Genomic DNA, 70,784 nt, shown 5'->3' with positions numbered 1-70,784 from the left:
GGGGGTGAGACGGGGCCTAGCAGGCTCTAGTGCCTTTCGAGGTCCCTACTTGATACCTCCAGCTCTGTGCCTCTACCCTGGCTCTGCTGAGCTCCAGGTGGTGCTCTGTCCCTCCATCACAACCCCGCCAACCTTTCCTAAAGGCAGTGGCCACTGAGACATGCAACAAAATTCAGGTGAAAGGCAGGATGGCACAACTCAGCTAGCCTCTCTGGGAGTCATCTGTAAGATGGGCATAAACTGCTACCCTTGCAGGGGAGCTGACAGATATTGAGATGTGAAGTAGAATTCCCCGGCAGGCCAGAGCTCCAGGCAGGACTCAGCAGACCTCACCTTCCCATCCCCTCCCGACTGTCCCAGACCCCATACTGGGCACTGGGGATGCAAGATGAAAGAGATATGGTCCCTGCTTCCAAGATGGGCATTGTCCCCCTCTGAAAACTGACCATTTGGGCTCTGTAGCTGGAGAAACAATGGGACTAAATCCTGAGGGGGTTCTGGGGTAGGAAGGATGACAGAGGAAAGCCAGTGTCTCCCAGTCCTCAAAGGACTCCAGGCTCTTTACTCAGAGCCAGGAGATCCTTCAGGGCCCTGGACACTGGGACTGAGATAAAGCAGCTGCCTCCATGTTTTCTCCTCTTCAACATTTATTGAGCACTTACTATGTGCCAGGCTTTCTGCCACATTCTTTACATATGTTAATTTATTTAACCCTTTGAGATAGGGGTTATTTATCTATCTCTGTGCTACAGGTGGGCAGCTGAAAGTAACTTAACTGAGGTCATACAGCTAATTGGAGATGGAACCAGACTGGACACAGGCATTAGGGGTCCCGAGGCTGTGCTCTTAACCACCACAGCAGCTACTTCTGTAATGGACGTGAAATGATTAGCACAGGTCATCACAGTAAGTATCTGTGTTAGGAAACCCCCTAGCAATTCTGCTGCCCTATTTACATTTTGAGAAGTTAAGCCATTAAAATGATAATAAATGAATATTCATTTATTAATTAATAGGAGCCAGGCACCTTTCTAAGTACTTTACATATTTTAACCAACTTGATCCTCACAGCAACTTCATGAGATGGACACAATTATTAATTCTCTTCTACAAATGAGGAAACTGAGGCATACAGAGGTTAAGCACCTTACCCAAGGTCCGCAGGGTGATAAATGGAATCCAACAATCTGGCTCTAGAATCTGCCCTTAACGTGGAATGTTATAAATAGGAGAGCCGAGACTCAAAGCCAGGTCTGCCAGGTGTCTGCACCTAAGCTTTGGCCACTCTGCTCTTCTGCCTGCTCGGCCCTATCTGAGACACCCTTCCCAGCTTAGAGATGCTAAGCAGAATCCGGGTCTCTAGCTCACCACCCGCCAAAGGAGGGGGTTCTCTTCTTTCCGGGCTCTCCTTCCTCCAAACAGTCTAGAAGTAAGCCCTCTTTTCCTCCCTACACCAGTCTCCTTTCACCTGGCTTGACCTGCCCTGGAGTTTGCCTGCCCCTCCAAGACTTTCTGTAAGATGTGAGCCCCTGCTAGACCTCTCTGGGAACTGAATCTCTGGCTGAGGGGCTGTCCACACTCCATTTCGGGACAACTCTCATCCCTTTTCAAGGTTTGTGTCCATGGAGAGTTGGGGCTCTCTTTGGCTCATTTTGCATTCTGCTTTCCTGAAATCAGGGACCCTTGTCTGCCTGGGGCTGACTTTCCTTCTCTTCTGACATTTGTGGGCCACTTTTACAACAGCCCCAGCCTCACTTCCCTTCAGCTACCAGTTTCTCCTAAATGGTCAGAATGCGGTGTCCTGACTCCCCCTCCCATTCCCTCTGAGCAAGGCTGCAGGTGGTATTGTCCACCAGGAGGTAGGCACGACGCTGGGCCACAGCTGTGGTGGCTGCCTCTCGGGCCTCCTCCTGCACAGCTGGGCCCAGGTCGGCCTGACCCAGAGCGGCACTTGACGGACAAGAGCGTATTGGCAGGGCCAGGCAAGAGGAGGCTCAAAGGAGAGGCCAGACCAGCGAGCACTCTGGAGGCCTTGTTCAGACCCCACTCTAAGTCCCTGGGCAGCTTACCTACCCCTGTCCCAGCTTCATCATCTATAAATTAGGAGAGATAGTAGCTACCTCCCAGGGTAGCTGTGAGGATTAAAGCCCTACCACTCGGCTGAAGGTGAAGGAACTCTTTGAGGTCCTTTCAGCTCCATCAGCTAATGATTCTATGAAAACCAGAGAGGGAGTCTGTGGTCAGGCTGTGGATTCCAGAAAAATCAACAGATAAGAGGTACTTACTGTTTGTCATCAGAGGAACTCTTAAGGAGGGTATCTCTAGCTTCATTTAAATACCTTCCCCCACGCAGAAGCACATGTAGGCCATGGCTTAGAAGCAGCTTCAGAGCATCATCTGGGTGACCATCAGTGGTTATAGGAGTCACGTGAGTTGTGCATTTGTCTGTGGCTCCCAAGTGCAAAAGGAGTGTCTTAGTCTCCAAAAGACCCCTGACACAGGACCCACATGGTCTCCTAATGAGAAAAAGGAAGATCCCTCCCCTTTAGCTCAAAAGGCCTTGCCAATGAGGTCCAGATGGACAAGCCCAGCACCACAGTGTATAATGGAGAAGGATGCCACCAAGGTGCAGGGAACAGTGTTGTGTGTGTCCACACATGTGTGTGCACACCTGTAGGGTGTGAGTTTATGGGTGTGATGCATGGGGCGGGGTCAGCTGCCAGTGGGAGGTCTGAGGTTTGTCAAGGAACTGGGGACTGTGGCTGTTTCTGGAGGGCAGGGGATGTGTATGTCTCACTTGTCCTCCAGTGTCTACCACACAATGCCCAGAACACACCTAACCGTGTGACCCCAGGTAACTTACTTAACCTCTGTGCTTCAGACATCTCTTCTGCAAAGTGGGCTGATACTGGGGCTGTGGTGAGGACTTGAGGAGACAGCGAAAGGAAAGGACCTGGAGTGCTCTCTGTGCCAGCTTCCCTTGGGCCTATGAGAGTATCGAGATACAAGAGGCTGGCATGGAGGGTCCCCCTGATTCACCAGCCAGCAGAAATGGGACTTTGGCTCCTAGAAATCGGGAACGATCATCAAAAGAGAAGGTTAAAGGCAATGGAAAACCTAAAACCTGGGGAATGTTGTTTACCCAGAACATTTCACAAAAACAGTCATTGTTCTCTCTAAGAAGTTATTCTCTAAAGTGTGCTTGAATTACCTTACCAAGAAATACTCCAAGAACAATCACTGTGACTTGCTTTGAGGGCTGCCTCAAACAAGGAGACCCGGGAACCTCACTCCATCCAGATCTGTAGGTGGATCCCCAGCAGAGGACTGGGTGAGCTCCTCCCACAGGGCTCGACTTTAAAAACAGGGTTTAAGGGGCTGAGACTTCTATTTATGAATGGATTTTTCACATGTTTTTGTAAAAAAGTACTGTAATCTGTTACAAAAGAAAAGGAACTTAGCATTGAAGCATGGGGCCTAGCACATACTAAGTACTTAATAAATGCCAGTTGCTATAACAATAATAATAATAAACATTTTAATTATTATAACTCAAAAAATGAATAATGCTACCTGGAAGAGTAGAAGAAGGAATCAAGTTGCCCCAAATTCTTCATTTTAGATAAGAGAGCAGGTTTCAGAGAGGAAATTTGGCAAGTGGAGACTTGCCAAAGTCGCCCTGTGAGCCAGCGATGTTGCTGTGCCGGGGAGGTGGAGGGGAGCCCAGCCCAGCAAAAGGGCCCGCGCCCGCCGAGACCCTCCCTCCCCACCTTCGCTGTCTCTGGGCGAGGGTGGCTCCTGTCAGTCACACTGGCACCGCCCACAGCCTCGCTCCGTCCTCCGCGCCTGCGCAGTACGGAGAGCCTGGAAAGAGTGAGCTGGCGCCAGCTCCTGGTCGACCGCCCCAGAGCGTTCCCCTCAGTGTCCCTTACAGTGACTTGCCTAGGGCCCCAACTGAGAAGGGGCAGCGGCTGGCAGGACCAGGTGCAGCAGGGAAGGTCCCGGTCGCAAGAGGCCTCACAGCCGGCTTGGGGGCCGCTTTCCTGGGGGAGGCGGAACTGGTTCCCGGCACTCACTTTCCCCGGGTGAATACTATATTACACTGTAATGAGCAAGGACTTTGAAGAAATAGAGCCAGTGTAGCTTTCCTCTTGGACACCGGAGAAGGGGGGAGTGTGGAGAGGGGTTGTTTAAAATCCATTCATTTCACTTACATACTTAGCGCCGGGTGGGGGTGGGGTGGGGGAACGGACTCAGACACAAATAGGTTTGAAACTGGGCAGCCTCGACCTCTCGGAACCTCACTTGCCTCTTCTGTAAATCGGGGTGCTGCGGAACCACCTCCTGGAGTTGCCTGTAGAAGTTGAGAGGCCAGGCGTGTGAGGCGCTTAGCACGGACATCAGTGCCCCGTGATGGGGCGGAGGGTGGCGGGTGGCAGCAGCTGTGGCTACATTTGCATCGCTGAAAGTCTGGAAGAATATTCACCAAAATGTGAACAGGGGTTATCACTGAGGAGCAGGATTTCGGTGACACTAATTTATTTTTTTTTCTTTTCCTTTTCTTTTTTGCTTATCTGAAGTTCCCAATTATTCCACAATGTTCCTGAATTCATTGTGTCGTTTGAAAATGATAATAAAGTGAAAAATAAACCCGAGGCCTGCTGTGGTGCGTGGCCGCCTCCGCGCCGGGGGAAGGGAGCTGCGAGCGCGGTGGGAGGGGGCCTGGGGGGGGGGAGCGGTGGGGGGGTGACCCCTCCCCTGGGAAGTGAGGACTCCCCAGCCTCGAGGGGCGGGCGCAGAGCTCTCTCCCGCTCCGGCTGTGCCTCGCTCAGACAATGCGAACACACAATCATTCATTATAACTCAATTACAGTGATTAAAGCTGGTGGCATGCAGAGGCAGGAGGGAGTGTTGCCAACAAAATTTACACTCCGTGTCATCAGCGAGAGATAACAGCAGCTGACGCGGCCGCTCGCCTCCCCTGCCATCTGCTCAGCGCGGGGGCCGCTGAGGGGCGAGGGCCGCCGCCGCGCTACTGGCGGACGGCGAGGCAGAGAGCTGCTGCGCTGGGCCGTCCCAGGCTGGGGCCACCACGAGCGCACCGCGCGGGGAAGCGCTTCTGAACCCTTCCCTGCAGGGATGGCGGCCCAGAAACCCGACATCTGGAGTGGGGGGTGTAGGGACATGAAGGAGCTGACTGTTGTGGGGTTATGCCCACAGTGGCAGAGGTAGGGATTCTGAGATCTTGTGTTGCCCCGGTGTTCCCGATGAGGAAACTGAGGCCCAGACGCACAAGGGAGCACACACAGTAAGTCTGGGGCAGAGCCAAAACGCAGACCTGTGCAGACAGAAAGGCCCGTGTGATCGGGACGGCTCTAGACTGCAGGGAGGTAGAAGAGGCCAGGCTGAGGCCCTGGGGCTCTGAACAAGTCAAGGGTGGTGGCAGGAGGGCTCCTGGGGCAGGGCTGAGCTGCTGGAGGAGAGCGTGTTTGTGTGTGAGGTAGGTGTGGGGATAGCCACCCACCAGCTGGCAGCAGACCCCCACACTGGGTGGGCTCTGGTCTGGGTGACCAAGAGGGACTGGAGTAGGGGGGAAACCTGTGCATGGGACCAGCAGATGCAGTTGGTCCCCCTTCTGAGGAAGGGTCTCCTTCTGAGCCTCTGTGGACAGGGCAGTTAGGGGGTGGGGGGCACTCATGTTCCTTCCCCCCTGGTTACTCATTTGCCCAGCACATTTTTCCAGCTGTATAAGGTGGTGTCCACTCTACCCCTCCCACTCACCCCCACTCTCACCTTTGCCAGCCCTGCTCCACACCACACCCAGAGCTTGTTTTCTAACCCCCAATCCCACCTCAAGTCTGCCTCCTGTTCAGTGTTCAGCTTCTCCTTGGTTCCCTCAGGATAGGTTTGAATCCCTCAGTGGTTCTCCCTGGACTCATCTCCCATTTTCCCAACAGGACAATTTACTCACAGTTCCCTGACCAAATCAGTCTCTCTTGCTGGCCTTTGCACACACTGTTCCTGCAGACTGAAATGCCACCTCTTCTCTTTGGGCCTTCCTCATCCCACCTGTCCAGCTTAGACATCATCTCCTCCAGAAAGCCATCCTGTCCCTGGAGACATGTTGGGTGCCCTTCCTCGTGGCTTCTGCAGACCCATTCTAATGCCCTAGGAGTACTGCCCATGGGATACTAGGGTGGTCTGTGGCCAGGTCGGTTTCTCTGCCCACACTAGCAGCTCCTCAGGGGCAAGGGCTGTGTCCCTTTCATCTCTGAAGTCTGGGTCCTGACACAGGTAAGTCTCAGGAAATGTGTGTTGAGTGAATGACTGGGTGGGGCGGTGGCCCAGACAGCAGCTGACCAAAGGGCTGCCTTGAGAGGACTGGCTCAGGAAACCACAGGTCTGAGACCACAGGTGGGGGCAGAGATCAGTGTCCTTGGTGAAGAGTAGGGGAAGGAAGGTCAGAGGACAGGAGCTACACCCACACCCAGCTCAGGCCTCCCTCCACATCCAACTGTGACACTCAGTCCAGCCCAGACACCCCCACTGTGTGCTCACCTGCTCTAACTCTGCATGCCCACCCCGCCACACACATACTCCCGGCACGTCACACAGGCAGGGCTGCTGGCCCAGAAATGGCCTGCGGAGCTCCCTGGATTGCTGGGGCCAGAGGTAAAAGGGAGGATGGGGTTGCAGCCTCGTCTCCCCCTGTACATCACAGACCTGGCCACCTAGATGCTGGGATGGAACCAGTTGGGGATGTTTAGACATACTGTGGAAAGAGCGAGGTCCAGGCAGGGTCACACCACTTGAGAAGCACAGTCCCCGGAGTTCCCCAAGAAGAATCGAAAGAGGAAGCTGGGGAGGGGAGTTGGAGGCCAGGGATGGGGTGGGAGAGTTTACAATGCAAAAAACACTTCGAGTCAAGTAACTTGGGTTTAGTTTCAGTCTTGACTGGAGGCTGTGAGCTTTTTCATTCTGCAAATATCTAGGAGGCCCGAGGTGTGCTATGCACAGCAGTGGGCACTGGGGGTCCAAAGGGACCAAGGCTGACAGAGGTCCTGCTTCCAAGTGACTTGTACTCTCAGAGCCTCAGTTTCCCCATCTGTAATGAAGGTATTGGATTACATCTGGGTTTCCCAAACTGTGGTTGGGGAAAGGTTTTTTAAAATGATGAGATATTGAAAACCATTTACCCACAGAGCAAGAAAGTTATTCCTTTTCTAATTCTCATTCAATCATTCTGATTAGGTCAAGGAGCAAGTTTCATTTGGGTGCTGATGGGTCCTCAAAACCTCTCAAGAACTGGTCCATTTCTTTTTCTTACAAAGAGAGAGTAAGAAGGATTTGAAGCTCAGCTAGATAGAATTGTTTTCATTGCATTTACCAGTATGGAGAGTGCTATTTAAGGCAGATGATACTGGTTTTCTACTTAGAATGATGATATAAAGTTCCCTTTTTAAAAACTTAACATTTAGGTTTCGAAAGGTTAACTTATTTAGAGAAGAAAAAATTAAGTATGTCACAGGCTCGTGGGTTCTAAACCAGGGCAAATATTACTAGGTGATACTTGAAAAATGACTGAGATTCTTTGATTCTGTGGACCCAGGGGCTGCTTCTTTCAAGAGTAGTTTCTCCCAAGGGTAGCTCCGGGGCTGTGCCAGCAGGGCCAGAGGAGGGTGCCTCACCCTGATAAAAAGGTGATGATGAGTCAAGTGGCAGAGCCCTAGGTAATGTCTGTTCTTAGGACTTGTCCCAGAAACTAGGGAGTGTGTCTCCAAACAAGCTTAAGTGCAAATTACTTACATTGACAAACAAGCTGATCTGCATAGCACATGCCCAGCAGTTGTCAGCAGTTTCCAAGTAGTACTCTGCGTGGAGGTACAGCCTCTCCATGCAGCATTCGGAAAGTGACTCAGGCCTGCTTCTGCTCCTTCCTGTCCTCCTTCCTTCCTCTGCCTGCCTGTCCTCCTGAAGGCCTCTCTGGGGAAGACAGTAGGGATTCTCCCTGGAGCAACCCCCAGCCTAGCTGCAGGGATCCCCAAACCCTCCAGGTCCATCCAGGAACAAACTAGCTCAGTACCATTGGGGGAAGACAACTCCAGGCACTAGTGTGTCTAAAATGCCTTTCTTTCTTCTCAACCTACAACTCCTATGCACCTATAAACACTTGGTCAAGTGCTACTTCCTCTGCCAAGCCTTCACAGATACCTCCCCTTCTTACCCTTAAAAGAGTTACCTGATCCCTGTCCTGAGAACCCCCATAGCGTATCATCCAGGCCACTGTTTATTTTTAATCCTGTTTTATAATTGCTTTGGTTGGTTTTCCCCACTAATGAGCATATTCCTTGATGGCATAGACCATTCATCTCTTTATCCCATTCCCCCAGCCTCCAACATTGGGTATGCTCTATCTATATTTACTGAATTAATGGATGGGTGAATGGATGGATAGGCTTGACTTAAGTTCTGAGCTGGTTTTCAGATTCCATTTCCTCTACTTCTTTATTTAAGAAAAGCTTGAAGTTCTGAGGCATGCAACTAGGTGGATGAATCTTGAGGACAACATATTGAGTGAAATAAGCCAGAAACGAAAAGACTAACATTATAATGCCTCACTAATGCGGACTAACTATAATGTGCAAACTCTGAGAATTGAATCTGAGAGCACAGGTTATCAGAGGAAGGCTTATTGTAAAGGTCCCTAGATTGTAAACTCTTACAGCAATCACGTCTATTCCTGAGTGGTAATGATTATCTCTAAACTCTGAGATGCTGAGCTCTTTGTGTATAACCTGGTCAGTCCCTGGGACTTTGAGTATCTGTGTGACACCTGAGACTCAGAGCCAGAGTTTGGCAGCTATGAATGTCAGCATTACTCCATACAGCATATGTTGAAGAAGCTGAAAAAGAGTTCAGAATTCAATTAGAGAAAAGAATGAAGCAGATCTGGTTAGGAAGGGTAAAGGATGATATTGACTGTGTTTTTAAACTTCAGATTTTGTATGACACCAAAGGAAGATGTGTTTATTTGGTCCAAAATCTGTATTTTCTGTAGCACACCAGATAATTTAACTTGTGCGGTCAGTTTACTCAAACACCATAATTACATGGAACTTTGAACAGGGAGTGAGATCTAGTTGGTTTGTACAGGTTAGTGTGAAACCCTGATACATCCCAAAATAATTTGGGCAGAGAATAAAAATGTATTTGCCAAGCCCCTCTGAGGGACTGGGAGAAAATGAAGAGGGAGCTTTTCTTGTTATTCTTTTAAGATGGATGATGCAGACAGAAATAATAATAGAAAATGTATTCAAATTAAAAAAAAAAAAGAAAAGCTAACATTTCATTGACAGCATCTTTTTTTCAGGCATTCAATAAATATTTACTAAGCATCTATCAGAAAAGAAGTGCAGAGAACTTGACCTCTGCCTTCCGGAAGTTTACAGTTGAGTTGGAGACATGAGACAGGTAGCACATGGATAACAAAGGAAATATTTGAATTTCATCTTCACTTAAATGTATACCACTCAGAACTTAATCTACTTTGAAAGGAGATTCAGATTGAAGGTCAATGAGGTTAAGTAAAAAGGCTGTAATTCTCAATTTGAATTAGATGTATCACTAGACCTCATGATGTATTTCATCCTTAAAAATAAAACAAACCATAAACACATACACACACACATTTCCTTGCTCTGTTACTGAAAACAATGACTGAGCCATTAGCATCAAACACCACCGGCACCCCAATTATGGTCTCTCAATACCGTTTCCCACTAAAAGAAACTAGGAGCTCCTTGGAGAAACAGCTGACTGCAGATCTAAGACAGAAAATATATACGATGAGCCAGGAACATCTTATACCAGAAAGCAATTGAACTATCAAAGACTACTAGGGGCGGATCAAAAAGACTTAGGAGCCGTCTTGAAGAGTCTCCCCCCAAAAGGGATGATTTGAGAAGCAATAAAGATAACTTCAGTTGACTGAAGCATATAAAATATGTTTAAATCCTTGAGTTCATGATATTTAAAATAAAAACTTTATCAGTCAACTTTTGGGGATACTTGGTAACTAACTTATTATTTTGAAAAGTGTCAAATAAAGCAAATGAATCAAGCATTTACCCTCTATTTCTTATATAAACTGTCCTTCAACGTACCCAAATAGTTGATGAGGGGCAGTCTTTACAGCAGTATTAAAGCAAACTGATGAAGGAGTGGTAGAATTGGAATATTTCCATTTTCTAGCCCCTAATGAATTAACGAATCTAGGCAGTGATCATCAGTAGCTGCCAACATACAAAACAAGGAACAACTAGATGTGTTTTCTAATGGAAGTATATAATATGACCCATAAGGTATTCTTTGCCCACTCCCCTTTCGCAAAATCAAACGTGAATCTAACCAAGCCCCAAGGTCTAACTACAATTTAGCAATCAGCAAAATTCAGAGTTTGGAGGAACTCTAGGGACAAATGATTCATTTCTTCAACATACAAACAAGAAAGAAAGAGGATGAGAGATGAAGAAGGATTCTAAAATCGCATCAGTTATAACTGGTTGCCCCTTATGAACCTTATTTGGACCCTAAATTTAAATAAACTATTTTTTTTTTTAAATTGCGAGATAACCAGGGAAAGTTGAACACAGGTTGGGTTTTTGATGATATTAGATTATTGTTGACTTGTTAGGTGGCTAGTGGTATTATGATTGTATTCTTTCCCTACAATATTATAGATATATTCACATACCATACGATTGATTGTATTTTTAAAACAGATCTTATCTTTTGCAGATACTGCAATATTTACTAATGAAATGATGTGATGTCTGGAATTTGCTGCACAATACTCCAGGGGTGGGGTGGGGGTGGGGGGTGGAATTGGGTGGGGATGTAGATAAAACAAGCTTGGCCCTGACTTGATAACTGTTGAAGCTCCATGATGGGAACACGGAGATTCATATACTGTTCTCTCTACTTTTGTATTTTTTTTTTTGCCTTTTTCATAATTAAGAGTTAAACTAATTTATTCCATGTTCTCTCTGCATGAGATAGCTGCCCCTGGGACACCCACAAAATCATTAGAAACATGAAACATCCAGGATGGAGACCCAGGAATCAGTCCTCCAGCCTCCACAGTGCTCCCTTAACAGATGAGAAGACCAAGTCTTGGAGAGGTGCAGTGACACAGCTGGGGTGGTGCCGTGAGCCCTGTGACGGGCACCCCACTGCCCTGTCCCTGCCACATCTGAGGATCCCCTTTAAGTCACTCTCCAGAAACTGCATTAGTGATGATTCCATATTGAATCCTGGTCTCCTGGCTTTTTTTCTGATCCTTCATTGTGAAATATTTCAAACATGTAAAAAAGAGCTGAAAATAATAGCCTACAAAGCCAACACATTTTAAAAATGTGAACATTTTAACGTTTACTTTAGATTATTTTACTGTAATAAAATGCTATAGGTATAGCTCATTTCCCTTCCTTCCATCCCCACATTTTCCTGGCAGGGTTGTGCATTCTTTCCACTCATGTTTTTATATTTTGATACACAGACACAGACACAGACACAGACACAGACACACACACACACACACAGAGAACTATTTTGTGTGGATTTATACTTCACAGGAAGAGTATTATATCATGTATTTCCTTTTGCAACTTGCTCTTTTCACACAACATTGTGTTTTTGGGATTTATCCAAGTTGATACATAAAGATATAGCTTATTCATTTTAATGCCTATATAGAATTTCATTATGTGAAAATGCATAGATAATTTTTATCCATTCCTCCCATTGACAGATAGGCTTTTTCCAATTGTTTTTGCTATTTCAAACAATGAAGTACTGGTGTAAGACTTTCGTTAGGCATATACCTGGAAGTAGAAATACCAGGTCATGGGGTTGTGCTTTTACTTTACCATTACCAAATTGCCTACAAAGTAGCTGATCCAATTTAGAACCCAGAAGCAGTGCTTGACAACACTAGTCATGCTTCATTCCCATGCAAGCTTGGCATTATCAAACCAGAAAACCTGCCAATCCAATGAGAATAGATTCCTCTGATTTTGTGGGTTTTTGCCTTTCCCTGATAACTAGTGAGATGGGGCATTTTCACATTTGTGGGCCATTCACAGTTCCTCTTCAGTGAATGGCCAGTTTCTGTCCTCTACCCATTTTTCTATTGGGTAGTCTGCTTTCACCTACTGATTTAAGAGAATTCATCATATACCACTTGTCAGTTATAGGTATTGCCTTTACATTCTTTCACGATTTTCTTTTAACCTATGGCATCCCTTGTGGAACAGAGGTTTTAAATTTCTAATAGTCAAATTTATCTTTTTATTATATATTTTGCTCTTTACATCTTATTCGATATAACCTCCTCAGAGTCCTAAGGTTATCCTCCAGTATTTTGTCTTAAAAATTTAAAGTTTAAAGTCTTTGCTCCCTCTAGAATTTATTTTTGTACAATGCATGAGGTATTGATCCATATTTTTACCCATAAGGATGGCCTATTGTCTCAGAACCACTTGTTGAGCAGTGTCTCCACTGATGCCTAATGTCACCTATATCACAGCTACGTGCTTGGCTCTCCATGGGTCTATGTATGGACTCTCTATTCCGTTCCATTGCTCTATTTGTCTGTTTGCACCAACAGCACTCTTTCCTACTTCCTATAGCTTTACAAAAAGTCTTGATACCTGGCAGGACAAGTCCTCTTTCCTTATTCTTTTTCAAAATTATATTGGCTACTCTTCATATAAATGTTAGGATCAGCTTCTCAGATTACATAGAAAAGTTTCTATTTGGATATTGTTTAAAATTAAATTTACAGATTAATGTAGGGAAAGGCATTTCTATTTAAAAATCAATAAATTTTATATTTTCTCCATAAAGTCCTTATGTGGCTTTATTTAGATTTATTCATACATAGTTTTTGTTGCTATTATAAATATAACTTTTGCATTACATTTTCTAACTGGTTGCTGCTTATGAATGGGAATGCTATTGAATGATAAATTTTGATTGTGAATCCAGGAACTTAACTAAACCTTCTCATTTTGTTTTGTTTGTATATTTCCCATGTATGTAGTCTTACCATCTGCAAATAATTACAGTTCTCTTTTATTTCAGTCATTTATATGGTAGATTTTATTTACTTATTTTTTTGGTCTCATTGTATTGGTACATTGTCTAAAGCAGCAGTGGCTAACTTTAAAAACAATACTTCTAAAACTTTACCTTTTATATATTATATGGCTACAGGTCTGGGATAGCTATCCATTATTAGATTGAAGAAGTTTTCTTTCATTCTTAATTTAGTACTTTAAGAGAAACCATGCATGAGTACTGAACTTCATCAAATGTTTTATCTTTTGATTGTTAAAACTTTGTGAGTCTTCCAGGTGTGCTTGAAAATAATTTGTGTTCCTCAATAACTGGTTGTCAGATTCTATGTCCTAAGCATGTTGATCATGTTGCTCAAATTACCTCCATCCTTATACATTCCTCTCTGCTTGGTCTTCTAGTTTCTGTTCACGGTAATATCGAAACTTCCCATTCCTCTGTGTAATTATGTCCATTTTTGCCTCATGTGGTTTTTTGGCTATAGTTTTGAGCTTGGGAACTCCCTACTCTGCCTTTGAAGTCTTTTATTTATGACATTATAGGATTCCTCTTTATTTCAGGGTCAGCTATGTACTTAAAATTGTTTTAATTTTACCCACCATGTCTTTGCCCATATGGTTAAAGGGACTCCTAATTAGCTTCCTGTTCCATTTGCCAGAAATGAAAATTCCAGACCTGCTTTTTCCAAGTCATGCAGCCTGTTGCCACCAGACACTCGCATGGGGCAGCTTCCACCTATGATATCCAGGAGAGACAAGAGCAGTTTCATTTGTCCCCAACAGTCCAGGAGCTCTGCAGAGCCCACTTGTGAGACATCATCCCTGCCCTGCATGACCTGCCTTTGGAGGGGATGCTGAGTCGGGGCCAGCATGAGTACACTGTGGGGTATTCCGGGAATTGACAGAGGGGGCCCCATTGATACAGGGGAGGCCTGAGCTGGACTCCTGCCCTTGACCTTCCCTCCCATGCTCTTCACTCTGCGATCTCTGATCTCACCAACCTATAGCTCAATTCTTTCTAAGCTTCTAAGCCAGTCCTTAGGAGGCACCCAGTCTGCCTGCCTGCCATCCATCCATCCCTCCATCCATCCATGCATCCATCTGCAATGTCATACAAACACTACAAATCTGTGAGACCTTGGACAAGTTGAATTTCAGTTCCCTCACGTATAACATGAGTATAATAACAGTGGCCTCATAGGATGGTTACGAGTAGGAAATCAGACATGTTTATGAAGCACTAGGCACACTGCCTGGCACATAGTAAGCACTCTAGAAATATCTTCATCACACACTGATTCATTCAACTAACATTTCTTGGGCACCTAATATGTGCTAAGCACTGAAGTTACGAGATACAGTCCCTGCTCTCAGAGGACTGGCAAGAGGGTCAGTTCGGCATCAGGGGAGAGGTTGACCATCATTAAACTAATAACCACACACTGTGCTTGGTATGTGCTCCATAGGGTTGCCAGGGGATGCTCCAAGAGCACAAAGGAGATTCACCCAGCTCAGACTAGGGGAGCAGGTGGGGAGGGAAAGGTTGTCAGGGAAGGCTTCCTGGAAGAAGTGACATCTAAGCAGAGTCCTGAAGTATGACTAGGAGTTCAAAGGAGGCAAGGCATTTGCAGCTGAAAGAAAAGCACATATGAAACCTAAAATGTGAGAATATTGCTTATTTGGGGTGTTGGAGGTGGTGTAGACCATATGTGGAGTGAAACAAGAGAAGTGACAAGGCGGGAATCTAGAGAGGCAACACTAGAGCATGGGGAGGAGTTTAGACCTGGTGCTGTACACAGGACCAATGAGGGGCTCCAAGCAGAGAAATGATGAGGACAGACATGAAATTTAGGAAGCTGTTTGAGTGTTGTGGGGAGCTTAGAATGGGCATATCACCCAATTAAGAGACTGAGCACGTCCAGTGCACAGATCCCCAGGTCTTCTAATACCAATCATGTTGGGGATCCAGAGCCCTGGGGGTCATCACAAGCATTCTCTTGGCCCCTGAATTGCAGCTCTCCTCCATTTCTTCCCTGTACTCCTGCCTGTGCCTAGATCCCTCTTCTTAATTTTCACCCGTCTACTCATCCCAGGATCCCAGCACTGCTTCCGGACTGGAGGGGGCTGGCTGGGGTGAGGCAGCAAGAAATGGAACTTAAGAAAGTTGGACTGGAGCTGGAGCAAGAGAGGAGCAAGAACTACAGGAGATGTGGTGGGGTGTCGAGAATGTCCTGCCCTCTCTTACTCTGGATTTAGCATATGCTGTTTCTTGAACACTGTCCTCCCTGCCTCTCTTGGGCATGGCAACTGTTTTCTTCAGCTCTGTTTAGCTCACTCCTTCCAGGAACCCTTGCTCTCTGGACCTTAAGCCCAGGTTAATGCCTCAGCTACGTGCTGGACATCTCCTGATTCGTGACTTCACATATCTCTTGGAGTGACAATTGTTAGATAATGTGACCGCGGCCAAGTCTCCTGAGGGTAGGAATTGTGTATTACTGATCTTTGCATCCCAGCATCTGCCGGGCACATATATGCTCTCACTGTGTAAATGTTGGACAGATGGATGAGTGGATGGGTGGCTGGCTGGCTGGATACAAGGAAAGGCAAGATGGGTGTGTGAGTTCTAGGATGTTCTTGAAGCAGGAGCCTCTACATAGCATTTTTCTGGGCCATCTCCTTTCCATGAATTTGCTCACCAGTCCTGTTGGAGAAAGGGCAGGAGGCCTCTGTGGATACTAATCCTCCAAACATTGTCCAGTCCCGGCCACTGGACAGCTTCCTCCTGTCCTCCTTAAAAATATTCAAGGGGACTTATTCACGGGTACCAGAGTAGAGTACATTCCACATTGTCACAGAAATCAATGGTGTCTGATAGTTCTGTTAACCATGCTGAAAAAAAGAAGTTATCCCAGTCTGTTCACTATGCTTTATATTAAAAATGTTCATTGTCAAATACTGAATGTGTTCTTGAAAAAAGTTTACACTCCATGTTTCCTTTTTTAAGCACAGGACATTAGTTGGCAAGTTCTAACATTTAGCAGTTTTGCTAAGGCCCCTTCTGGCTCTCACATCCCGATCTCTGAATCTGTGTCTCTGCACAAGCCCCCACAAGTTTGGATAATCACTGCCCTGCCTCTGTGATGAGGCTGGGGCTGCCTGGTGGCAGGAACACAGATGGGCAGCAACTCAGAGAGAGGCTAGGAGGAGGCCTGTTCAGCTTTTGCTAGGAATGACCTGCACTCTTGCACACAATCCAATGTGGACTCAAACCATTAAAGCTGGCTTCTGAAACAAGCCCCCTCCATTTTTTAAAACAGATCTCCTTGCTCTGGACAAAAGCAGAATAAAGTTGCAAGAATTCCAGGAATCATTTTGCTTCTCTGGGTTTCAGTTACAGAGCCCCTGGGACCCCAGGTCCTATGCCAGGCACTGTAGATTAGGATCACCCAAACTAGTGAAAGCGCCTCATGCATTGGTGAGGCCAGGGCCACTGGATTCTGTGCACTGTCCTCCAGGAGGACAAGTCTGGTTGAGTGGACAGACCAGGATATTGGAGCAATGAAATGTTGATTTCTGCATAAGAGGAAAGGCTGGTTAGGGGCAGACTTTAAATAAGCTAGAAGGATGGTGTCAAGGCCTCCTGTTGCACTGGTGAGCAGGAGGTGGGGGCAATCTGGGGAGATTAAGAATGAGCGTAGGATTGTTCACCCTGGCATGGGCCCTCTCAGCATAAACCAGAGGTGCATCCCAAAGTTTAAAGTGCCTACAAAGCACCTGTGGGTTGTTAAGATGCAGTCTCTGATTCAGTAGCACTGGTGGGGGACGGGCGGGAGTGGGATTCTGGATTTCTAACAAGCTCCCAGATGCTACTGATGCTGCCAGTACAGGGTGGAAAGCCTTGGGAGGGGAGTAGAGGCAGAAAGGAGGAAGCATGAGCTGTATGAGAATGAGTGTGGGGGAGGCTTGGTGGCAGGAGGAGCTTGCATGAGGACAGTGGCAATGAGTACAGGCAAGAGTAGAGGCGGAATCAGCTGCTGCTGATGGATGTGTCCCCAGCACCACTTACACAAGTCAAATAAAAGGGCTACACTTTCTCTCCCCATCCCACCCCCACTTGACCTCAAGCTTCTCTGGGCAAGGAAAGACTCTCCGTCATCTTGCCATCCTTGGGAAATCCTAGAAGAGCTTTTCAGAGATTTAGTCTCCCCTGATAAGAAGTGGGAATGACTTTGGTCTTTCCATCAGCAGAAAAAGATTGGACATGAGCATTCACTAATAGAAATTTTCCTTTCACCCAACTGGGGTCTGCAAGCTCCAACTCCAACCCTACCTTGGCACTGAGATGGGCAATCCCCAGACAAGAATTTAATCCTGGCCAGAGCTTAGACCTCCAGCCCTCTACTGCAAGGCACAGACCTGGAAAGAGGGAAACCAAGTGTGGTCCAAAGGGGTGATGTTTTGCTCAAGCAAAAGGTGATGTTTGTGCAACCAGCGAATGGCAGGGCTGTACCATGCCCTGCAGCCTCAGCTCAGGGCTCCTCCTGCCGGAACCTTCTCCTCTCTAAGCCTGGGACACCATCCCCTCTCCAGCTAGAGGACTCCTCTCTGTGTGGGGAGTCCACGTGTCCTCTCTAGGGGGGACTGCTTTATTCTGAGGTTGTCGGTCCTACTGTTTCTGATGTTAAGTTCCCTTTCCTGTATAAAACAGCAGCAGTAAGTGATGGAAACACTGTCAGAGCAGTTCCGGAGAGATTTTGCCGATGGGCCTGTGAAATCTAAGAGCCCGAAAACAACCCCTGGGGCTTCTGCAGACTCCAGCACCCTCCTCTTCCCTTCCAGAGTGGCACCCCTAATCCCCCAGCCCTGCCTCCCCGGGGGCACTAACCTGGGTCTCCTGTCCTCATTCCTAGTCATTCAGGATCACACTATTGTGAACTAGAGATGGTTTCTCTGCAACACCTGAATCCATTAGATTAAATTAAAAAATAGATGCACGCTTTAGGGTCCAGATGCTTCACGGTCACTTTGAAGTCTCACCTGAAGTTCATTACATTTAATTTTTTTTTCCCAGAATGTTTTGCATTTACAATTGAACAGATACTTTGGTGTTAAAACTGCGCCCCTCCCCATGGTGGCCTTTGTCCCATCCGTCCAGAGGCAGTCCCTGCTCCCAGCCCCACTGCTCTCAGCCGCTTAGCCTGGGGTGGCCGTGAGGTGAGACTGTGTAAAACCCTCCTAACTGTCCTGCTCAAGAGACCTCTCAGGGGTGGGGGCAGCATGGGGAGAGCTTTCAAAGGAGAGTCCCGGGAGGTGGTATTCTCTTTGTGCAAAGGATGCCACCCAGGCTCCAGAACGGATGGTAACAGTGACTCTGATTCTTTTCCTGGGGAGGACTGACAAGCTGGGGAGGGAGGCAATTAAAACACAACAATCAAACCAACCTTTAAATAGTAACTTTTAAAAATATAAAAACAGCTCATTACAATGACTTTTCATTCTGTTTTTCTTCAAGAATCTTCTACCCTCGCCCTCTCTTGTGGCTTGAGCCTTCACAAGAGCTGGTAGACGAACATCTGACACTCAAGAGTGAGCGTGCGAGACGAATCCCCTTCCCCCCCACCTCAGAGCGATGCAGGATGCCACTGGCCTCCACCCCACGTCGGGGGGCTGCTCGGCCTTGGAGCCAGGTCACTGAAGGACAGGCAGTTCCACCGAAGCCCCTTCTTCCTCCTCACCAGACAGAACCACACGTTATAAAATAATCCATAAAAATGCAGTATAAAAATTAACTTCCATATGCTACATCCATGGAGAGCCCACCACCAGGACTCACGACGGCCTTTAGCTTTTCTTTAAAAGAAGAAAAAAGACCAAAGGGGAAACAAATGAACAAAAACAACCCTAACACCTCAGAACATTTTTGGTACCAGGACATGGTACCTGCAGGAGACAATATTCTAACTTTAACCTGTTTGGGCCCATAAGAGACAAAAGAAATCACCACAGTGTGACAGGACCTGTGCCCCCACCAGGCTAGGGGATGGGGAAATGATCCTTTGAGACTTGAGACCCTGTAGGTTAATATATTTTTCCCCCCTCTAGGGGGAGAGAAAGGAATTGTGGGCAGCAAAGTGGGAGAAGGCATTTTATAAAAGGATATCACTTCTAATTATTTTTATTCAAATTAAAAAAAAAAAAAAAGCACCCACATCAGTTGCTATTTTTCTCTGGTAGCTCCCTGAGCTGAGTTGCTATGCTTTCCTCTAACTTTTTTTCCTTTTTAGGCTGTGCCAAAGATTAAGAAGGGCCAGAGAAGGAGTCCCTTTGAACTTCCATTTCTCTTTACAGTAGCCAAGTGTGCACCAAAGAGGGAGACTGAGGCTGAGAAGAGAATGAGCATGGGAGACAGAGAAGGAAGCAAGTGAGAGACATTGAGAGAGGGAGGCCTGAGAGAGGGCAAGAGGCAGGCAGAGCTCAGGAGACCACAGAAAAATCCAACCATTTCTGTTGAAGTGGCACCCAGGCTGGCACCTGTTTCAAGCACTGTCGGTCTGTCAGTCGGTGCACAATCCTGACATGCGGCGGACAATTCCCAGAGGCACAGGCATTCCAGTGAGTGTCCGATAGTCAACCTGGGAGCCAGCTGCAGTTCCCTCCCACCCACGATTTCTCTCCCCGTTCCACCCCCTCCCCAGTTTGCTCCCCTTCCCAGATGGGAACTTATGTTAAAAAAAAAAAAAAAAAGAAGAAAAATAAAAAGCCACCACCACGAGTGGATTACAAATACAGCAGGCGAAATACACGGCTAGGGTTTCTGGTGGGAAGGGGCCTCCTCCCCCGCTGACCAAAGTCCGAGTTAGGAATCTACTATTTACATTTTTCACAAATCTTGCGCACTGCACAATTGGGAAATAGAGAGCCCTCCTCCCCCTGCTCAGAAGTGTGGTCCACTCCAGTGTCCCTGACCCAGGCAGAGGGGAAGGGGAAAAAAAGAGAGATTTATGTTGGGGACTGGAGAGCCACAAGCCTCCAATCTATTTGTAGCATCTGCCAGGATGGTTAAGGGGCAGGAGGAGAGGAAAAATCCATCCGAGTCCGTGAGACACATCAATTCATGCCCAGGAGTCCAGACCGTGATGGGGCAGCCCCGCTCAGCTTGCGGGAGCCCTGGGGGACACGGCCGCCGTACCCCATCCTCCACTGTCCGCCGGTGCCCGGCCCAGGGTCTCCCTGTCAGAGCTGAGTCGGTTTCTCCCAGAGTCTGACGGCCCTGTTAGAGTCCTCGTTTAGTAGATGACCTCATAGACTGTAGCCTTCTTGTCACCAGAGCCCGTTACAATATATTTGTCATCTGCTGAAATGTCACAACTCAAGACAGACGAGGATTCTTTAGACTGGAGCAGGATGGCCAGGGAGGGCGTGGGGGAGAGAAAAGATAGGCATTCATTTCCTCAGGGCTCACATCACCTGAACCAAAGGAGCCCCCCTGACTCTGGAGCCCCAGCCTCGGTCACAAACAACAGACGAGGCTGGGAGATGTAAATATTCAACCCATAGAAGCTTTGCAGTTAGATTCCCCCTCCCCACCTGTATTTCCATAAGGAAAAGCTCAATAACAGGGTCCAATGTGACCTTTAAAGTAAGTTGTAAGGTTCAAAATAGCACACTTTAGCTGAGCTTCTCTTCTGAGCTTAAGAATGGGCAGCATTTCTGAGCGGGAGCAGGAGTCAGCAGGCCAGATGGTCAGACTGATGATTGAACAGAAGATTTGCTTTCTGATTCCTGAAGCATCCAGTGAAACTAGAGGGACTCGGGAAGTTTTATATGTAACACTCTAGACACAGGTCATTTCTAGCATGAATCTAGGAAGTGGTTTGTTGGCTCTGTATATATGTGTATGAGAGAGTGAGTATGAGAGAGTGTGTGTGTGTGAGAGAGAGAGAGGGTGTGTGAATATAAGTGTGTGGAGGGGAAAGAAAGTGTGTGTGTGTGATAGTGCAGTGTGGCTGTGTATGAGAGAGTGTATGTGAGTGTGTGTGTGAGAGGGAGGTGTGAGTATAAAAGTGTGCAGGGAGGGAAGAAAGTGTGTTTGTGAGTGTTATGCCCAGATCTTGAAAAATTATAAAATGCCTCTTCCTTTTCTCCTATCTTTCCCTAGACCCTTCTCCCCACCTCTCTCCTTACGCTGAATTGTTGAGACGAGGATGCCAACCTACTTGCATAGCTAACAGTGCACTGAGAAAAAAAAGGTGCTCAACTGCCCAGACTACTCCAATGAGTGCTCTGTGCAAAGGCCAGAGCAAAGAGCACATTTTTACTCCTCTTTGCTCTACAAATCTTACAACAGCTACTGCTTCAAAGCACTCATCCTCAAGGGCCAGAAGCCAGCAGCAGCCGGCAGTCCACCCACTCCCCAGAGTGCAATCAGGTGGGGCTGGGCAGGGGCCAGGGCACGTCTGATCCTGGCTCTTCTTTCCTCGCCTCCTGCTATATGCCCACCCCAGCACCCCCGTTCAGCCTGACTCTGGGTAGAACCAAACGGGGAAGGGGACTGTGGGTGGTTACCTGGAATATGCTGGCTCCGTAAGGGGTCCTCCAGGCGTTGAGGAGGTTATCTTTCCCAGTGCTCACAAACCACTTGCCTGCAGGTAGAAGCAAAGGAATCCTTGGTTTGTGACCAGTCACCCTCTAAAGCAAGACCCGCCTCAGCCTACGCCCCGCAGCTGCCCCAGATGTGGCTGGCTGCCATGGAAACGTGGTGTGAGCTCCTAACCAGTGCTTAGCATGAATCTCCACTTGCAAGAGGCATTTTGCAAGTGAAACACATAACAGACACATGGACACCCAGAGAATGCTTTTCTCTGCAATCAAGGAGAGGGATAGGGGAGGCTAGGATGGGAAAAGGTAGATTTAGCATTAACTGCAGTGTTTATACTCACAAAAAGATTTTTTTCAAAGCCACCAAGGTCAACTGACCCGTATGAATTCCACTATCAGAAGATGTTAGGAGATATTGGAAATGGCCAAGCCCTGAGAACTTGGAGATCTGGCTCCAGAAAGAGTTAGCAAGACCCTCACTCTGGGCAGGGACTTTGCCACGGCTCTACAGGTGTTAACTCATGGACACCCCCTCAGCCATGCAGCAGGTGCCATGCTATTTCCTGTCTACAGAGAAAAATATCGAGGTTCAGAGAGGGTGAGATTGGCCTGAGGTGGCTCAGCTGGACAGTGAAGGAGCGGATATTAGAGTCCAAAGCCTGTAGACTTAACCACCGGAGGAAATTCCTGCACTGCTTTAGGAGTCATTCCTTTGCCCTAGGCCAGTCAGGACTGGCTGCTGGCCTTGGTGTCTTGAGTGCTCAGCCCCCTAAATGCATCTGGCAGACAAGGTTGGGGGGATGAGAGCCCCAAAGGGTATGGAAAGCACTGGCCAAGGAGTCAGGATGTCTGGTTCTCGGCTCACTGTGGGGCTCTGGTCCTTCTGTACACTCTGGGCCCCTCTTCTGTATGAAGGCAGGGAGCTGCACCCGACTCCAGGGCCCCTTGTCAGACTGGGACCCGCCTGAGGCTCACCGCAGTAGGCAAACTTGAGGGAAAGCACGCAGCTCTCGTGCAGGTGCAGCTGGTACTTGTCGGGCTTGGTGTGGTGCAGCACCTCCACGTTGCTGCTCTCCATGCCCACGGCCAGCCATTCGCCGGTGGGGCAGTAACCCAGGGAGAAGATCTGAGAGGGGAGGGCACAGTCAGCATCCCCTGCCCTGGAGAGCGGGATGTCTCCCCAAATGCCCCACTCAGGTCACCCTGGGGAATCAGAGTCTCCCCCCACTCCTCTACACCACCTCTCAACCCCACCCCTATCCTTAGCAAAACAAGGCTCCCCCTCACCCGGTTCTATAACCCAGGGACATGGGTGGTCATTTTTCATCCCCATTTTGTACAGGGAAATTGGGGCTCAGAGAAGTTGCTGGCTCCTTGACAACAAACGGTGGGGCCAGCATCCAAACTCAGAGGTAGCACAGACATCTTTCTCTGTGACTTTTGCCTTTCTTTAAAAGAAAAATAAGTAAACAGTATACCATAATACTAAATATTAAAGCAAGCAATCAAAATAATGACAAAGAATAATAATACCTGACATTTACAGAATGATTTCTCTAAGCCAGGCTTTTGGCTAAGGCTTTTAGAGGGATCACATCAGGTGTTCATAAGACCCATGAGATAGCTACTATTATTCCCATTCCACGAATGAGGACACCGAAGCCAAAGAGCTTGACGGCAGCAGAGCCAGGAATTGAATCCAAGCAGTTGGGTCAGGTGCGTTAGACTCTAAAGCCTTGTTCACCGTGTTTCATTGCTGCCTCCTCCAGGAAGCCTTCCCCCATTACTCAGGTGGGTTCCATGTCCCTCTGCAACAATCCCCCACCCAACCCACCCCATGAGGCCTCTTTGTACCCTGACCCAGCCACTGGGATGTGGGAGGGGAAGAGCCTACTGCTCGGAGGGTGCAGCTCGGCCTGCACACCTGGGAGGTAAAGTCATGCTGCTGCAGCTGCCGGCCCTCCCGCAGGTCCCAGGAGCGCACAGTGTTGTCCAGGCCCCCTGTCCACAGCTTGGTGCCGTCGTGAGAGATGTCGATGCAGCTGGCCCCATCTGTGTGGCCCTGGAACTGCCTAGGCAGACCAAGCGGGGAGGAGAGGTGAGCCCCAGGGAACCACCAACTCAAGCTGGAAGAGGGCCAGCACTGCCTCTAAGCAGAAGGATAAACTGAGGCACAGAAGGAGGTGCATCATCACCTGCCCCTGTTCCCTCCAGCAGAGCTAGGCCTGGCTCCTCTCCTACTCTACTCAGGGATTTTCCCCTGGGCGGGGGTGGGGTCAGTGTCTTGGGGGCTGCTTAGGCCAGGCCAAATGGGGCCCATGCCGCTCAGATGCACAGGAGGGGAAGCTAAACCAGGAAGGCCCTGGACAATTTTCCCTCAAGATGATCAGAAAAGAGAAAGCAGTCCCACTGCCTTTAGGACACAGTTCCTTAGCCCAATTTGCCTTACTCATCTACCCTCCTTACGCTGCAGCCTGCACGTGGCTGAGGCCATAAACACACCTGATACCAATTTTGTTCCGAGGCTCCATGTCTAACCATCAAGTTATATTGCTTCTGTAGGTCTTGATGTCTTTTCACCCTCCATTCTCCCACCTGCCCTCTCTCTGCTCGTCTCCACTAATCTGAACTTCACCTTTCCAAACCCGCACTGGCTCCACCTTCTCCACAAAGCCACCTCCAAGCTCCTGGGCTCAAAAAGCCCTTCCTCCCTCCGCTCAAGGTAGGCTGAGCCCAAGGTAGGCTGAGCCGTCTTTTCACTTGGACATCCCTTGTCCACACTTTTCTGGCCACCCCACAGAGCCTCAGACAGGGCCTGGGTCATAGCAAATAATGCCAGGTGAGGCTGGCATCTGTCTGAGAATCAGTGCAAACTTCCCAAAGACTGACGCTCCCTCCTGCTCCCCTGCTGGCCTCACCTGACCAGGGTCTGGTTGTGCAGGTCCCAGACGGCAATGTTCCCATCGCTGCAGCAGGAGAAGCAGACTTTGGCGTCGGGGCTGATGGCCAGAGCATAGCAGGCAGGAGCAGAGGATGTCAGCTCTGCCTTGATGCGGGGCGTGGGTGAGGCCAGGTCCCAGATGGTGAGCGTGCTGGCCTCACCGCCCACGATCAGTGTGCGCCCATCAGGGAGCAGCTTGCAGGAGCGGATGTAGTTGTCCCTGTTCTGGGAAGAGAGAAGGGATGTGTTGAGTGCAGCCCACCTTCCCTCCTGGGGACTAGGAGAGACATGAGTACCCCCACTACCCCTGCCCTCAGCCTCCCCTCTTAACACAGCAGCTGATAGGACTTCCCCACCTTCTAATCGTCACACCTTTTGTCACAAACCCCATGAGGTCTGTATCATTCCCCACTTAGGGATGGCAAAATGGAGGCTCAGAGAGGTTACCCAGCTTGCCCCCAAGTCACTCAGCCAATCCGAGGCTAAGCCAGGCCATGTCTACGGAGCCCTCCCCCCAGCCCTGTATGCAGCTGCAGAAGAGGCCCGCAGCCCTAGGTTCCTCACCAAGCAGTCCAGCTGGGAGATGGGGCTCTTGCTGCCCGGCTGGCTGATGTCCCAGATCTTCACACAGCCCTTGCCACCCGTGTAGACGTGCCGCGTGGGGTTGCTGATGGTCACGGCACACACCACCTCCCCGTGGCTGAGTGTGTTGATCTGGCGGGCGTGCCGTGGGATGCCGGGGCCTGCCAAAGCATCGTGGGGGAAGGGCACGGGCTGCATCTGCCCATCGGCGCTCACGTGGAAAGAGTATGCGCTGAAAGAGTAAGAAGTGTCACTTCTGCCATCCCCAGACTTCTCAGTTTGCACAGGTCCTGCTCAGTTCAACCCATACCACCCCCTAAACTGGCCTCCTGCCTCTATGCTCACATCTCCAGAAATCTTAGGGAAGCACAGCAATGAGCAAGTCATCTTTTGCTCCAGAGCTACCAATGGCTCCTCAGTGCCTAACCCCTAATCCCACCCTCCTGGCCTGGCTCCACCAGATGGGACAGTCTGATGCCTACTTTGACTTTTGCTCCCATTTATATACCTTTGCTCCAATCCAATCACCAGCCCACCTGTGCCCCTGGAATGCCCTTTCTTGCAAGCAACAAATTCCCTAATAGGCTGTGTCTGAAAAAGGCCCACCTTAAATGTCACCTCCTCCTTGAAGCTTTCCTTCCTTCCCCTATTTGAAGAATCCTACAGAGGGATTAGCTCTCAATTCTGTAGGTTTTGCTTTGACCTTACATCACAGAGTTTGCAAGTTCAAATTAGGGGCCTAACAGGTCAGGGAACTGAGTGGGCAGACCTCAGCTTTCCTGCTTTTGATAGATGAAGGGGAAGAGAAGTATTACTGCATGAAAAACAGCAGGTACCTGACCTGAGGCCTTAGGGTGAGGCAAGGAGGGCTGGGGACTGACTGTCACGTGTGTGTTATGTGTTAGCCACGACTCCATCCGCCAACTGGGCACTTCCCTGCTCTAACTGAGCACCCTCATGTCCCACTGTCTTGTATTAGAGCCATTTCCCTGCATGCCCAAGGCCTTTCTGGGGTGGGCTCCATGGCTGAGCCATCCCTGCCTTGACCCTGGGAGCCTGTGACAGACCCTGGGCACAACTGCAGTTGAGAAAACCTTCCATCAGTACAGAGGTCAGTAAATCAAGCCATGTCCCCTACACCCCAGCAGCTCTGGGGGCATCTGCTTGGGCCATTAATGTTGTCAAGCATCACTGCCGGTGCCCGGCCTCTCTCCAGAGCCACCTTTCGCCTGAGGATCCAGAGATGCTGCCCCATTGATACCATAGGGAACCAGCAGTATCAGGGAGGGAAATCTGCTCCTCTAACCCCCCAAATGATCACAGAGTCCACGTCAGAGCCAGGGGTGAGTCGGCTCAGTCCACCTGCTGTTCTAGGCTCCTGTGGGCAACCCCTCAATTAATGTCAGGACTTCTGCTGGTGATGTTGTATCACATGTTAAGTATTCTCTGTTTCCATCTTTTAATCCACACAACAACCCAAGGAGGTGGGGAGCAAAGTAGGGAGCATGTTCTCCAGGGGAGGGGAAAACTAGAGACAGGGCAGTGCTGGGGGTGTTTCTGGCAGGGAGATCCAAGGCCAGAGGAGTGGACAAGGCCTGTGAGGGCTGGGTGCAGATTTGGCTTGGGAAGCCTCAGTGTCTGGTGTTGCCACTCTCCTGGAACCCACGTGTGGACTTCAAGCTCATTTCCTCCACACCCCTTTGGTCCCCCTTTCTAAGGAGGAGCTCCTGGGGCTGGAGTACGGCTAGGCAGCTATTTCCTGGGGTTGAAGCCAGGCCTGTTAGTACCTCTAGAGGGGCAAGACGTCTTCCCCAAGGTGAAGTCTACCAGGGCAAACCCATGGCCAGGGAGGGAAGGGGTGTGGTGATCTCTCCTGCCCTCCCCAGGAAGCATTCGATTAAGCATAGGCAGAGCTTACGGTTTTCCGCCAGGAATGGAGGCGAGGCTCGAGGGCAGGCCCGTGGCCCGCATGGGAGGGTGGGGGTCAAAACCAACCTGCAAATCAAGACAAGGCCAGCCCTTACTCAGGAATGCCACTGTCCTCCCTGACCCCAGCCTCCTCCTCCTCCTCCAGCACCCACTCAGCCCTGGCACCCACAGCTACGCCTCCTCAGAGCCCAGGAGACAGCAGAGCAGGGCTCACCGCTTCAGAGCAAACGGGGGCCCAGGAGGCCAAGTGCCTTGTCCAGGATGGCGGCAGTGCTGGGATGATAGTTCACACCGCCCCCAACTCTGCACCAGCACTCTCCACCCCCAGCCCTGTTCGCCCCCATCCGCCAGGAAGAGCTGGCCCTGCCTGACTTCTCTCCCTCCCCAGGTGTCCCTGCGGGCCTGTCATATGGCAACAAAGCCATCCCAGGTAACAGGAGGGAAAGACAGCAACTGTCTCCTGAAAAAGGACCTCTCTCTCTCTGCCAGCCCAAATCCTCCCTGTTCATCCATAATGGTAAATAATTATTGTTATAACCACCAGCCCACTGACCAAACACCTGTTCGGCAGGGGTACAACTCATCTGGGATTCCCATCCCCAAGAGAGCAGGAATCGGCCCCACCGCCCAGACTGGACGGGGTGCTGGGGGTGGAACCGAGGGCTGCCTGACCCGAAGTGCGTGTCCTTTCAGCTAAATCTCACGTGTTGTTAATAAACGCTTTCCCCACAAGGCGGCTGTCTGGTCACGAGACCCCGAGGGCCCCCGTGATGTGGAGGGAGTGCCACCCTAATGCCCACCAGCTCCCCACTCATTGCCCAGTCCCCAGAAAAAGGAGCCAAAAAGTCTACGTACAGCTCCAAAGCTCACCATTGGCGATCGGCCGTAGGCGGCGGCGGCAGCAGCGGCAGCGGCACTCATCTGGGGAGGGATGTTGTGGAGGCTGGCGTAGGCGCCGGGGCTGGTGAGGGAGCCGTTCATCTCGTGGTGGCTCATCATGGCAAAGGGCGTTGCGTAGGAGCTGGTGATGGAGATGGGCGTGCGCAGGGCGGAGGCTGTGGGGAGGCGGCTGTCAGTGGGGAGTGGGCCTGCGCTGCCCTCTGTGACAGAGCCACGGCCCCCTCCCCACCCACAGCACTCCATGCAGCTTTCCAGAGCCGCCTGCTCCAGGAAGCCCTCTCAGGTTGAACCCACCAAACCGGGATCCCCGACTGCAGAGCCTAAGAAGATGAGAGCTAGGAGAAGTGTCCACTGCTTTTTCTGGCAGGACGTGGAAGCCCAGAGAAGGGCTCTGCTCGTTCAGAACTATGACAAGGCCAAGGACAGAACTCGGTGCCCATGCCCCTTCCATCTGCCTGTCCCAGCGGTGGTCCCTGGAAGCAGCTTCAAAGCACCATCTCCTCCTCTCACCTGGCTGTGAGCCCCCAAGGGCAGGTCCTGGGGGAGCCCCAACTCAAGACGCACTCCCTGGGGTCCTAGCCCATCTGTGCGGCTCCAGCCCTGGCCCAGGCAGACCCCTGCCTTCCCCCCAATCAATCCAGCCCTATCATGCCTACCCATTATACCTATCGGGTCCATGCCCTGAGGTTTGCCCGGCATTGACCGGAGACCTGGGGTTGTGCTGGTGCCTGGAGTCGGGGCATCGTTCCTTGGAGTTGGTGTGTTGGACTTGAGCCCAGGGGTGGAGGATTTGTCGTTCTGAAAAGGGAAGACGCAGAGACCAAGGGGCCATGAAGATTCTTTCCTGCCAAGAGTTGGGCACTCCGAGCTGGCCATGATGCCAGGTGCCCATCGCCACATGAAGCCAGCCAGCCCCTGTTAGGAACCTTCTACCCACCAACCTCTCAGTCACTCCCTGTGATCACCCCCAACTGACCAATGCAGGAGCCAAGGCTCTGAAATGTTAATTAACAAGTGCAGGGCCCAATTAGTGAGCGGTAAAGCTGGGATTTGAAGCAGGCTAAACCCCAACTCCAGGTTCTCTCTACACCACCCCTCCTCTGTCTTCTGATAAGCTTCACTCCACCTCTGGTCTTGCACAAAGTTCCCTTCCACCCCACCCTGCCTTCCCCAGCCCCTTCCGCAACTAACAAGGTCTTGAGGCACTCTTCTGGGAAGGAAAGGAAAATTCTCTCTGTCCTGGCCTCTGTCACTCCAGGGACAGACCCCACGTACATGACCAAGGTCTTTGGTCTTGGAGGAAGGCGTGCTGCTGGATGAGGCCACGGAGGCAGGGCTGGTAGGGGCATCCTTTTTCAGGCCACGGGCCTTGTCCAGCCCATTTTCAGGAGGGGAGTGTGCTGGGCTGACCCGGGGTGTCGCTGGGTCCTGAAAACACAAGCAATGCAGAGATGCACTGAAAGCACCAACTAGAGCCTTCCCTGCTCTGAGGACAGGAAGACAAAGAGCATGTGGGTAGGGAAAAGGGGCTTGGCTGAAAGACTGGGGGCCCCCATGGGGAGTCAACTGATTCTAAGGATCTAGTCTGACTCCTTCACTCTACAAATGGGAAGACTGGGGTCTGGGGTGGGGGGTGGGGGGTGTGAGTGACCTGCCCAAGATCAAACACAACCTCAGGACTCAAATCCAGGGAGCTGGTCTCTTGGCCTAGGGGAGATTCTCTCCAGCTCCTCTGATCCTTTTGAGGCTGATGTCCTGGGGACTCACAGCCCTCACCCCAAGATCTCAGAAGAGAGAGAGAAAGCAGCTGACTTGGAGGACCCAGGGGAACAGAGCTGACCTCACCTTGGGATGTTTGGGGTCTCCCTCTTGAGAGGCATCCTAGCAAATCCTCGATGCCCAAGGACGCCCAGCTACCGTGTAGCAAAGCCCTGACCTGCTCCTCCTGATGCCCCCAGATCAGAGTCCGGGTCACCCAGCTCAGGCTGCCACTAATGCACAGATGCAGCTGCAACACAGCAGCTCTCACACGGGGGAGGAGCTCCTAAACCATCCCAAATCAAGAGCCTCTCTGCAACATGGGCCTCCCTTACCTCATTGGAAACATCCACCACCAGATCGTCACTCTTATCCCCGTCACTGTCCTGCAACCAAGAGAAGCCAACCGGCTGATAAGAGGCCGTGCTCTCTCCCCACCCCACACTGAGCCTGAGCTATCCGCTCCTGCCACCAGCCAATGAGCAGTAAAGGCAGGATGTGAACTGTGAACCCCAGCCAAATGCCAAAGTCCATGTTCTTTCTATTCCACCCCTCTGCCCTCCAATGAGCACCACTCCAGCTCAGAGCCGGCCTTCCTCCAGGGGATGTGCCTCCTCACCCACCTCCCCAGCTCCCACATCCACGTGGCAGCCTTGCTGGGCCCTGCTCCATTATAACATTTCTAGGCATCCCCACCCCCACCTTCTCACCCTGTCTGCCCTTTTATACTTGTCTCTGAAGTCAGAAACTTCTCTCCAGCTCACTTTACATTTGCCCTCCTTTATGAGTGAGCATGCTGGTCATCCAGCCCTCTCCGCCACTCTGTGAGGTGGGTGATTAGTCTCGTCTCACAGAAATGCAGCTGACGCCTCATGTGGGCAACGTGCCCAAAGCCACAGAGCAGCCAAATAGCTGAATGGGGCCTGGCGCAAGCCTGGAGTACATGGCTCCTGCTTCCCCCTAGTACCGCACAGTCCCTCCCTCGGCCCCAGCTCTCACACACCACAGCCTGGCACAACGCAGACTTGGAGACCGTGCTCCCACTGAGATCTCATGTACCAGGGGGCATCACTGTATACATGAAAAGGCAATGAAAAGCCACAGCAGTGAGGCCTGAGTGTCTGAACACAGGGGGCAGACTGTCAGGGCCAAAAAGGCAAAGCATAGCAAGGAGGGCCAGGGATGCCCCCCTCAGCAGACCGGGATTCAAGGCAGGAGCCCACAGCTCTGCCCAGGCCCGGTGGAGGCAGGGACAACTTCCCCTCCCACTCCAATCCCTAACTCCCCCTACCCCCCCAGGCTGTGGCTTACATGCTCTCAGTGGTATACGGCTCCCTCAGGACCCTGCCCTGCCCTTCTTGATGGGATGCTTCTCTCACCTCCACTGTTTGTCTCTGACTCACTTCCCAACCCCAAGAGCACTCAGGCCATAGATCAGATGCCCCGTCTGACCCAATGTGCCCTCAGACATACGTATCGGCTCAGGCTGTCCTTCTCCTCTGCTTTCCGCTTCTTGGCTTCCATGCTGTAGTCTGTGGAGCTCCGGTGCTTCTCGCTGGCCCGGAGGCTTTCCGAGGGGGACACTGAGTTATTCTGGAAGCAAGTAGGGGATTTGGGGTCAGTCATCTTTGGCTGAATGTAACATTTCATACACAAAGATACAGCTAAGGCGGGGGACACATGAGGTCAGAAGGTCAGACGGGTCCTGAAGATCTTGGCTGGGATGGAGCCTTGCCAGGGAAGCATCCTCCACTCCCCAGACCAGGTCCCCTAGGAGATGCCTGCAGAGCACCCCTACTTCTCTTCTGCAGCAATACCACTATTAATAAAAAATAAATCTTGCCATGAATTGGTTGCCTTGTGGCCTACGAGACTGTACTCGCCAGGGCAGGGTCACATCACCAGCAGTGCCCACCACATCTATTTTCTCAAAGAAGGGATAAATAGAATTTGCACTGAGTCTTGAAAGATGGATCTGAGCCGACCAGCTGGGGCCATGAGTGATAGTTCATCTGCTGCACCCAAGATGCACCGGGAGACTGATGAGGAAGGAGCCCCAGGCTGCCGCAGGCCTTCCTGAGCGTGCATCACATTTTGTGGGTTCACCCTGTTTCCCTGTGCGGCCTTCACCAACTTGAGAGAAACACAAAGATTATAAATAAACAGAATGTGATGCCACAAAGAGTCTCCCTTTGAACGTTGGGGAAAGGCCTATGGAGCAGGTGGAATTTGTCCCTTGATAAGTACCCTGAGAGGTTGGGAAATGGACCCCAGGTCCCCCAGAGGGAGGCAACACAAAGGAAACCCAAGTTTGTCAGGTCTGGAAGAGCCTAATGAGATCCTGCTTCAATGATAAGGCAAATGAGGACATTATGGTTTGGATGTAAGAGGCCTGGGAAAAGGGGCAGACGGCCAAGACAAGGGAAGCATGCACGGGGGGTTCAAAGGACAGAGCTGTCTGAAAAAGGGAGAGCCACTGGCCAGGGGACGGCCTCAGTCGTGGTGGTGCTGGTGGCCAGGACGGCACCCTTTACTTGGGCTGGGGGGCAGGGAGGGGACCCCTGCAGGGGCACCTGGCAGCCACCTAACATCAGAACCTCTAGGATGCTACTGCAGTCTGCCCCTTTGTGAGAGCCCAAACCTGACCTTTGCACACCCACTCATTACTCATCCACCAATATCTGCTGGATGCCAGGGTGAGGAAGGGCAAGACACATTACTGTCTTGCCCTCCAGAGCTGTTGGTCCAGCTTTAGGGAAGGGAAAGGCCTGTGTCCCAACGATCCCCATGCACTGTGGGAAGCGGCAGGACGAGGGAAAACAGAGACACAAAGGGACATCTGTGCAGAAAGGAGGGCATCAAAGGCAAAGGTGGATGAGCCTAATCCATGGCTTCCCATTTACCCCAACGCCAATGCTGGCTCAGAGGTAAAAGGCAAAAGTCACGGGGAGTGACCGGGGCTGGACAGCCGAGGGGTGGGGTTCCCAGGGAACGGTGCGGGAACCAGCCCTGGAGCTTCATTTCCTTTCCTAAGCCAGTCTCTGGGCTGCCCTTCCCTGCCAAGTTTCTGCCTGGAGCAAATTAAAATGGCAGAGTTATCAGCCTTGAAGAAAAAAATGGAGGTTATAATGGAACTGCAGCTCAGCCTTCCCCACCGCCGTGCGAGAACGGCGGTGATGCACGCCCAGCCGCAATTCAATTAGCTGCTGCGAGCGCCGGCAGAAAAAATCACCGTCATTTCATTTCATTTCCTCCAACAGTGGCGGCCACCCCGTGCTAAGCAGAAATGCTTTCAGCCCCTCGCGCTGCCCCTCTTGGGCAGGGAGGAGAGGGGGGCGTGCGGCTGGCTGCTCGGGTTTCTCCTTGCGACCCAGTACACGGCTCGGGAAAACAGCGAGCTCTTTCTTCTCCTGCAGTCAGGCTGAAAACCCTCGCCGCTACCGGAGAGTCATGTCAGGCATTTAGCGGCTTCGATCCAGCCCGCCTCTGGCTGGCAGGCGGCCAAAAAACTAAGTATTTTTTATTGCTTCGGCTAGGCAAGGAAATATGAATGAAGCTACCTCTAATTGGACTCCAGTCTAACCCCTCTGGGACAGCTTCCAGCCCCTCCACCCATCCCTCTCCCACTCTCACACAGCCCTGTCCTTCCGGCCACAGGATTCAGCTGTCGACAACCTGGTTTCCAAAGGGCTGATGACTTCTGTCTATGCCCCTCTGGACACCACTGCCACACGCACATGGCCCCAGGGCCTTGCCTCCGGGGGCCCAGCCCACCCTTCCTGCCTCCTGCGCCTTACGATGGACTCTTGATTCATTCCCATTCGCTCCTCCAGGGGCCCTGCTCTATCAATCAGTCTGCCACGTGTGGACGTCAGGGAGCGTTGCAGCATGAAGAGCTCAGCTCTTGGGGCTTGCCGTGGGTTTCTTTTAGGAGGAAGCGTTCTTAGATTGGGGCATGAAGCCAAAAGCCAACAGAAATGACGATAAAAGGAGGCTGTTAAGCTTCAGCCATTGCTTTCACTTTGCAGTAGGTCACTGTTAGCCGGGTTCCCTCTGGGGGTTGTATCCTGTTCTAAGTGGATCTTACTAACAAAGCTGGGAGGCTGGCCGGGCAGGAACCTTCCCTGGGTTACGGATAAAGAAACTGAGGCTCAGAGAGGCCAAACAAGCTACCCAATGTTCCACCAAACCTTGAGCATCTAATCCAGTGCTCTTTCTACCTGAGCAAACCAAAATGCCATCATATGAGAGTCAAACCTAAAGCATTCAAAATGGATTTTCAGCTTCAATTATTCCTTTCTTACGAATGTAGCCAGTCCTGGGCCCAAACGTGAACATGTAGGCTCAGAAGGCAAGAGAAGATGTAAGAAAAGCTAATGGGGGGTTAAAAAGTAAGTGTGGGTGGAAAGCCGGGAAGGGCAGGCAGGTTGGGGTGGAGGGGGATGCCCAAGGAGGCGGTTTCAATGGTTAGTTAACTGCCTGACCTTCCAAGTCCTACTTAACACGAGGTAATAACCAAGGCCATCCTAACAGATTAGACAGCCCGTGATACAAGGATGGCCATAAGGAATAAAATAGCTTTGCTAATCACTGGAGGATTTTTTTATCCAGACTCCACTGCGCTTATTCAGAAGGCTTATTCACTTGAAACAGAACCTCTGAGCCTCAGTGTGATCAGAAAGATTTACAACAAATCTCAGAGCTGGCGGACACGCAGGCGGCCTGGCTTTAATGCTTGCTTGCTAGCACTTTCTTAAACGGAGTTAAAGCCCAAAGCAGGGTGGACTTCAGACATTGGGAGGAACTGAAGAGGACACCTGGGGGAGGTGGGGTACAACCCCAACCCAGGACACATAACACCTGGGTCCTAAGCCCTGGGTTTACAAACTGCCTGGGAGGGCCCAGGGCTGGCCAGTGGTCTCTAGTTAATCACCTATAGTATAAAAGGGAGTTAGCACTCATAGCCCAAGCTCTTCATTTGACAACTGATAGACCCAATGCCTGGAGACATGAAGGGGTCTCCCTAACCCAAGGTCACTCTCAACAGGTGTCAGCCACCCCTATTTCATGACAATACACAACAGGATTAAAACACTGTCACCAACACATCAGCACTGAAGCCAGGTCTCCCAGGTCTAGGCACAAATTAAACACAGAACAAACCCCTGTGGGGGCTTCAACCCACAGAGCAGAACCCGGGTTTGCATTTCTGGGACCCAGGCCAGGAGCCCACAAGGCCCCTCTGCCTCCCAGCACCCAAACACGTCACACAGGAGATCAGAGTTCCAGCACTTACCGTGCTTGATTCTCTCTCTTTGGGGAAGGAAGGCCAGGTCAGGAAGAGGATCAGGCCCCCAAGACAAAAAAGACAGAAAAAGAAGGGAAAAAGGTCAGTCTCAGCCCAGCTGGATTTTGCGTTTTTCTCGTTTACTGGTTTTAAAACTGGCAGCAGGCAGCACCCTCCAAGCACTGTGGCTCAGTCCAAGCAGGGAAGTCAAGTTACGTTTCCCAGCTTGGAAATCAACCATCCCGATGCCAATGTTTCCCCTGCCCCGTCAGGCCTGGGGGGTTGGGGAAGTGGGGGGTGGAGAGGGACAGAGGAGGCCTGGGGCCTAGCTCTCCCTGACATGCCAAGAAGGGCACCAAAATTCCTGTTTAGCAGACTCAGGTTCTTAAAGCCCCAAGTTTAGGAAAGATCATGCTATGCAAAACACATGTAGGATCTGGGAGAGCTAAGAAAATCATGGTTTTTTAAAAAAAGGAATTTCAGAGTGTTGTTTTTGTACAGTTTTGCTTTAAACTTAACACCATTCTCTGCTTTACCAAGAAGCCCCTGGAAGCTGAAGCTTCTGATTATTTGCCCAGCCAAGCACTAGCTCCCTGGTTGTCTCCTACGTCTGCCACGAAGACCATCCTGCTACAGGGTCAAAAATCTTATGCTCCCATTCCCATGATTTCTACTGCCCGCAGCCCAGGCCAGGCCCGGGGCATGAATGCTGCACAGGCCATGTGTCCTGGTGAAGAGCTCTCCGACGGGAAAGTGTGCAAGGTGACACCTTTTAAAAAGGGGTGTGCCAAGGAACTAGGCTCTTTCCTTCCCTGATCCAGCTAACCCCTCCCATTCCCTCCCGGTACCAACTTCCAGGGTCCCTGTGATGAGGCCCATAGTGAATGTGGTGAGGTGTGTGTGTGCAAGTTCTGACTCCAAATCTTCCCAGTCACCTCCCTGCTGAACTGTGCTCTGCTCTCTCCACTTAAAGACAGTCAACTAACAAAACTTTTTTTGAGCACCAACTGTGTACCTTTTCCAAAAACACCTGTGCTGGCAAAAAACACGTGCTAAGGACAGTGTCCAGAGAAGAAATAATCTTGGGGAGGACAAAGCACTCCCCAGGGACAAGCCACACATGGGTAGCAACCAAAGTCCCACTTTAGGACCCCAACTCGTAAACTCTGGTGGGAATTTGAAAAAGATCCTCAATTTGGCCAGGCATCCTGAAGGACTGGGGCTGGGCCTTGAAGGACAGGCAGGGATGTAGCTGGAAGAGGGAAGGGTACCCCTCCAGGATGAAAGGACATGGTGTCCTTCCAGCCAGAGAATAAGGGTACAAAACAGGGATTGGGGGCGGGTGCAGGCTTCCACATGCCAAGGGTCCACAGCTCCATACCCTTGGCTAACTGCTGGTCCTAGGGTGACGACATTCGCTGTGCCCACCTACCCCTGGCCAAGGCCCCACGCCCAGCTTCCCCCAAACCCCCTCCCTGCTCCCAGCCCCGGGCCGCACCTCTGTGGTCAAGTTCATGGTGATTCTTCTCATCCTTCACGGTCAGGTGGGCCTGGCTGCCCAGGGCACCGAGCGCCAGCAGCCCCGAGCTGCTCCCGGTCACTGGGGGTATCCCTGGAGGCTGGAGGCCCGACGGGTGGGGCGGCAACTGGACCGGGGGCCCGTGCGTGGCATGGGAGAGATGCTGCGCCTGGAGCTGCTGTTGCTGCAATGAAGCGGGTGGTGAGAACAGCTGAGCGGGAGAGGGGAGGGAGGCCCGCAGGCTGCCTGGGAGGGGGGCTCTCGCCACCTTGGAGGAAAAACACCCCCAGAGCCTTTGCCCCAGCTCAGACCACATACTCATCTCACCGAAGGAACAGTCTTGTTAATGCACCACAATTTAGATTCAAGGTTTATGTCTACAAACACTCCATCCCCTAGTTTCTGGGCAGGATTTCTCAGTGTATGTTTCCAAGATCAAGATAAATAATGCATGCGTTTAGAAACCACATAGTCATCAAGGGTTCCCTCCTAGTCCAGGGGAATCCACGGTTAAGCTCCCAACAGTCACCGGGTTTGCTCGTGTTCACACGCCTTCAGTGTTAGCAGCCAGCGTCTCCCACCCTGAGGCCCTAACCTGGGGAAGACCCCCTGATTCTGGGAAACCCCACGCCTGGCTTTCAGAGCTGGCATAAGCCATAGCAGAGAAGTCTTGAGGGCAAGAAGAGCTGGGCCCAGTGGAATGAGAGCTAATGTTATCGGACATCACAATGGAGAATGGACTGATGGAAAGACTGGAGGCCTGGGACTACAGAGCAGGGGTTCAATTCCCAGCTCTGGCACTCACTGTGTGACTGTGGGCAGGTTCCTTCAAGTTCCTCCCATTTCCTTATCTGTGAAAGGGGGAAAGCAGCCCTACCTCAGAGGATTATTCTCAGGTAATGGAGGGAACAGCACCTGGCACAGGTGACTGCTCATTCAGGGATCAGGACTGTAGCAAACATCTACTCATGTCTTACAACTGGTCCTCACGGATTGAAAAACTTTACTTGCTTTAGCTCGATACCATCAGTAGTGACAACGACAATCCTCCTGTCCCTCCCCTCCTCACCTCCAGTCAAGAACTCACTGCCCTGGATCCAGAGGCCCCAGGAACCCCTACCCAATACTAACCTCAGGGGCTTCTTTCCCTCTCCCCTTCCCACACACAAGTAACTGGCCCGGGCGGCCTTGGCTCTCTCCTCGGTAGTCAGGACAGAATGCCCTCTGTCACTGCTAAGACTGTGCCAAGACCCATGGGCATTGTGGGGCGGACAATCCAGCAGCCAATTATTTCTTAGGCTAGAAATATTTCTTAGAGGCCTTAGCTATGCTAGTATCTGCCTATACACACATCTTTCTTCTTCATTAGCACAAGAGAACCAACTGAATGCCTAAGAGAATGCAAGAATGCTTGGGCACTTTCCAAATATTATCTCTAACTCTTTCAACCTCCTGGTAAGGGCGGGATTGTGCCCATTTTATAGATGTCTAGAAGCCAGAGTGGGCAGCCAGTAGCTGGCCAAGGCCCACCACTAGTGAGTGAGATTAGAGCTCAAATCTATCAACCACCCAACCTCATAGAATGTTCCAAAGGAGCAAGAGCTGTGGGGAGATGGTGGGGGATAACACAGAGCACTGATCTGACAAACTTCAAGAGTTCTCTCCTGGCTAAGGGGACTTGCCTGTCAATGGGAAATGGGCTTCTGGCAACTGCTGACAGACCTCAGAACACAGTGAAGGCACACAGTTCTGGTTGGAGGTGAGGCACCAAGAGCCTGTAAGTGTTTGAGGTCCTGCTCTCCCCCAACTAATGTGCAGACTGCCAACCTAGCCCCATCCCCAGGTGCCACAGATGCCACCACACTTACTACAGAGCTCTGCTTCTCAGCAATGTGTGAGAGGCTAGCACCCGCACCCCAGGACCTCACTCAAGACCATCAGTGGCGACCCTGAGACATCTGTCACCGGATGGTGGGCACTGGTCCCAGCCTCAGCTCTGACTTCAGGTCTTCCCCAAGATACCACAGCGGAAACAAAGCTAAGGGGACCCTGGAGTCAGCATCGCAGTGTCCGATGCAGAAAACCAACCCATCCCAGCCAAGGGACGTACGCTCCTCCCAGGTGGGAGCTTACAACTGAGGTTCCCCATCTTTTATTTAAAAAGAAAATGTAGTTTTTTTTAACATCTTATTACAAATCAATACATGGGAAAAAGTAATTTTTTACCTCTTATTACAAAAGTAATACATGCTCATTGTAAAAAAAAAAAAAGGTATAGATTACAAAGTTAAAAAAAATCACTCTTCAGTCCTCCTTAGGGGAAGCCACTGTTAATCTGTCTAGGTTTTCCTTTATGGAAATTCGTATCTATAAATGAATGTCTTTTCTACACAAATGGGCTGTTATACAAGTTGATTTTAATTTAACAGTGTTCTGAATCAGCACACAGAATGACTCCTCTTTTTAATGGCTGTGTAGTATTCCCTGCTGTGACAGGACCATAACAGTTCTATCTAGACACCCAGTTTTAAAATGACCCTCCAGCAGGACACTTTGGATTTAGACTAGATGTTGTTGGTCCTTTAATTCTGCCAGTGGTGGCTACTCAGTAAAATCTCAGAAAGCAAGGATTGAGATATTTTAATCACTTTTTAAAGTGTGTAGCCAGTAAGGTATCTTGAAGAAGAAAGGAGATGCAGGAGAAGGGAGGGGGAGGTTTCAAAGTTGCCAGAGAAGTGGCTTGTACTGATCCCTTTGTAACCTGGGATCAGTACAAGGCTAACTCCTTCTATGGACAATTTTGTTTCTACAGAAAAAATTGATTAAAGATTTGTACTCGTGGAAAGACACTGAATAGTTCCAAACACCCTGATCCTTACCTTAGTGGGTAAGGTCTCCTCTCCCACCCAACCTTCCGGGCTGAACACCATGCCCAGTTCAAACACCACCCACTCTGGGAAGCCCTCCCCATCTTCCTGGTAGGAATTGGCCACTCCCTTCTAAGAGCTCTAACAGCGCAGACACTGGAGCCAGAGAGCCAAGGGTGGACTTCCAGCTCTATCCCCTTCTCAGTTATGAGACTAAAAATGTCACCCGATCCATCTCTCTCTGGGCCTGTATCCACATCTGCAAAATGGGAATCAGAACTGAGCCCATCTCTTGGGGTTGTGTGAGGATCACATGCATTACTACATGTTAAGGCAAAGTAAGTGCTCAGTTAACATCAGCAAATACTGACTGGACTGTAAATCTAACCCTCATTTTTCTCACAGTTAAGTGATACTGGGCAACTTATATGTCACACCCTGGAGACCACTGAGCTCCAGGAAGACACAGACCTTGACTCATCCATCCCAGCATTTGGCTCAGTACACGTCTGCCGCGTGAATGACAATGTTGCAAAAGGTATACGTGGAGAGGAAGGGAAATGAGTCAGCGGGGTGGCTCTGTCCAAACTCAACTGTCTGACTCCCAGATCTGTGCCTCTTCTCTAAGGTTCCGGAATCGGAGGTGGTTTTGACCTATTAGATACATCTAGAACAGTTAGTTGGGTAAGGAGCACCCACGGGATGTCCTGCTTCTCCGAGACACGAACCAGTGAACCAGTGTTAAACCCGGAATGCAGCAGCAGCTGTTTGAAAAACAATGGCTTTCAAAGCTGGTGAGCTTCCAAGACAGGATGGCTTTTCTGCCTTAGCATGACAAGTAGGAGTACATTCTTTGCAACAGAGGAAAGGAATCTTCCATGCAAATACGAAAAGTTTCTGATCTTCAAGTTCAAGAGTCAGAAATTCCCAACAAGGTTCCCTTTTGGTCCTTTGGAGGCACAGTCAAGACTGGCTCAACAGGCTCTGAGAAGCAGGTACACAAGAGCTAGACTCCAAGGCTTCTCTTCAGGGCGAGAGCAGATGCCAGGGCTTGTTGGGCAGAGGGTCTGCTAACAGTCTTGGTTGCAGCAGAGAGCAAAACAAAAGTTTTCTCCCTGGAGGGGCAGGGGGAGCCAGCTAGCTGCGTTGCCAACCCCAGGCCCTCGGCTGGCAGGCAGGCAGACACGGCCACCTCAGGCTGCGTTTCCATTCCCTGGGGGGTTGAGCTCCTTTCTCTTCACCCCTCCAGAACAGCCATCATGGCCTTCAACATGTCCCCTGGCTTCAGAGGACAATGTGCTGAGTGACATCTGATTGGGAGGGTGACAGTGTTTTCAAGTGGGGAGCCTTTCAGGCGGTGGAGAAATGCAATCAATTCCACAGTCTGAGGAGCCCCCAGCCCCCACCTTGCCCTTTCCCACACTCACTGCTCTGTAATCGCTTAGTTCCTACTATTCCTTCTAATACCAGGAAATCAACAATTGCCCCTCCTAACTCCAGCCCCAAAAGAGCAGCTAGGAGTGTGGAACTAAGCCCACCCACGAGTGCTCACTTCTCCCTCCTCTAACATTCCATGCCAGGACACACTGTGTCTGAGGAAGGTGTCCCGCACCGTCCTCCACGTGAGGGCCAAGCTCTTGTGGCCTGAGCTCAGATACCTCCTCTTCCAGAAGAGGCCACCAGGGAAGATCTGGCTTGCACAGTCTGTGTTACTGGGTTATAGACATCACAGTTTATGCCTCTGTTAGCGGATTTAATGCTTCACTTCTTAGGCTCACCACTTAGTGACGTTGTCTAAGCATTTGCAGAGTCAAGACGCACCAAGGGCTCCTACCAGGAAGCAAGAAGCAAAGACAAGGTCCTAACTGCGTGAAATTAACACTTCCTACCCTTCAAGGAAAGGGAGAGCAGCCCCAAGCCTACGCTTGCTCCTTTCTATTTCCGCACAACTCCAGAATGAACTGAGCTTTCATGCTCACCAATAGCTTTTAATGCTCACAACAACTCTTCTTATCCCCATTTCTGGAATGGGGAACAGGCTCGGAGAGGTTAAATGACTCTGCTAAGCCTGGAGCAGCCAGAAGCAGGACTGAAACCACAGCTGCCTAGCTGAAGGAAACTGATGAATCCTAACCACACTCTCTTTGCCATCCTTCTCCCACATGTGAAATTCAATCAACTGATGGCTCTAGTGCATCAGCATCCTGGAGTGAATGCAAGCAGCTTAGGAAGGGCTTCAAAATACCCTTTGTAGTTTGTGACAAGCTGCTGCAGCCCCCCCCCCCCCATTAAAAACAAAACAAAACAAAACAAAATCAAATCATTATCTTGTGACTATCTCTTCCACTAATAATTCCCTAGAGAATGCAGACCACATTGGCAGTGGGCAAGTGAGATGAGAGCCCACTCCCCATTCCCCCACTCCCATTCAAAGACCTTGGACCAGCACAGAGCAATGTAGAAAGGGGGTTCTGCAAATGGTTGGTACATCAGCCAACAGGGTCCTCAATCTGCCAGGGAAAGACAGAAATTCTCCAAGTTGGTGACCAACAGCCAACAATTTTCCCTGCATGTGCTTGGGAATCTTACTGCTCTAAGAATCCCCCTATAACTTGGATCCACGAAGGAAGGGCATGCAGCCTATGGTACTGGGTCTTGCCGGGCCCCAGCTAGATGAGTGAATCTTCCAGCCTCTCCTCTGCAGCTGGATACTCGAGTTCCCTACAGACCAGTAGGGAAGTGGGGGCTTGGCCAGCAAGGCTGGGCTCCCTCCACCTGCCCCTGCTTCTCCCCCCCTCACTCACCAACCTGACCTTGGGTGCTGGCCTTTCTCACCAGGAAGGGAGACCCTAGAAATACTCTAATCCAAGTGATAAATTTTCTGCTAGCTATGGCCAGCCCAGCCGGCTATAACTAAACCATCACTCTTAGAGCTGAGCTCAGACGCAGCCTCAGAATCCTTCAAAACTCCACACCCCAGACAGCCACCATCAGCTGACTAGAGCAGGTGTGCATTGTGAAACCTGCCTAGCCCTTCCCTGTCTTTTCACAAATGGGGAAATTGAGGCCCAGAGGAAAGAAGTGATGTACCCAAAGCCCTCGTATCTCCCAAACCAGGGTGCCAGGCTGCTCCTCCTTCCAGAAGGGCAAATCCAACCATACCACAGGGACAGCCACTGGTTGCTACTACAAGCCCCCCCACTACCCCCATCCCCCAGCCTTTCCTTACCCTTTACAGCTGGGGCCAAGACTCCTGCCCTTTGCCTTCAGCCCTTGCCCCACCACCCTCCTTTCCCCAGCAGGCTCCCTCTCCCCTGTCCTCGAGGAGAGAGAACGCCCTGACTAGATCAGCTGGCCTCCTTCGCTGGCGTGCAGTGAAGCACGGCTCCCCAGTGTGAGCATGCCTCGGCTGTCCGTAATTCCTGCCTTGTGAGGCTGTCAGGCACGGCGATTAGATGGCTGCCTGCTTAATGACAGGGCGACGGCTGCATTCACTCAGAGCCTGGGAAGCAATTACCTTGAAAATGGGGGTCACAGGCCCCACTCGTTGGCTTTAATTGAATTCCAATATCTGCCTCGAGCTGCCTTGACCTAACTTGTAGCTTCCTAAATACTACTTAAAGGAAGTGGAGCTAATCCAAGCAGCGCTTCTTCCCCAATTTTATTCTTTCTTTAAAATGTGGGAAAAAAAAAAAAAGTATTTTCAAAAGAGGATTCTACTCCAAAGAGGGAGGCAGAAAGATAGAAGGGATTTGAAGCCACTGCAGGGATGGGAGGGCTTGGCCTGGAAGCCTCAAGGAGACTCCTGGGAAGGGGATGGACACAAGAAGCTGAAAAGGAGCAATCCCAGAGAACAGAGCCCACCCCGCAGCTCCTTCCAGCACTGTAGGCAGAACCGCTGCACAATGCCTGGTCGCTGAGATGGAGGCCACAAGCCACACACTCCAACTCGGCTGGTGGGGAGGGGCCCTGGGGTGGGACTCAGCCCTCAGCTTCTGACTCAGCTTTGCAGCTGTTCATAAATCACTTGCCCTCTCTGGCCCCCTTTGTAAAAATGAGGGCATTGGGCAGTGGCAGCGGTTCTCCACTGGAGACATTCTTGGTTGTCTCAACTGGGGATGGGGGCAGTGCCACTGGCCTCAAGTGGGTAGAGCCCAGAGATATTGGTAAACATCTTGCAATGGACAGTCCTCTACAACAAAGAACTATCCAGCCCAAAATGTCAATAGTGCTAAATGAAAAACCCAAGACTAGATTATCTCCGAAGATCCTTCAAACACTAAAATATAATGATTCCCCATTCTGGATGTGCTGTGTTCCAGCTTGGAAGTCTGAACGCTTCCTCCTTCTGTTCCTGTTTCCAGACTCCTCTCTGCCCCTCCCCAGGGGGTGGGGTTCTGCTTGTCATGGGCCCCAGAGACATGACATGGAATCCCCAAGCATCATCTGCCGCTCTGACCCAATGCCCCAGCGTTCCCCGTGGAGTCACGAAAGCCAGAGCAAGGAGCTGGTCCAACCCCCTCCTTTCTCAGATGAGGAAACCGAGGCCCGAGGAAGAGGGGCCTGCCTGAGGTCACATAGAGATGAACGTGACTCGAACACAGATCTCCAGGTTTCTGCCCCGGACCGAAAAGCCAGGAATCATTCATGCCACCAAGCAGAAGAAACTCTGTGGCCTTCAGTTCCCCTTAACATAACAACCTCACATAAGAACGGAGATGAGCAAGGCTCCCAGAATGCTAGGGCTGAAGGGACCCCAGTCAACCAGTGCATTGCTTCCCAAGCCTGACTACACTTCAGAATGATCTGGAAAATTTCAGGACATCGATTCCCAGCCCCACCCACAGACCTATGGAAAAGAACTTGTGGGTGAGAACCCTGGGCTCTCTCTTGTTCAGAAGCAACCTGGGGGGCTCTAACCCAGCTGCTCCATGCACTGGAAAGCAGAGATCTCACCCACCTTCTTTCACTTTACAGACAGAAGACACCTTGCTCAAAGTCACAGTGAAAATACAATTGTTTCCCCCACAGGTATGTATCTTAAGTATCCTAAGCCTCACAACCCAAGCAGCAAGCAGGAGAAAGATGCCGTCTGAATCCAAGACATCTAACGATGCAGGCCAGGCAGGGGCACCAAAAGGGAGGGAGAGCTTGGCTTCCTCTTTTCACTGAGGGGTCAGATCAGAAGTGGGCCTCACAACAAAGCACTCTCAGGTATTTTTTCCTATTCCAGGTGAGATGGGCTCTCCAGCAGGTCAGAAACGCAAAGGGCACGTGATTAACACCGAGCCAGGCCACGAAGGGCACGGGCAGCAGGGCCCTCATCCGAGTTCCACAGCACACTTCACATCCACAGTTCAGCAGAGACGGTCCTGAACCCAGGTGGCCAAAGAAGGGCGGAGCTTTGCCGGAGGAGGCAGCAGGGCGGCCAGGCCGGGGGAGGCTGAGCAGGTGGCGGGGCCCTCAGGTCAGACAACCCAGCTGTGGAGGCAATCCCAGACTCCGGACCCCCACAGTGATGGGGTTGCCAAAAGCCAGGGAAGGAGGGCACGGATATGTTTAGGGGCAGGAGCAGATTTGAGCAACTCTCTAATCTGGGGACTGGGAAGCAATTGGGGAACCCATGGGGAGAGAGTCCCCAGTGGGGCCAACCCCGTGAGGTGCTTGTGGGAGCCAGAGCTCTGGAGCCACCATTCTTTGAGGCCAGCTAAGGTCAGGGTCAGTCTCTGGTTAAGGTAAATGAGGAGTAAAAGGGCTATACACACAGTGAGAGGCAGGTTGGGGAGTCCACGTACCCCGATGATGGCGTTCAGCTCCGTCATGGTCACCTGCTTGGCGCGTTCCACCGCCTGCGCCACCTGCTGCTGGTGCTGGAGGGAACAGGGGGGCATTAGCAGAGGCCGCCCTGCCTGGCCGGGAGGAGGTGGGGGCTCCAGAGCATGGGGAGGGCCATGCAGAGCCCCCCAGGAGACGACAGAAAGGGCCCCTACACAGGAAGCATGGCCCTCTAGGACACAGGGTATGGGTGATGGCAGATCTGCATTTTCTTCTTTAAACTTTTTCCAATGAGCATGTTTTACTTTTGTAATCAAGTTTCTTGTAATATTTTTAAGTTCTATATAATATTTTTAAGTTCTAACACATAGATGAGCTTCAAAAGATGGCATTAGTCAACCACCTCCCTCAACCACACACATTAAAAAAAAAAACAACTTCCTCCTGTGAATCTAAGTATGAGCTGGATATGAGAAGATACAACTGAATGATAATTCATTTTCTAAATATGTTTACAGCACTATTATGTAGGATAGTGTCCTGTTCTTAGGAGACATAGCCAGTGTAGTTAGTAATGAATTGTCAGGATGTCTGCCACTTACATTCAAAGAGTTCAGGGGAGAAAAATCTATGTGTCTATATATCTCTAATCTATATATATAAGCAGAGAGGAAGCAAAAAAAAAAAGAAAAACTGGCAAAATGATTTTTGTTTTTTTTAAATCCTTCTATAGAGAGAACGAAAGCATGAAAGTTTAGTGCATTCCCTGCATCTTGAGGTGGAACCTGCCTGCCCACAGCCCTCCCCACAAGGGACCACAAGCCCCAGGACATTACCATATCCCACTCTTATGCTAATTCAACCAGTTTATTGGTGACTCCTCTGTCTCAGAGGCCCAGGAGAGGAGGAAGGAGCTGATGTGGTCCCAGCCACCGAGGGGCTCTAGAGGGAGGGAGGGCCCATGCTCTGACGCCCAGGCTAGACAGAGCTCAGTCTGGGTGGGAACAGGGCCCCACTAAGGTCTGCCCTGCACCGAGGAGCCTCCCTGGAGATGCTTCCCTCGAATTGCCCACTAGCCCAGCCACTATGTCATGCAAGGGTCCTTTGGAAGGGGAGTTTAGGTGATGTGAGGATGTCTGTGGCTGGGGTCCCCTCTCTGGGCATTGGTTCACCCCCAGGGCATGTCCCTGTCACTGAGTGGCCAGCCTTCCGGGCTTGTAGACGTTTCCAGGTGTGGGGATTTGGGCCACAGGGAAGCAGAGGCTGGGAATGCTGGTTTAGCTGGGAGGTGGGGTACGGAGGTTACCCACTGCCCAACACTGGCCCAGTCACTGGCCAGGACCCTCCTCTCCAGTCTCAGGGGGTGGGCTGCAGAGAACCCTTTCTAACAGAACTGTGGTCCCTTCGATACAACCCCCCTGCCGCAGAACCAACTGCAGAGGGCTCTGTAAATCCCCAGCTGTCAACTTCAGTCAGTTCTGTTGTCAAAGTCTGAATGGATGGGGCAGACCGGGCTCATGGTGAGACCCAGTCCATTGCTGGGCTGATCCGGAAAGCAAAGGAGATAAGAAAAGAAAGTCTTACCTCTTGTGACAGGAAAGGCATGATCTGTGCTAAAATTGTGTTCAGTCTCTTCGCAATCTCTGTCTGCAAAGGAAAAGAGACTGCATCATGCTCTAGAAAAGAAATCAAGTTACTAAAATGTCTCCAGCAAGTGGAAGTGCAAACTTCCCCCAAAACCACAGACCCTAATGACTGGCTCCGTCCCTTCTGCCCTCAGTCAGCCTCTTGTCAGGAAGCCCTCCCTAAATCCAAGGAACGAGGAAACCAATTCTGATTCCCCTGAAACCAGCCTGCCTATATTCTGGGGAGCTCCAATTTCATATCAGAGGTGGTCTACATGTTTGGTTCAGATGACAGTTTTCATGCTCTAGATGGAAACTTGAAAAACAAAGTAAAGCAAAACAACCCCCACACCCCAGCAAAACCCATTACAAGGCAAGAACTGCAGTGTGGTAAAGCGGCTTCCTGCCTCATGGGGCCCAGTGCAACGGCGAGACAGACTCTAGGCTCTCAGGCAGATCAGGAGGTAACGGAGGACTGCTCCTGGTGGCATGAGCCAAAGGGTTCCCAGGGCCAACCTCACGTGTGGTGACACGGGACTTAATGGGTTCCCCCACCCCATTCCGCTGCTGCTTCCCCATCCCACACCATCTCTCCAGCCTGAAATCCCACCATTTGTTAGGGCAAAGTGTTCCCTTCTGTAAGAAACTTCTGGAGAAGTTACGTTATTAGATCCCTAACCACTCAGGTAGACTATCTTAGAAAGGCAGATCAATTCTCTCTCCCCATCCCTAACACCCCGGGAAATACCATCAACTGTTTCCACCAGTGTCCTTGGTGAACCCCAGGCTGGTCCCCAAAGCTCAGATCAAGAGCAGTGCTCAATGGCTACCTGAGTCCAGACAGGAAGGCCTGGAACCACTGACGCCACCTCTCAGAACTACTTTTCACAACTCATTCTGGACCCTGAGCTGCCAGGACTGGGGGTCCCAGAGCTCACTTCATAGCACCCTTCTAAATACAAAACCATGACAACTGCCTTTAAGTATTTGTGGTTATCTGCAAGTCAAATGTGACTGGATATGAATTCCCTGTGCCCAGAAAATTTAAAAAACAGACAAACAAAACCCCAAAAAACACAAAAAACCATGCTGTCTGAGCTGCTGTCCACTAGGGAACCCGCCTGGCTTCTGCAGCCCTAGGTCCTGGTGCTCCCGGCTACAGTGGGCTGGCCTCTCCGTCACGTAGAGCCTGCCCATGACATCAGGATCCTGGGATCCCTGCTGTTGGGTCTCTGCCTGAAATATCCAGGATCCTCAGGAACAGACTCAGGGTTTTCCAGCAGGCCCCACTGGTGGCATCTGGGTAGAATAATTGTGTAAAGGTCCGTCCCTCAGGTCCCAGGACAATGATCACTGTGTGACAATAACAAACCCCACTTCCAAACCTCCTGTGGAAAGGGGAGCATCACCTCCACTGAGACCCATCGAAACTCACAGCCACGTTTGTGGCGGACTCGGGAAAGGCTACTACTGCACGTCAGGGTTAAAGCCTCAGTGCTACTGACATTTTGGGCCAGATAATTCCTTGTGGGGAAGCTGTCCTGTGCATTGTAGGATTTTTAGTGGTATCTTTGACTTCTACCCACTAGATGCCAGAAGCGTCTCCTATTAGGGCAACGAAAAATGCCTCCAGATACTGCCAAATGTCCCCTGGGGACAAAATCTGCCCCCTCCCTGCCCGTTTGAGCAATACTGCCATTTATCATGGATTCAGAACTAACATCACCCTTGCTTTTTTTCTTCTTTTTCCTTCACCAAGAGTCCCCTTAACTTTTAAACCATTAAGCAGCCTCAAATATTTTTGGAAGGAGGTAAGCCATATATGCATTAATATATAAATCAACAGAAATAACTGTCATTCACAATATAAGGAGCTTGGGAAGATAATTAAGTAATCACTGTATAAATTATTAACCTAGGGTTAAGTGGTGAGAGTTCCATTCTAAAAAAGGGTCCTTCTCACTTGTGTTTACTTTTTCCTCTACCAAATCAGCTTATGATGGAGAAAGGGAATGGAATGTAAAAAAGAGTTAGGATTGCACATAACAGTTCAGCTAGAAACTGTCAGCTAGTCTGGATCTCAAGTCCAAATCGACAAGTAGAAAAGCCTTCACTTGCTTGGCAAACGTTTACTGGACATTTGTTATGTGCCAAGCATTAAGAATAAAAAGAAGCAAAATGAAGCAGCTTTGTTCCTTAGGAAGCTCATTGGTCCAGCCCTCTTCTCTCAAACGGCTAGTATAGCAGTGCCCATCACCACATGGCAGGGGCTCGAGAAGTGTTTAGCCAAAAGAATAATATTACAGGCCCCCCCATGCATTTATTTTTTAGGACGTTATATTACAGAGCGTCCCCCTGGCAGCTTATCTGGGCCTGCCCCAGTGTGGACAGCACCTGCGGGAGGGACCGTGGAGGATGGGGTGTTGACATGCAATTGGGGGTTGGAGGACAGGAGCGGCCAGGCCCTCACCAACGGGTGTGACAGACCACAGCAAGGTCCCAGGTGGGTCTCTGGCTGCTGCTCCTCACCGCAACCAAGAAGGCAGGGAGAGGCTCTGAACCTTCCCAGTTGCTTCGGTCTACGCAGCAACTACAACTCTCAGAACTTCTCCCAGGGTGGATAAAAGAGTTCCTGGCTGTTGCCTACTTCCTCTGGCAAGCAGGTCAAGGGTCAGATTGAAAGTGGCTGACCTTCCTCTTCCCCATACCCTTTAGCAAACAGAACTGTGGGAGGCTATGGCCACAGGCTTCCCACAGGTGGCATCTTTCTGCAGGAGCTGGCCTGGAGCCCAGCATGCTCTGGTTCTCAGGAGAAGGGTCCTGCTGGGACTTCACGGCGCCCTGCCCAGTTCAAGGCTTGGCATGCAGGCCACCGGGTGATCACAGACAGCTTGCTCAGAGCAAGCTCCCTCTCGGTTTCACCTTTCCACCACACAAAAGCAGTTCCTGACTCCCTCACCTGCACCCCACCATGGCAAACCAGCCATCAGCCAAGAGCAGTCAGAACAATTCTAAACAGATATATAACCCTCCTGAGGCCTGGAATATCAAGCATTCATGCTTCCCTGGGGCCCAAACTCAGCAGGATGGGCCTTCAAAGCACTCGACAGGATTGTACAGGATTGCACAACAAAGGGGGTGGTTTTACACTTGGAGAACTTTTATAAATAAACCAGGGTTTCCCTGGCCTTGGGTCCTAAGGATTGATTTGGGAGCTGGGGGAGTTGTAATTTTGCCATCACCTGCTGCTGAGCTTCCAGAATTCTCCTCTTGGCCTTCCCAAAAAGGGGTAGCAGGGATTGAGCCTTACCCATCTTCTACATACTCCACCCAACCCTGAGAATGGGCACGGTACACTGGTGAGTCAAAGAATGAATGGGAAAACTCTTCACTAAACAGTTTTTTTTTAATGTTTATTATTATTTTTTTTAGGGTGCTGTTTAGGGAAAGAGAAGCTCCTGAAAATGGGAAGTCGGCCAGACTGAACCACTCTTAATCTTAATGACAATAAGAAGAATGGCTAACATCCACCTACGCAGCAGCCACGAGCATTTTGCACATGTGAACTCACAACAGTCCTCTAAGGAAGGCATGTAATAAAATTCATTTTTTTCAGATGGAGAAACTGATGCTCAGCAATTAAGCAACTCATTAATTGAGTCTTACCTTTTCCCACCAAAAAGCCAAATTTTGAGAGCTTAGAGAAATATTTTTGAAACTACTGTCAGGGTTAATAATCGACAGCGTTTCCGATTAGAACAGCTGTTAAAACAGCCTTTGATCCAACTCAAACAGGCTCTAAACATCAGTTCCAAAAAAGGGAGAAAAAATAAAAACCAAGATGCATGACTTCAACAATTGGGACAGGTCACAACTCACGAGTCAGAACTAGATGTTATGTTGGAACATGCCTTTTGGCAAGTCAGCACACTTTCTCCTCAAAAAAGGCAGCTGTGTTTCTTGAGCCCCACCGCCATCCTTCCCTCCATCTTGGTCCTGCCAAGTTGCCACCTTTCAGCAAGACCTCACAAGAGAACCTGAGTGGAGGTGGATGCAGGCAGATGGCAGACAGCTTCCTTTGGAGAGCACTTTGGTAAAAGGTGTTTGGGGACACTGGGGCCACCTTTGAAAGCTTCTTTTCAAGTGTGGTTCAAAGGAGGCAGCTTTGCTGGTGGAAAAAACGTTCCTCAGAAAGAACTAAACTAGTTACAGACAGGAGGACAAGTTCAGGGAAAGGGGCACAGAGATTCAGAATCTGTGCTACCAACTGGGCTCTGGGAGCAACATCTGCCCTGCATCACTGTCAAGATTGTTAGGCAAATAAATGACACGAAACAAGATAGTGGGGGGGCAAGAGTAATTTCCTAAAGAGCAATCTGTTCAATGCACTTTAGTAGCTCCCATTTGCATGATTCTTATAGTAGGACATCTAAGCATCTTGCTGTAAAATGAGGTACTTGAACATTCCAAAAGCAGATCTCTCTAAAAACAGGCTAGCATTCTTATTTGCCACTACTTCAGAACATCCTCTTTGCCTCTGGGCCACAACACTGAATCAGGGACATGGAACCTGTTCTTGGACTTCCCCCTGGCAACCCCCCACTCTTGGGTCTTCAGCACCCAGCCAGTCCTTTGCTTTTTTTTTTTTTTTTTTTTTTTTCTTAAGCCAACTGTTCAACACTCAGCCAGCACCACTTCCAGGCGATGGTCTCCAGCTACTTAGCTTTAACTGCCCGGTCATCTGTACCTGTGGGCATGGAGAATGCACACTTCACTTTTAACTTTAGCTGAATAAAACCAAGAAGAGGGAGCAACAAGCCACTTGAAAGAGCAGGCTACACTCTGAAGCCATGCTTCTACTCCCAGCTCTGCCACCACCTAGCTGTGTGGCTTTGGACAAATCATTTCCTCCTCTGAACTTCAATTTTGTTGTCTGCAAATCAAAGGGGCCATCCTGTTAACTTTTTAAGACCTAGGAGTCATAATGTAAAGTTTTAGAATGCTAGGCATTCTGAATTGTTCTGTGATGTATCGTTTCCTCCATAAATTCAGTAAAACATCACATCACACTAATTTCAAGGACAAGTACAAGTAAGCCAAGCCACCTCAAGACGTGGCTGCACACAGAGTATGCTGGGCAGAGGGCTAGGCTGGGGCTCATTGCCAAGACCAGTCTCCACAGTGTGAATCATCTGTTCATCTGCAGAAGTGCACATAACTATCTGTCACAGCCTCCAGGCAAGGGCAGCAATAGCAGCTCTGAGTGTGTCAAGCATCTCCTGTCTGAATTCTGTGACTCACAAGCAAAGATGAGCAGGTGGGCCTGAGACAGCTAAGCAAGGATTCTTTGAGACGTTTCTTTTAGGGGAAGTAATTGCAATTCCACATCTGTTAGACAGGCGAGGGGCTGTCCAACGCTGCTAGGATGCTGGTTACACTTCTAAAGCAAGGATTTCTTCCTTGGAGAATCAGGGCAGTGTCGTGGAAAGAGCACCGTCCGGGGATTCATTTGTGGATACGTGCAAGAAAAATGAGATGAGGAAAAGACACCTGCCTATTTTGATACATGAGTTACACTCCAGAGCCATGTGGAAATGATGGGTTTTCATCCCAGCTCTGTGTCTAGCATGCTCCATGACCTTTGGAAAGATAAATCCTGTTTTCTGGGCCTCAGGTTACTCTTCCAGAAATGTGTGTTGGGGGTGGGGTTTCGGTCAGCCCTGGGGTTCTTCAATTTTAATCAGGTTTTACTTGGTTCTTTGACTCCTGGGGTATTCAAAGTGAGTTTGCTTCATCTTGAATTAAAATCACAAGGGCCCAGAGAAGGATTGGCGGTGGGGGACGGTGCAGAAGAGGCCAAGGCTCCAGCCCCAATGTTCCCAGCAGCTTTCCAGCAGCCAGGCGCCACAGTCGCCCAGCAATCAAGGAATGGAAGATTCGGGACAACGTGTCCTGGGCATTTTAACTTAAAATATCCCAATGCATTTCTTAGGCAATTCTAAATTGACAGGCCCTCAATCATTTGACTACAAAGTGGCATTCCTTGCAGGCACTTTCTCCTCAGGCCGAGCTTGGAAAGCACTGAAATAAAGCAAGTGGGTGCTTTAGTGACAGAGGAAGGGAAATCAGGAGACCCCCTGACAAAAGCTGGGGTGGGGTTCCCAGGCCCCAATCCATCCCCTTGGCAGGCTCTGGGGGAAAGCAGCGCCATAGCAAAGAAGGGGATGAGTAAATGACCCACTTAGCAGCCACGGGAGATAATGACCCCTGCTACTCTTGGGGCTGGTGAAGGTTTACATCACAGATTACTCAATGATAGGTGAGCTGCCTTAAAGGCCCTTTTAGCACTGACATATTGATCAAATTATATATAACTACAATGCCATTAAATATTTATGCCTTCCAAGGAAGCCTCCTGAAATCTTTATGCTGGAGGGACTTGGGGCAAGAAAGGCCCAGCCCTCGGTGTGACCATGAGGATCCGTCTCTGGGGAGGGAGTGGGGCGCTGGCCTGCCCGGCCTGGGATGGAAACTGTGCCCTGGCCCCTGTGCCCTTCCAATGAGGGTAAGGATATTGGTGAGGATGCGGGCAAGGAGGAAGGAGCAAGCCCTCATCCTCCCCCAGCCAGGCAGAAGAAAAGCAAGGAGTCGGGGGTCCTTGGGGTTAGGTCACCACCCTTCTATGTACTTCCCTGAAAGGAATTCCACCTCCCCTGTCCACCCAAAATCTCAGACCCTCTCCTCCCTGAGGCTCCGGTGTACGGAAACTTAGGAATGGTGAGGCTGAGTGAGGAAGCAGGGGGGCAGAAGAAGCACACAGGCACTGACCCTGGAAAGAGGTGGCAACCCAGAGCCAAGAGACCTGCATTCTGGGCCCGGGTCTGCCCTGCACTTGGGCCTCCGTCTCTGTGGCTGGAAGGAGGCCGACTAGGATCCAGCATGACACTCAGAGCTCTCAAAAATGAAGCTACTTCTGTGTGTGAGCCAGCGCCCCGTCCTCAGAGTGATGACTCAACGGGCCGTGGTGGCAGACAGCACTCCCTGGGAGGAGCGTGGCCTCGAGGACAGCCCACATCCCTTCTCAGCTCTAAATCTCTAAAGACTTTCATTTCTCAAGCTCTCGGTTTCCATCCACCAGGCTTCCTGTTAACAAGATCCAATAATCTTTAAATATTTGTCCACTTTACTTTCTTGGTTCCCAAACACATTAAACTCTGCCTGCCTCCCACCCCCACTCCGGGGGATGGCCCTCAAAGAGCTTACTTGTATAGACAGAACAGGGAGCGCATTTTCAGATTACACCTTCCCCCAACACTGCCCATTCATCCCAGGCGCCACCCCATCCCTCCCTCCCTCCCCTCAGATAACCCTTCCCCTCCCCCACCTTCCCTGCCAACTCCCACCAAGAGGAAAAATTCTCCAAGCAGCCCTGTGGGGTTGCCATGGCAACCCCCAGCCACCTAATCCCCCTAGGAACATTATGCAAATCTCCCCTTGCCCCTCAACAGGCTGTAAAAGTCATTTCACCCTTGCAGAGGCAGCTCACCAAATTTTGGGGGTCCTCCATAAGATCAATGCAAAGAAACACTAGCCCTGACTTTTTAAGGACAGGGTAATCCATGTGGCAGGAACAGAAAATGAGGAGGGGCGGGGGGAAAAAAAGGAACAGAATGACTGTGGCAGAGACAGAGCCCAGTTCTATCTACCCCACAACCGAGTTTACAATCAAAAAGCATGAGCCTTCCAGCAGCCTGGGACCTCCAGGTCAAATGGAGAGGGTCCAAGCTTCCTCTCTTCCCAGACAAGGGTGGTAGAAGTGGGAGCATTTGCATAGGACTTGTATAGCACATAAAAATCAAGGCTGGTTATTTTAGAAATACGTATGATTTGCTCTCAAACTGATATCCTCCTAACAACCCCCTCCCACCTCAGGAATTCATAGGATGTGTGGGCTAAAAAGGGCCAGTAAGCTAATTCAACACCTCATTTTACAGATGAGGAAAATGAGGCCCGGAAATGGCAGAGGGCTGTCACAGAGCAGGTCAGCGGCACAGCTGAGTACCCCAGCTCTAAAGCCAGTATGCTGCCCCCCCACCCCCATACCAGGGGTTCTCAACCAGGAATCATTTTGTCCCCCAGGGGATACTTGGCATGTCCCAGAGACATTTTTGGTTGTCAGAACTAGGGCAGTGCTACTGACAACTAGTGGGTAGAAACCAGGGATGCTGCTAAACATCTTACAAGGCACAGGACAGGCCCTGGCAACCAAGAATTATCTGGTCCAAAACATCAGTCGCGCTGAGAGTGAGAAACCCTGACATACACACTGCTGGGGCTCATGTCTCCCGGAGCTCTAATGGGGGCTTCCCACACTGGAAGCAAAGCTCTGAAGAATACAGCCTGGGAGTGGATGTGTGGGAAGGCCACACAAGGCCCATGGAGAAAAGATTTCTGGTCCAAGAGTGAAACAGTCATGGTTTCCAGTTCTGAACTGCTCCTGGTCCACCTTTAAACCATGAGGCAGAACCTCTTTATACCTTGGGGGTCCTTTCTGTTAAGTGGGGTTCAGGGTGCCTATACCAGATTGGCATGTAGAGCAAATAATTAACTTAGGGCAACCACCAAGGATCCTGTCCTTTCTCTTTGGGGTCTTGACCACCTTTGGGACCCTGTCCCATTGTTAGAATATGTTACTGAGGTTTTTCTACATCCCAGGTACTGTGCTAAGCAGTTAATAGGCATCATCACCTACAATCATCATAATGCTCCCTGTAACTGCATTGTCCAATATATGAAGTCACCAACCATGTGTGGCTATTTAAACTTAATTAAAATTAAATTTAAAACTCAGTTTCTCAGTCACAGTAGCCACATTTTCATACGCTCAATAGCCATGAGGGTAGCTGGGGGCTAACATACTGGGCAGCACAGATATACAATGTTTCCATTATTGCAGAAAGTTCAGTCAGACAGCTCTGCTCTAGCAGGTATTATTCCCATTACACAGATGAGGAAATTAAAGTTCACAGAGGTCAAATAACCTGCCAAAATCACACAGCCTGTTTGTACTGATCTAAGACTAAACCCAAGTTTGTCTGACCACAAAGCCTGCATCTTCACCATGAAGACATACCAGCTCCCAGCTCCTGGTGTTACAGGTCTCTGTACTCGAATTCCTAGGCTCTCCCTTTGAGAACCAGTTAACTTCTGATAGACACTTTGAATCCATCAGTACAAAGGTACCAGTAAGAACTGGCTTATCAGGACCCCACCCCACCCATCACCTCTGGGCCAACGCCTGGTGTCCCTTCAGCATGGTGGGAGTTTAAGAAAGGAGCCTGGTCAGGCAGATAGTGAGGGAGAGCCAAGTAGAGGTCCCTGAAGAAGAAGGTTAATGGGTAGAAGAATAGAAAGAAAATCCAAAAGGGCTAAAAGGAAGAAGTTTCTAGAGAGCTCTCCTTAGAAGTCCCTGCAGGCTGGTCTCCTTGGTGCCACACACAAGTACCAATGATATGGAGGCCAGTGTCTCCAACCCAAGTGCTTCTCCCCATTTCAGGTCTGGCCTCATGGAGACTCCCAGTTTCTCTGGGATAAAGTGTGAGGTCCTAAGGATTGCAGGGTGGGAGACAAAGCAGTACCATCCATTGACCCAAACTCCTCCAAAGTCTTTCCATAGTTCTGCTCTTAGGCAAAGCAAGGTAAGAAACAGACCATAGCCCTCTCCACTGAAGAGGGAGATGAAAGGACCCCTTCCAGGGGAAAAAAAGCAGGTAAAGGTTTAAGACCAAGTTAAACCCCCCACTGACCCAGCAGTCCCGCCTGGCTCACCTCCTCCATCTCCCTGTTCTCACCCCGATTCTATTCCCACCCAGCCATCCAGCCCCTTGCTCCGACCACTCGACCACTCGGTGTCACCTGCTGTTTCTCCTGGGCCACCGAGTCTGCCCTCCTTTCTCCTGTCTGAGGCCAAGAAGGCAGTCAGCATACCCCCCCACCCCCCATTTAGGGGCTAGGATTTAGTCTCACTATCTGCCTGCACTGAACTACCTTTCCCACTGCTGGTTCAACTCTAGGCAGCACAAAGCGTGTTAAGGCCAATATTTACTATCAGTTTTGGGCCTCGAGTCAGGGAAGGCCCACTGAGGACTCTCCCAGGGGAAGTATTTGGGGAGTGGGAGGTCTCCCCCTCCAACCTTTCAGTCAATAAAGCTAACTGGGTGGCATAGAAGTCTAAACATGAAGAGAGAGTCCTTCTCCTGCCCCACAAGTCACTCTTGAAATTTTGAGTGCTACAGAGATTGGCGGGAAGAACCTTCCCTACGTTTGGTCTCCACTTGGGAGGAGACGTAGCCTTCCAGCACAAACTAAAAAGTAATTTCTCCCTTTAGGTTGATTCGTTTACCTCTAAGCCACTGACCCTGTCTTCCTTGTACTCAGTTCCTTCTTAGACAAAATCAGCATCTTTTACCTGTTCTTTCCCCATTCCTCTTTCCCCGATCTCTGCTCTGTCATCCCTCCCACTTATCTCTTTTCCCTCTCCCTTCTTTCTTCCCCTTTCACACCTGAACTGTTCATAGAGTGAAATGAAAAAAAAAAAAAAGTCTTAAGATACATGAAAGACACTTTTTTAGATAAAGGTTTATGATGCCTTTTCATCTCCTTCTACAATCACAGCTTTTGCAGTCTCCAGGCCACTCTCAGAAACCCTAGAAAGTGTTGTTTCCTTCCCAGAGTGTTCAGAAAATTGTACAGAGCCAGGGGGAACTCTAACCCAAAACCTAACCCTCCACAAAAGGCACAGTCCCCCAGTGTGGGGCGAGCACCATGCAGGGCTCAGGGGCCTCAGGGAACTCACAGCCTCTCATTCCACCCATCCCACAGCCCAAATTTGAGAAATCCTTGTCAGGTTTCCAGAGCCTGGATGTATACAGGTCATTGTCACACCAGGCCTTTCATGCCTGCTCTGATGCTTTCATCCTGGTGTCTGTTTCTTGGACCCTAATGCCCATTATTTTAGTTACCTAAGGTGAAAACATCTGCTTTGCAAGCAATCAAATACTACAAAAATATGATGGAGCTTTATTACTATAACCCATATTATTTGGAAGTTGAAATTTTCCAATGTTTTGTCCTCACAACAACTGGGATTATTTGGTGGTGGGGGCGGCAGCTGCTCCAGAACTCCAGACCCTGGCTGGGTGGTTCACACGGGTGAATTGAAGGGATCTTTGCAGATACAGGGGCCAAGCCCTCCTGACCCCACAGGGTTTCCCTGGCCTCTCAGGCCCCACCCTTGGGAACTTGGAGCTTTTTTCACCCTTCACATGACACAACTCCTAAAGTGAAGCTTTGGAGTCAGCGGGGTAAAGAGAACCTCTTCCCCAAAGGGCTGTGCTGCATCTTCAAAGCAACAATAGGGTCAGTGAAGTCAGCTGGGGTGGAGGGGAGAACCAGAGTTTGTTCCCAGACAAATCTTCAGGGCCAAGTCGGTGGGACACCTGGTTAGGCTCCAAAGTGCAGTATGAACCTCCATTTATGAACATGTCGCCATGCCAGTCACCCCTGGGGTTTCTCTGCAAGGACTTCCTAGGCTGAGGAATGACTGGACTCTGCAGAATAACTGGACTCCTGGAATCTAATCTGGAAGGGACTTGAAAGGCACTGAGCAGACCCTTGGGCAGGCTTGGGCCCTCTCCCACACCCCCTTCAAAGGGGACCTCCGCCTGAACATGCAGAGGGACTAGCTCAGGAAGCTGCCTTCTCCACTTTTGCTCTAACTGTGCAACCACCACCTTAACAAACAGAAGAACTCAAAATCAACACAACTGAGAACCGACCCTTTCCCATCCCTCCCTGAGAATGCAAGGGAGGCACTGGCCCTGGGCCTGCTGTCTGGAATGGATGAGAGCTCAAAGAAACACATCTACCAAAATGGTCCTTACTTGGGAGGGTGGAGGAAAGTTCCCCTTTCCCCAGTCTCTCCTTAGCCCCCACTTGAAAGGCAAGAGAAAAAGAAAAAGCCAAGGGAGGAAAAGAAAGAGGGAAAAAGGCGGCATCTTGAATGTGAGTCTTGGAGAGCATTTGTTGAAAACAAGATATTGTCCCTTTAAGCATATAAAAACAAGGCCCTTGAGCACACAGTTCTCACTCTGGTACACAATTATGGGTACTTTCAGCTGTCTAGCACTACTTCAAGTGCTCTCTTAAACCAGACTGTCAATGGCATGTTGAAAGCTATTTTGCTGGCTGCTATCATTACTAGCAAAGTGAAGAGCTGGGCTGATGAGAATTAAATATGGGGGAGGGGGCAGGTCATAACCAGTCATTACAGAATTACCAATATGAGAAAGGAGACAATGCCACTTTGGGGAATAAAGTTCAAACTGGTCCATCAGGGTGGGGGAGCAGGCAGGGGAGGCCGCAGACGGCGGAGTAGCGGCGGATGGACTCGGGCCAGCCCTGGAGAGCCTTATGGGAACAGAGGCCTGTTGCGGAGGAGCTACAGTTGTGACTGTGAGGACAGAGAAGGCTCGGAGATGGCTTTGCTGCATGATGTCCACACGTCGCCTCACTTCCCAAATGCGGTGCTCCTCCCCCCGTTTCAAGGAGTTGTGGTTTCCGGAACACCAATCTCTGCCTTTCCAAGGGCTGTTGCCACTCCTGGAGGAGCTTCCACTGCCTGCTTCTGCCTAATAACCCGAACGCTACCTTGAAGGCCCGGCTCAAGTAACGGCCCTGCTGTAAAGTCCCCTCTGACCTGAGTCCCCTTTCCCAGGAAGAATAAGCTGTTCTGTCCCGGGTGCTCCTGTAACACTCGTCCCCGTTAGCACTTACCTCATTGCATTGCAATTACTTATTTAGATGCCTGACCCTGCAGTACGGGGAATGGTGTCTTATTTGTTTGTGTAACCAACCCCAGCACATACCCGGCACACTGCAGGCCCCTAATAACTGTTTGGGGAACGAATCCAAGCATCTCATTTTACTGAAGAAATCAGACGCTCAGCTATAGGAGAACGGCCAGCCCACGATTAAAATCCCACTTCCTACTCATAGGGCTCCAGGAATCAGAACTGCACCCTCAGATAATCCGAGGAATTCTGAGTAAAGAAAAACCAGCATGTTTACCAAGCACCTAATCTGTGCTAAGTGCTCCAGAAACACCAGCCCACAGACTTCCTCCACACCTACAAAAATGAGATAATAAGGTGTGAGAAAGGACATCAAGGCCTCAGCCATCACCAATAAGGGGAAACCCTGCTGGGATTTCGCCTTTAATCATAAACCCCCTTCCTCCCCCACCAAACATTTTGCATAAACAATGGGATATAAAGAAAACCACTTTCCTCCATGAGGACACCAGACACCATGCTTATACTTCTGCCCCTAAGATTACCATCCCCCCAACTCCTCCCCAGCCTCTGCCACCAAGAGAAGGAAAATGGAATTCATTTCCTGACTGGCTCCTTCAACAAAATGGAAACAAGCCTGAGAAAAACTAGACCCTTCCCACACTAGGTGGGGAAGGAGAGTTCAAGGAAGAGAAGCCCAGTACCCTCCAGGGGGCTTCTAGTCCAGGAGAGTTCAAGGAAGGAGACTTGAAATAGAAATCAGGTTCTCATCAGGCTGTTTCCTTAATCTTGAGTAAAATAAGGGCAAGGAGACCATTTGCCCATCTCCCAGGGTCATTTTGATCATCAAACTAATGAGAAGGACAAGATCAGAGAAGCACACGACTCTGTACAATTCCACTGGCAACTAGAGAGAAGATCCAAAGAACACTGGGGTGGAAGGCAGTGTAGAGGGGTGGGTGGCTTCTCTCTAGGCAGGCAAAACAGGAGGAAGGGGGCTTTGGCATAGCAGACCCCAAAGCTGAATGAGGCATGCACCCAGGACAGTGAGAAGACCTGGGTGACTGGAGGGGACAGTCTGTACAGGGCAAGAACAAGGCAGGAAAGTTTAGAGGGAAACCAGGCTAAAGCAAAGTTCTTGGAAACCAGCTCTCTGGCCAGAAAAAAAATGATACTCCAAAGAACTTCTAAGCTCAACCCAGATGCCACACAAACAGGCACTTATCCTGGTTTAAGGACCCGTGTTCCCTTCAACTCTGAGGGTGCTCCCACCTTCTCTTTACCAAGACACAGACTCAACTTGTTGGCAGGGTCTCTGTAACATCACCCCAGTGGCTCCCTCTGGCAGCCCACACCTTCGTGGTGGTCATAGCACACCTAGCTGTGTGTTGGACTGAGAAGAGGTCTTCTAGTCCACGCGCCTTAACACTTAGCAGAGAGACCCAGAGAAGGCAGGTGAGGATGAATGGGGATTTCTCCAATTCCCACTTCAGCCCTGTGTTCATGGCCACCCCCCTCCACAGCTTCCTGCATTCTTAGGTAAAAAGTTCACAGGTTTTACCACCTTTCCCTTGCCCATGAACCTTAGCTCTGGGATGACTAGTAACAGATTCTGACGTATTACTACACACGTAAATCAATAGCTGTGCAAATAGCTGACAATCCAAATTAGAACAGGACTGTGGGCAAAGAGGGTTTAGCTGATATGGTTATACAACCTGAAATTGGGTACTTTGGACTTTGGTGTAGCCAGGTCTATAGCCCCAGCCTCTTCAGATGATAATGCAGAAAGAACAATAATAATTAAAGATACAGAATCCTATTATAGTTAGCAAAGGAATACTCCTCGTTTCTTGAGTCTTGCAAAACAAGAGTGCTGGGGTTGGGAGGGAAGGCTGCAGTAGCAGGTCTACTATTAACATGGACTGTATGACTCTGGGTACATCAGCAACCCTCTCTGGGCCTCAGTTTACTCTTCTGTAATTTGAAAGGTTTGGATCATAAGCCAAAGAGCTCTTCCAGTTCCGGATTCCCAAAGAAACTTAGAGGAAGGACTGCTCAGTTTACAGAACCAGGTGTAGAATCGTGTTGGCATATGATGCTGCCCCAAATCAAAATGCCTCAAGTCCACTTTGAATAAAAACATCAATGTTCATGGCCATATGCTGAAAACACAGCCCGGCCCAGTTTCTCTCAGCATTGGTGCCTCAAATGCAATGTATGACAGTTGTTCTGGAGCCCTCGTGTCTAAGCTGGCTTTGTTATTCCTGGCTGGCATTGGAAAGCCTCTCCAGGAGCAAGATGGGAACTGGTGAGCTGGGCAGTCATCATCACCTCCCTGGCCTCACTGAATCACCCTTGACATTCGGCCTGGATGCAGGGGCTTGGAAGACGTGACCTCTTGAAGTCCTGGCCCAGCCCCGTGATTCTGTAACCTTTGCTTTACCATAATTAGGGAGGGAGGCAGGCAGAAGAGTAGGAGGAGGAACCATTTATTACACTCAGATTTGACAGCTTGGAAAAAGAGAGGGAGACAGAGAAACAGCCAGAAAAGGAGCCAGCCATGGTGAGTTCAACCTTTCAGTAAAAAAGAAATGGGCTGAACTGCAGTTCCTCAGGTGACCTCTGTCAATATTCAGGCCCATCTGGCAGAACCCAAGGTTCTCAGCTAATCGGCACTTCAGATAGAGCCAAAAAATAAGAGCTTTAAAAAAAAATGCACCTCTGTGTGTGAAAGAGAGAGCAGGCTGAGGACCGCCACGCTTTCCAAGGTGCTAGCTCTGTAGATCATCTATTATATAAAAGTACAGACAATCCCCACCCCCATCCCTGAGCATAAAGATGAAGAATCCAGCCTGTTTGTTCCAGGCAGATGTAATCACACGAACAGTCAAGTCTAGAGGGCAGGACACTGCATGAATAATTCAAGCACTCCAGTCACTTGATTGTGTGTGCAGATAAAACACCAGTCAACCGCTAAACAGGTCAGCTGATAAACTTGTTTGCTCAGGCCTAACCACCATCCGCCAAATGCACCCAAGACCCACACTACAATTAGTGGCAGGGTTTCTTCGGCAGAGCCCTCACAATCCTGGGGAGTGGCCAGCCCCATTAGGTCAGGGCTGCATTTCTCAGCGCCTGGGTTTCTTCACCTCCTCGCCTCTTTGTTCCTACACAGCCACAGGGTGATTTCACCCAATTAAGAGATTGCCACTAACCCGCAGTCAGAGCACACACATTCATGCTAGGAAGCAAATGGGTACAAGAGCCTCAGAGGCAGGAAGGCAAAGGTGAGTGGCAAGCAGGGTAAAGACTGGGAAGCCAGAGGCCCGGATGTGAGCCCCAGCTTGGCCTCTTGCCCGCCCCGAAGCCTCAGTTTCCGCACCTATAAAAAGGGGGCAAAGAATCCCTCTATCCACCATTGGCAGCTGAGAGGATTAAATGAGATGATGTAGCCAAACCTCAGGCATTCTCCCCCTAAGAGCCTTGTTTGGGGAATGGCCAGAAGTCCCAGATGCACACAGCTGCTCTTTATACAAAAACCCTACCACCAAATGCGTTTAAGATGTTTAACTCTTCCTCAGCTCGTTGTCCCCAGGACTTTGAGAACAGCTTTGCTCTGCCAGCCAAGGTGGATTCCTTGTGCCAAAGAACCAGCCACTCACAGACACGGAGGGCACCACCCATGCAGACCTCAACATGCAACAACATATTACACCTTAATTACGAAGCTCTTAGGATAACTGCTGCTATAAATTTTAAACCTGGGTGCAATTACCCTCTTTAAACACACCCAAGATAGTAAGTGCTCTCAGAGAAAAAAAAAAAAAAAAGGGGGGGTGGAAAAGGAGAGGAGATGGCAACTCTCATAATACTGCAAAGTTCCTTGATTGCCTGGGACCCCGGTTCTGGATGCATTCTTATTGAACTGGTCAGAACCAGTCAGTTCCACCCAAAGTTGGGCAGAACCTGGCTCTAGTCCATTCTGGTGAGGACATATATCTTTACATACAAAGCTTTGCCTCTATTAAAAATATGACTGGATCAAGAAGTAAAAAACATGATAGCCTTCGTGAGCCTTCTAAGGAATTAATAAAATCCCTCAGTAAGCCACAAGCTGGCTTCCCACAATGCTCAATAAATTCAGGCCCCTTTCTGGCTACCCTTCACCCAACTCTGGAGTCTCCCTATAAGAGGGAATAGCAAAGTACAGATTCGAATGCCTCTCTACCAAGGCACTGGAGGAGGCAGGAACCTGCCAGCGCTCCAGGGGGTCACCTGCCCTTCTCACCTGCCCTGGGTCCTGCCCCTTCAAGAACAAAATTTAAACCTTGTAAACGACTGTTAATTTAGAGCAGAAAATCCATTCAAGTCACGGTCACCAAAGGCCAGAATGAGTCAACAGCCTTCTGAGATTTCAAGAACACCAATTGTTAAAAAGAACAACCGGACTGCGCCATTTATCCGTGCCAAGTCAACACTAATCGCAGGCCAAGCCAAATTATAGGCAGCCTCTCCTCCTAACACAAATACACAAACAGGCCTCTCCCACAGCCCAACCTGCACCGGGACTGGTTACTGATATGCCCAGAGATAAAGGGTGTTTGTATTTGCTGGGTTTGAGGTATACTGTTATTAGAATAGTGACAATATGAGGTAGTTTACATATCCATCAAAGGATACCAGGACTAGCAAAACTGGTTTGACTTCAGGATTTCAAAGCTGAGTTCAACTCCCAGCCATCTCAAAAGTCCTGGCATGGCAGCCCCTGGGCAAGTTACTTCAGTTCTCAGCTTCAGCTTCCTTCTCTGTAAAATGGGAATGCGGCTGCCTTTAAATTAAGATAGAGACGAGAAAGCTGCCTCATAAATGTAAGGCATTGGAGTTGTATTTCACTCTGGCTTTATATTTTTAAGCAGTTAGTTGCTCTGAGCGCTCCTTTAAATTCTGACAGCTCAGCCTGGCTTTCAGGGCTCTTGAAGTCTAATCTTATCAAGGCAGAACATCACATTTTTGCAACAACAACAACTAAAAAACAAAACCCTCCTGCATTTCCTCTTGAGAATTTTACTTTAAAACAGATAAAAGCAGCCAACCACCTCTGGGCTTTCAGGAGCCTGTAAAGCAGATCCTGGAGGTACAATTTTCCCTTTGGTCCTTTATCATAAACTCCACTAAGATACAAGACCAGGGCTAATTCACAAGCTCCAATGCTAAAAGCTCAATATTTCCAAGAAATAAGCAAAGCCTCAGACCTTGCAATTATTTCAAAGATTGGATCCATTCACTGACAAGAAGCGAGAAGAGCAGATCTAGGCTCAATTTTCAAACAGGAGGGACATAAGAATTCCACATACATAAGTTTAAAAAAAAATTAAATACATTTTTTAAAGAGAAAAGAGCTTACCTGCTTGTGCATTTCAATGTTCAAGCCATAGGACATCTCATAGTACTAAAAGTAAACAGAATTGCCATTTACAAGGTAACATAAAAATCAGTTCAGTTTTCATATTCAAGTTTTTCTAGGGAAAGTTTTGGCCAAATCATACTTTTATGATATCTTTGCTAAAGAAGTTTTAAATGAAATCCCAAAGCCAGATATAGAGGAGTTTAAGAGCTGACAACAGACAAGTGTTCCTCCCTCATCTCAACAGAATATTATAAATACAGCAGTAAGAGCTCAAGCCCTCCCTCCAACAAGCATTGCATGTGCCATATACCCTGTTTATTCAAGATTTAGCGTTCACAGAGACTAGTGTGTACAGTGGGACCCTCTTGTCCTCTGAGGGTTATTTAGCACTGTGTCAAAGGCCTCTTCTGTGGAAAACAGTGCAGGGAGTGGCACTTAAGTGCCTTCCATGTCCTCTCACAAACTGAAGATTTAAACTAGCTGGAATAGATGCTAGGAAAAGGGGAGATAGTCTATCTACTGCTCCAGGGCTGCAAGGATTCTCCACAGGGGGATCCCCTGAAGAAGAGAGAGCAGGGAGAGGGCTTTGAAAGCCTCCTCCATTCCTCAGAAAACCTCTGGGGAAGAAGGGGTGGGCAGAGAGCTTCTTGTTGGACTCTGGCTAGATCCCAGGTCTGCAAAGCAGAAAAGTTTACAAACACCTCCAGGAGATCTCGAAGAGATTTTTATCCAGCTCTGAGATAGTCTGACCCAATTTTATCTTACTAGCCAAGACAGGGCAATCAGCCCTCTGGGAAGCCTTCGAAACACAAATTAAAGCAGCACAAAGGTAGCACTGAAGTCCCCGGACTGAAATTTTGGTTTCTTTTTCTGCCTCCAGCTCTCAGTCGCCTGGACTAAGGAAAGCCGGTGCAGGGGCCGAGGGCACTCGGATTACACCCGGTTCCCAGGCGCTTCCCTAATCCCACCCGCTGCCCCCCGTCCCGGGTCGCTGCCCTCCCAGGCCCTAGGACGCCTCTCACCATCACATAATGGCGCTGCATCTCTGTCTTCTCATTCGCCAGCTTGTCGTACTCCACTTTGAGGCTGAGAGGGCAGAACGAGCCTGCTCAGGCCTGGCGCTTGCACAGCCTCCTCGGGGCCCCAACCCAAGGGCCTCAGAGGGCCGCTTTTCCACTTCCTGACAACCCCCGGGGTTACCCCATTATCCTGCAGCCTCCGGGAGGAGGAGGATTTGGGTCCGCGCCACGAGGAGGGTGGAAGTGAAACAACTCGAAACTTCCCGTGACCCACCGAGTAGAATTACCAGGGCTGCAGGGAGTGGGGGCGTCGGCGGGACCCTGACGCTAACCTGCGACCCCGGCGGACGGCACTGGGAGCAGGAGGCTACGGACTGCAAAGGGTTAAGGCCCCGCGCTCCGAAAGGGGAAACAAAAGGCGGAGGCCAGGGCTGCCCCGCCACCTCGGGGTCGGGAGCCCTCTGGGTCCTGGTGGGAGCTGTGGCAGGAGCCGCGGCGGAGATGCCCCCTCCCCGGGAACCCCGCCTTACCTGTGATATTGAGCTTGCAGGAACTGGAATTCGTCTTTGATCCTGTCACAAGACTCAGCCACCGTGAATTTAAATCCCGGCTGCCCGGGTTGATGGGGAGCCTGGAGCCCAGGAGGACAAGACGGGGGAGGGGGGCGGGGACATCAGATAGGACTCAAAGCTGCCCAGGCCCCTCCGCGGCTCCCCTCGACCTGCCCCCAACGCGGGCTTCCCAAATAGAGAAGCCCCCTCCCAACCTCGAACCTTGCCCCCAAGTTATTCAGCTCCGCGACAGGGGCTGAGGGAAGGGTCCAGTCCTTCCTTCTCAGCCGCGGGGGTCCTATCCCTTTCACTAAGGGGCTCCCATTTCCAAGAACGATGGGAGCAGGCAAGGTACGCCAGGAGAGTTGGGAGACTTAGGAAAGGGGGCGCGGGAGGGAAGTGGGGAGTGTGAAAACAGTTCCCCTTCAAACACAGGGAGCTCCCCCACGCCACTCGGGCGGGATTAACCTCTTCTCTCAACGGCGCCCCCCATCCCCTTTGTGTGAGAACACATACATACACACAAACACACACCATAAAGGTAGCAACGAGCAAAATGGAGGTGCTAGATAAACTGCCTCGTTTATCCTGCCATGATAGATGCTTAAATAAACCGAGTTGCAATTACTCACCGGATGTCTGCCTTGGGGATACATGGCAGGGAGGGGTCGTGATTCCGAGAGCGTGGAAGCGCCGGGAGCCCGGGCCGGGGAGGTGCGGGGGAGGGGGAAGCCGAGCCCGAGCGGGGGGCAGCCGGGAAACCGAGAACTCGCCCCCGGCCCCCCCAGCCCGCTCCCACAGCGAAATCCCAGAGTCGGGCGCCCGCCCCAACTGGAGACAAAGAGCCGCGGAGCAGGCGGCAAAGTCGTCGGCGGGCGCCGAGACCCGGCGGGCGGGCGCGGGCTTTGTGCGCCTAGGGCTCCGCGGGCTGCGGTCGGCCACCTTCCCCCGGCTGCGTGGAGCGCTTCAAAGCCGGGGGCTGCGCAGACATCGTCTTCTCCCCGGCGGGTCCTGCGCGGGGTCCTGAGGCCGGGGGTCCCTCTTGGGGAGAGCTCTAGCCCCCTGCGGATTACTCAGCCCGTGGCGCCAAGAGGGGGGGCGCGCCGGGACAGCCCCAGCATCCGGGGCGCGCGGGTCGGATCCTAGAAGCGACAGCGCCCGGGGCTCGCAGCGAGGAGGAAGAGGAAGGAGGCGGACTCCGAAGTGGCGGCTTGGGGCCGCGGGAACGCGGGAGGGTGAGGGCGGGAGCCCCGCGCGGGCGCTTCGACGCCCCCCCACGGAGAAGAGAGCCTGTTGTTCGGTCTGCTCCTGCCGCCGCCGCCGCTGCAAGCCCTTCCCAGGGCCGAGGAGGAAACTCCAGGCTCAGTATGTGCAAATCAACCGCTCTGGCATCCTAACTCCAGCGGGCACGGGAAGCCTCCGCAAAGGGGTCCTCGCTGTTCCCAGCTGGAGCGCCGAGTCCCCAGCGAAGAGCGCCGCGCGCTGCCGCCGCTTCGGGGTGTGCAGGCAGGAGAGCGCTGGAGGGGAGACGCAGCCCTAGACCCAATAGCTCTGCGGCTTCCTTCCTTCCCCTCGGCCCGACTCTCCTCTCCGCGCCCCGACAAACCCCCTACACATACACCCCGACACACACACCCAATACACACACACATACACACACCAAAAAAAAAAAAAAAAAAGTGGCCCGGACCTTGCGGATACCACACACAGACAGGCGAGGGGGACGAGCACGAGGTCTGAACTGCCGCGAGAGCAGTTCCAAATAGGGACTGAAAAGTAACAAAATAATGTGGCAGCTTAGCCCGGAGCTGGCCAATGGGAGCGTGGAACCCCCACGTGGGGCTGTGGGACTCGGCCTGCGACTGGGCGCCGCCGGGCGCGACGTCACAATGCCCTCTTGTGTCTAAAACTATGCATGAAAAGTAGCAATCAGGCCCTACCCGCTGGTGACTTTCGCATGGGAGTGAAAAACAGCGCTCCTCAGATCAGGAATTAACCGAAAGACATATAATAAATAGATATATATTATAGTCTTGGGCTGCTAGAGTTTTTGTTTCTCCTCTTGTTTTTTTCCCACGATCTACTAACAAATAATTATTTGGAGGGAGAGAAAAAGAGAGAAGACAGAGAAATAACAACAGAAGTAAAAAAGACAAGCTGTACAATTCTAAAAACCTGTGGCTGGTAGTAATGTATCAGTTTATTCTGCAGTGGGGGCAAACGATTCCTCCCTCTAATCACATTAGGTCTGCAAAGCAGCACAATTAGATACTATAAACAAACAGAATCACTTTGTGACTTTAATGTTTTCACTTCACAAGATTTAGGACCGATAAAATGGTGGCCCCCAAAGTTGCCTGCCCCCCTTAAAGATTTGCTAGGAAATAAGGGTGTCCCTTTTTAACTCCTTCCCTTACCCTTGCGGCCCCCCACCCCCACTCCGCTCTTCTTTTCTCAATTCCTCGCCTTTCTTTTCAGAAAGCCAAATAAACACCGTCTTTGATGTGCGGCGGCTGCCCGCGAGGAGAAATCTGAGGAACTCTTGCTTGGCGGGCAGCGCAGATGGAAGGGCCTGGCTGCCTGCGGACAATCTGCTCAGTTTGCGACTGTCCCCACGAGAGGATTTCTATCCCGGCGAAGCGGGAGCCGCCGTAGGGACAGTTACATTCTCGCCACAGCCTTGGCTTCTCGCTGCGTGCCGGGTCCGGGAAGCAGAGTCAGGGGCCCTGCACCGCCCTGACCCAGGACCTCCGAGTTCCGACCGGGTTTACTCGGCCTGCAAGCGTCAGTCTTACAGCGTTGGCGGAAGCCTGTGGAGGAGCATGTATGCGAGCCTGTGGGCGTCTCCGTCGCCAGCTAGGACGCCCCGCGAGGCGCAGACACTCGCCCGACTGGTCATGCGCCCCTGACCCACCACTGCCGCCACGCCTCCGGGACTCCCTGCGCGATCCGACAGTCCACTCGACTCCGGGGGGCGAGTTTGTTGGAAAATTGAGAGCCTTTATCTATTGCGCTAGGGGTTCTGTCAGGCCGGACAGGCGAAGGGGAAGCGGCCGTCCCCCAGACCCCCGTGGGCACTCCTCAGCATCTCCGCGAACCAGCCGGGACCCTGGGGCTGGTGGCAGGGGCGAGCCCCGAGGGCCTTGGGCCTAGCGCCCGGGAGGCGGCACTGGGCGAGCGCGAGCCGGCAGCGCGCCCCCGGATCTTTATTTTCCCCTCATTAGGAGCCGGAGGTTCGCCTTTGCATCCTAATGAGGAGCCGAGAGCAAGCGGGCGCTCGGAGGCCGGTGCGCAGGGAGTTACACGTGAGCACTCGCCTAAGAGTTGAACCTCCCCGCGCCCGCTCCGGCCGCCAGCCCCGAACCGCGCTCCTCTATTCATTTATTTATTCTCCTAAATAAAAACACAAAACGTGTGCGGCGCGCATCGAAGAGGGGGGGTAGAGAAAAGCCCGACCCGACAGATGCGAGCATCTGGCCGCAGCATTCATTAGACACAAAATGGCTCCTCTTCGGAGCTTCCTTCTCCCCTCCCCCTTCTCTGCCCTCCCCCTTACGTCACGGGTGGGCGCACCCGCTTCCTACCCGCCCCGCCCCTTTCTCGCTTCTGTCCCCACGTGGTGACCGTCGACCCCGCCCCCGAGCAAGCCATGGACGACCAATCACAGGCCGCCGATGCTCTTCTACGCCACTGATTGGCGAAGCCATCGGGAGCTGTCAGTCCGCAACCAGAGCTGTCAGTCAAAACCACGCGGGGTTGGGGAGCGCTGACAAATGCCGAGGCTTCTGAGCCTCCCGCTTGCAAATAGTGCTTGGAATGGCTGCTTAATTAGCTTTGAATGGCTTTTCCTTCCAGCTCAAACAATCTGTCACTACCATGTGGTATAAAGGAGCCATGCATAAAAAAGTAAGCAGAGGCTAAATATCAATTTGATTTTGTGTATCAAAGGAATATTTTATTTTTCTCCCTAGTAATGAAACGTATCAATTTAAATAATAAAAGGTAAAAACACACACACAAACCAAAAAAAAAAAAA

General features: G+C 50.5%; 1 protein-coding gene across 8 annotated transcripts; it reads right to left on the bottom strand.

Annotated features, from left to right (window-relative positions):
* Positions 1-19,884: 19,884 nt before the first annotated feature.
* TLE3 (TLE family member 3, transcriptional corepressor) lies at positions 19,885-68,429 on the bottom strand. Of its 8 annotated transcripts, none has more exons than XM_037833539.1 (20): positions 67,381-68,428; positions 66,728-66,828; positions 66,201-66,264; positions 65,176-65,220; positions 46,877-46,939; positions 45,313-45,387; positions 36,630-36,834; positions 35,141-35,157; positions 31,318-31,437; positions 30,180-30,230; positions 29,362-29,514; positions 28,743-28,884; positions 28,042-28,241; positions 27,176-27,252; positions 25,240-25,489; positions 24,653-24,900; positions 23,659-23,806; positions 22,710-22,860; positions 21,702-21,778; positions 19,885-20,530 (listed from the first exon to the last, which is right to left on the bottom strand). In XM_037833539.1, exons 1-20 carry the CDS (start codon positions 67,402-67,404, stop codon positions 20,423-20,425), a joined length of 2,319 nt encoding a protein of 772 aa, XP_037689467.1. In that variant the 5' UTR covers positions 67,405-68,428; the 3' UTR covers positions 19,885-20,422. The 8 variants fall into 8 exon arrangements, with proteins under 8 accessions (XP_037689467.1, XP_037689469.1, XP_037689468.1 ...); XM_037833541.1 differs by having other exon boundaries at positions 28,057-28,241; XM_037833540.1 differs by having other exon boundaries at positions 28,752-28,884.
* Between the last annotated feature and the right edge of the window lie 2,355 nt (positions 68,430-70,784).

Source organism: Choloepus didactylus, chromosome 4 (assembly GCF_015220235.1).
Source record: "Choloepus didactylus isolate mChoDid1 chromosome 4, mChoDid1.pri, whole genome shotgun sequence".
Taxonomy (NCBI): Eukaryota; Metazoa; Chordata; class Mammalia; order Pilosa; family Megalonychidae; genus Choloepus; species Choloepus didactylus.
Note: the sequence above shows the minus strand (reverse complement) of the source record. Positions and strands in the feature narration are given on the sequence as shown.

Excerpts from the sequence above, each read along its gene's own strand:
- TLE3 (XM_037833539.1), bottom strand. The coding sequence starts at position 67,404 with ATGTATCCCCAAGGCAGACATCCG. Across the intron at positions 45,388-46,876 it reads TGCCTTTCCTGTCACAAGAG|CACCAGCAGCAGGTGGCGCA; the intron begins GTAAGACTTTCT and ends TGTTCCCTCCAG. Across the intron at positions 24,901-25,239 it reads TCTCCCAGCTGGACTGCTTG|AACAGGGACAACTACATCCG; the intron begins GTGAGGAACCTA and ends CTCTCTTCCCAG.